This window comes from Sarcophilus harrisii, chromosome 4 (assembly GCF_902635505.1).
Source record: "Sarcophilus harrisii chromosome 4, mSarHar1.11, whole genome shotgun sequence".
Lineage (NCBI taxonomy): Eukaryota > Metazoa > Chordata > Mammalia > Dasyuromorphia > Dasyuridae > Sarcophilus > Sarcophilus harrisii.
In genome coordinates, this window is record NC_045429.1 from 28720154 (window position 1) to 28786722 (window position 66569).

Sequence of the window (66569 nt, forward strand, 5' to 3'; positions counted from 1 at the left end):
ATTAATGTAAATAAAGTCATACAGTTACAATGCACTGGATTCAGAGTTTGTGTTCCCATTCAGTGGAGATCCCCTTGTCTCCCCATCTTCAACTGTCCACTCGGATAAAGGTGATGCCACAGGTCCTTTTGTTCTGGTGTGGTGTGTCCAGCCTCGTTCCTGGGTGCGAACTGCAGTGTCCGAGGTCAGTATCACCTGGTAGGGTCCGTCCCAGCACAGAGTCAGCTTCTCAGTCCTAGCAATGACTTAACATATCTCTTAAGAGATAAATCCTTTGTCTCTAAGATAGGGTCCCAGTTTCCCATAGGACAAGCTTGGAGAGGATGACCATACAATAATTCATAAGGTGAAAGCCCTCCATCTCCATGTGGCTTGGTTCTGATTCTGACCACAGCAAGAGGAAGACATTTAGTCCAAGGTAGTGGGATCTCTAAAGATAATTTAGTCAGTTGCTGTTTTATTTCTTGATTCATCCTTTCTACTTTTCCAGAAGAGGGAGGATGCCAAGGGGTGTGGAGATCCCAAGTGATTTCTAAGGCCCCGATCAGATTCTGCAATACTTGGGCAGAAAAATGTGTTCCCTAATCTGAGTCTATCCTCTCCACTATTCCATATCTAGGAATAATTTGTTCTAATAAGACCTTACTGTCGAGGCAGTTGCTCGGGCTGAGAGGAATGCCTCCACCCATGATGGCAGATGGTCCACTATGGCCAGCAAGTATTTGAGGCGACCCACTGGTGGTAGCTCAGTGAAGGCCACCTGGATGCTTTAGAATGGTCCGATTCTCGGAGCTCGTCCCCCTTTTGGGATCTGGCGTTGAGCAGCCTTGTTAGTCCTTCGACAAACAAGACAGCCGTCCACCAGTTGTCAGGCCATAGTACATAGGCCAGGGGAAACATACCTTGTCAGCACAGCATCACACAGGTTTTGGACATCCCAGTGACTGCCCTGGTGCAGTTGCTGAAGGACCTGCCTCATACTTGCTTTGGTCAGTACCTCTCTGCCATCAGGTAAGAGCCATCATCCTTCCGAGTTCCCAACTGCTCCAAGAGTCGAGGCCTTCTCTTTTTCCTTCTGAGTAAAACTGGGAGAGGGTAGACTAGGGGGAAGTACAGGTATCAAGGCCATTATATGAGAAATCTCCTGGTCCCCAGCTCCCTTGGCCTCCTCATCTGCTAATCTATTTTTCCCTTGCCTCAAGAGAATTTCCCATCTACCACTCTAGAAGATCCAACTATAAACCAATTTATTCATCCAGGCATTGGGGGTTCTTGTGAATCCTTTTCCTTTCATTTGAAAATCAATCAACTCTAAACCACAATATTGTCTGCAAGGATGGTTCTGTTCCAAGGGACAGGAGGCTGGATTAAGATTCAGTAATGCAACATGGGCAGCTGATCCTATAAGCCTCCTTCCCTTCCCCTAGAGTGAATTCCCCTTCATTTCATTTTGTCTGCGTATTTAATGGGGAATTGTTTGGGTGTCAAAAGTTCTCTTTCAATATAACCCTCCCACATCATGATCATGCAAAACATGAAAAACGCCTCTAAAGACAATATAGATCTTTAATAAGTAAGTCAAGGGCCTAGGATTGGGGTTCCAGAGATAGTCCAGCCTTCCATCAACATACAATGTAAAAGGCTCCAGACCTAAACCTTAGCCTAATCAGGGCATGATGAGATTCCCAGTTTTTTCAAAAGGCAAGGTGGGAGTGGCCCCAAGTACTTGGGCGAAGTAAACCTTTAGATAAAGAAACTCTAGCCCCAGGAAGTAAAAAGGTAAAGCAGCAACCAAAGTTTGGCCCCAAATTAAACTATCTATTTAAGGCAGTTTTACTTCAGGTAACTGTCCTTAAGTTTTCTCAATTCCACCTTATAACCTATGCAGTCACACATGAATTCAAAATTCCCAGCAAATATTCCAGTCCCCAAAGATTTCATCTCCTACTGTTGAGGTCTAGACCACGTGTTGAGGTCTACATTTGGGGTACCTAAATGAAATTAGGGTTTAGTTAAGGTCTAGTGGCAGGTTTGGGGTACAGAGAGTTAAACAGAGTTCCCCTGCAACCCCCTTGGATTCAGCACAAGGATACGGCGGTATATGAGGTCTAGTAGCGCGCGGAATTCCCAATAAAAGCATTTATTGGCCCAGAGAGCTAGATTAATAAAAGAGGTTTATTACTGAGTTTAGAAGTAGGAGATAGGTGAAGGTAGAGATAAGGAGGGCACTGGACAGAAGGTCCAGTGGACAGAGGGTCCTCACATGGCTACCATGTTTGGAACCTCTGCAAAGAGGGGTTCCCAGTGTGGCCCTTTTAAGTCAGATACTTAGCTCGAGGGGCTTTGGGGTGTAGCCCCAAAATTGGCTCAGATCTGGGTGGGGCTGGGACAGGTCCGGATCTTCTATGGAAATTCAAAGGGACTAGGATTTGTGAGTCAAAGGGTAATTTACATTAGCTAGGGGGGTTGGGAATCAAAGATTGGAATCTTTCCCCCCTCACTACAGCAATTATCATTAATCAAGGCTTCAAATGAATCTAGTTCTCAGGAACCACAGTAAAGGGTTCATCCTAGAAAGCTCACAGCTTATACAGCTTAGGTAGTTCTAAGTTTAACATTACACAGATCATTTTGCCTTTAAAATACTCAAATACAAAGAAAAAAAAATTCTAAATCGCACGTTGTCCATCCTGTTTCCACAAAAGAAACTTTTACATCTTTCAGATTTAACATTAATACTCTCTTTATTCAATTTTTGGAAATAACACTATCAAATTATCAGATCAAACTAAAATCCTGCTCTAGATTTTTTTATCATCTTCCTTAAACAAGGAGTCGATCATGCACATAAATAAGCATTAAATAATTTGCTTTAGACAGATGGGATCTTAGTAGAAATAAATCACTTTCAGATAACTTACAGTTCCAACACACTTCTTAGAGCAGCTATAGACTTGAAAAATAAAAATAAAACATTCTGTTATTAACACCATATAAATGTAGGATGTTCCTTTAAACAGTAGAAGCAATTGATATCTGAACCAGCAAGGTGTGGCAGCCACCATACTTAAGGGGAAGGGGGATTAGATCACCTGACAAGGTCCCTCTCCACATGGCCACCCTTCCCCCACTCCACCATGCTTCCCGACTTTAATCACAGCTAACTTTTTAGGGTGCCATTTCCCCAGGATCCAATCTGTCAGCTCAAGACAGGCCCCAACCTCATGGGATATATCTCCTTTTCCCATGGCAAACGGCAGATTCACTATGGAATTGTGCCTTTTTCTTTCATTTCTGGAGAGCTATTTTCCTCTTTTTCTCTCACATCATCTCTTCCTGTTCCCCCTCTCTCCTCCCAAAGCTTACTTGCTTAAACCTTCTCCAACATGTTAAACACTCCCAAACCAATGCTAGATACCCCATTTAAACTATTAATTGCTTTTGCAAATCAATCTTTCTTATCCCTCATCTTTAAGTCAAAGAAAAAAAAAAATTTTTTTAAACTTTAAACTTCAAGGTTCTCAAATAACTGAACCAAATGTCATAACTTATACATGCCCAACAGATGATAAATTTTTAAGGCATAACCCAGTTACAAATTACCCAATATCTCTAGAAAACAACACCTCTAAGTAGGGAAGATACAACCTCAACCTCCCCGCCCCCCAAGATAAACTACCAGCATTTTGTTTTAATAACCTATATTTTAACGTAAAATCCCAAACATGGCTTTAAATTCCCAATAATATAAAACCACTTTTGCCATCATATTTAAAATAATGAATTTCACCAAATAACAGTTTCTTTCCCTTGGTCCCACATGGCCCTACTGCAGGTCAGGACATGTGAGAGGGAAAGGAAAGAAGCCACCATCTTCGCTCTCTCGATCCCACATACTTCCCCGATGTATAGGGTAATTGTACTCCCAATTGGGATCTGCTAAAGATATTTCTGGTCATCTGAAACTACTCTTGCAGCTGGAGGGTTTCTCCTGTCCCACTCCTTCATAGCTGCACCTCTAATTAGGCCCCTCTCCTCTTGTGAGAAGAGAGAATTCAAAATAGACATAACTTCTCCTCCTGGCCCCTAGGGCCCTTGGAGGAGCTGATGAGAATTAAATACTTTCCTTCTCTTTCTGGTACAAATTCAGTCTTTGGCACACCCAGTCTGCAATAGTGCCTTTTGTAAATAAATCTTTGTATTTTTGTAATTTTTGTAAATAAAAGGCTTTAATAAAAAGCTTAAAATAAGCAAGCATTTACATTAGGAAAGGGGGAAAAAATAAAAAAGAATTTGGTTGATTGGTGGTGTAGTACTTGAGGTCCTGCCCACTTCCAGTACGGGTTACTGGGCTGCTCCAGACATGAGGCACTCAGTATTTGCTGTATATGGAGTCTCCTCTTTATGGCGTAGGCTCCTTACAAACAAGGACTGCTTCTTCCTTCATATTTGTATGTCCAGGCCGACTCTCCCTTTTTCAATCTTCCTTCTGTCAAGGGCACCATCAGCCTCCCAGGTTCACACCTTTGTCGCTATCCTTGACTGCTCAGCTCAGTTCAAAGTTTATTTCTAATTGCTGGATCCTTTTCTAAGGCAGCTGAATTGCTGCCCGTTTTTTACCCCTCATCCTCCTCGACTATTCTTCACCCTCTAACCCTGTCCATCTCCCACTCAGTCTTGGGGGCTAAAAACGATCTTTGTGTATCACCAATAAAAACTGTCACACTTTTCAGCTCCGATGTCTGTATTTCAAAGATTCTACTCAATCTACATTAAAAATTAAAAAAAAATTTTTTTTTTTTTAAATCTTCCTCAAAGTTCCAGTGCATTTGGAGCTCATTTGTGAAAAATATACCATCCAATTACTTTGTAAGAGCACCTGATGACACCACAGAAATTGGAACTTACTGGCCAATTTTCTTTTCTTTTTTTTTTAAATTATAACTTTTTATTGACAGAGCCCATGCCTGGGTAGTTTTTTTTTTACATTATCCCCTGCACTCACTGCTGTTCCAATATGCCACAGTATATCCTGGGTACAATATATGTGTGCAGAACCAAACAGTTCTCTTGTTGCACAGGAAGAATTGGATTCAGAAGGTAGAAATAACCCGGGAAGAAAAACCAAAATGCAAACAGTTTACATTCATTTCCCAGTGTTCTTTCTTTGGGTGTAGCTGCTTCTGTCGATCCTTGATCAATTGAAACCGAGTTAGATTTTCTCTTTGTAGAAGAAATCCACTTCCATCAGAATACATCTGCATACGGTATCGTTGTTGAAGTATAATGATCTCCTGGTTCTGCTCATTTCACTCAGCATCAGTTCACTTAAGTCTCGCCAAGCCTCTCTGTATTCATCCTGCTGGTCATTTCTTACAGAATAATATTCATATATCACAATTTACCCAACCATTCTCCAATTGATGGGCATCCATTCATTTTCCAGTTTCTAGCCACTACAAACAGGGCTGCCACAAACATTTTGGCACATACAGGTCCCTTTCCCTTCTTCAGTATTTCTTTGGGGTATAAGCCCAGTTACTGGCCAATTTTCAACAAAACCTTTTATGTAATTAGTAGAAAATGAGATTGAAAAGTACGTTTCATGGTTTAGTAAGCACAGTCTTATTTTTTCCATCTGGGGCTGGCAGCCATGAAGAGCAAAGACTGACCTACAGTGAACTTAGAAGCACACCTTTGAATTGCTGCCTCAAAAAGCATCAAATCGAGATTTTAAAAAAACATTGAAGTCTACTCGATGCCATCGTTCTTACTAAAAATGTTGTTGCTAACAGTATTTTGGTGAGAACAAAAAATGTATTTTCTCCCGGGGCCATATGTACAAAATATTTCTCTTATGGGATGTGTAAACAACAAGTCTGGAGACTACTGAGGGGAGAGGGACTGGCTGGACCCCCTCAGTTTGGTCCCAGAGGGCAGAAAGTTCCCCAAAGCTCTGAAATGAAGTTTCCCATTCCCAGAGATGTCCAAGTGCACAGCTACCTGTCTCAGAGGCTGGTGAGAGTCTCAGTTGGGGGAGGGCTGAAATCCTTCGTCCTTACTGGAGGGGCTGCCGAGACAAGGATCCAAGCTAGTCTGGGAGGGAGGGAGAAGCTAGAACTCCAGCACCTACCCAACTACTTCATACCAGGGTTAGACATCCTGGCTGAAGGACGTCTCCCCTCTCCCCAGATTCTCTGTAGACTCCTGTACCCCACATTGTTTGCCCAAGGGTAGATTCTCAATACCCAGAGCCTGAAGTAGATGAAGTAAACATACAACCCAGCCAATCCATATGCTTTTATTAAGTACCTAGTGTATGCCAGACATTGTGATGGACTTTAAGGAAACAAAGGCTGAAACAGCAGCTCTGCCCTGAAATCACCTCCGTCACACTAACACTGTTGTGGGTCTGGAGGAGTAAGGAGCCCTAAGTCTTCAAACTTCAAGGAAGAGAGGAAGCCACAGATACAAGTGATGTGCCCTGGACTGTGCCAGAGCCTCACCCAACTGCTCCTTGTGCCCACTGGAAGACCAGCCCCTCCTCTGCGCTCTCAGAAGGCACCAAAGTAAATCAGGCCCTGAGTCACAAAGGGTGGAATGGAGGGGGTGCCATCCCATTTCCCAGCATCTCCCACCTGCTTGGACAAAGCACACCAGTTCTCCCCGGGTCCTCCTGGGCCTCTGTGCTGAAAATCCACAGGAGTTCGGCAGGGGAAGGGGGCTCAGGCAGCCGAGCTGCTAAGTCAGTCTCCGTAGCCTACAGAAGTACATGGGTCCAAAGTTGGCCCAAAGGACGGGGAGAACCAGCTCTCCCATGCGGCAAGATGGGAAGAAGGAGAAGGTGTCCTGGAAGAGATGCCGGAAGCAGCTCAGGTCTTCCACCTGGACGTGGATCTGGTACTGATTGGCCAGAATCTCAACGGCCCCGCCCACAACATACTCGTTCTGCAGGTGGGAGAGGGTGCAAGTGGAATAGACGGCCGCCCCTCCGGGCCTGGTGGCGAGCAGGCCAGCCCTGAAACCAAAGAGAGGAAGGAAGGAAGGGGGTGAAGGGCCAGATCCGGCAAGAGTACACTAAGCGATCACGTGCTCCTGCTTGTCCTCCCCCAGGAAGTTCGGCTGGATTGATTCTGGGTCAGCAGATAGCTGTCTGAGAGCTGTGGCACCGTGTCTGTCCCAGAGCTGGCGAGTCTGTCCAGCTCATCCTTGAGCTGCTCCTTCCCCTTCGCTCCTCCCCCTGGGTCTCCCACCAACTCCCACATTGCCTCATGGCCCCTCCCCACTTACACCAGGAGCTGCACCTGCAGCATGGGCAGCATCTGGCGCTCGGTCTTCCGCGAGCGCTGGAATATGTTATTGTTCTCCTCCAGCACCGAGTGTCGGTCGGTGGTACAGGGCACGTCCACCAGCACCTGTGCCCGGAGAAGAGGCCTGAGAAAGCAGTGGGACCCCGTGCCAACCCGGCCCAGCCACCACGCCAAGGAGGGCGATACCACAAACAGAGGCGGCTCAGGGAGAGGGACCTGAGCCAGGCCCTCCTCCTCAGGGGCACTCGCAGCATGTGAATGATCACTCACACACACACACACACACACACACTCACACACACATACAATCACAGACACCCAGACACAGTCACACACTCACTCACATGTACACACAGCAGGACACGGGCAGAGGGGAATGCAGCCAGGGTTCTTGGGAGATGGTGGCACGTGCCGCCTCCTTTGGAACATGCAGGGTTGGTTCCTGGTTTAGCTGGTTCCCGAGGTCCCCTTGGGGTTGGGGCAGCAGGGCCATCACTCACCCGGTCATAGGTGTCCCTCTCCAGGTCTCCCCACATCCTTCCATCCTGGGACGTGACTTGCACGTGGTTCACATCCTGGGGTACGTAACTACGGAGAACCTGCCTTAGCCTCCTGGCTCGGGAGCCAGAGATGTCATTGGCTGTCAGGTGACCTGGGGGAAGGAGAGTGGACTGGAGAGCCCGGGGGAAGAGATGTCCAGGCAGGGCCTGACCAAGCGATGGTGGCTGAGCCCAGTCCTCAGAGCTCTGCAGCCACACCAAGGAAGCTCTGCTTCCACCTGCTGACCCAAAGGACACAGACTGGCCCAGGAAGGAGGCCATTCACAGCCTGGCCCGGTCCCTCACAAGCCACATGATGTGGAGCAGTTTTCATCTTATACAGGGTCAGCACAGCCTGGGAAGGGAAGGAGCTCTCTGAGACCAGAGAGTGAACAGCAGAAAGGGGCATCCAACCTGGTCCCAAAGCCACAGACTCCCCAGGGTCTCCAGAGCCTCGGCTAGTGCACCCCCAACTGCCATCTCTACATGCTTTCTAAAGGTGGCTGCTCGGGGTCTGCAGGAAGACCTACCCGAGAGGGCCGCCACCAGCTCCTGAGGAGGCTGTCCACTCTGGGATGGCTCCCCTAGGTAGAGAGAAATGCCTCCTGACAACCAGCCTGCGCAGGTCTCTTTGGCCCTCTCCTGGCCCTGCCCAGTTCTGCCCTCTGCAGCCAAGAACAATGGGCTTGGCCTTCTTTCACATGACCTCAAGATTCCCTCAAGACCCTTTATGGGGCTCGGACTCGGGGCCTTCCCCCCGGCTATCTAGGATTCCCCCACCCCTCATCCCTGGGCCTGGGCTCTCCCAGCGCCCACACACATGATCTCTGTGGCCGTAAGCCTGCCTCAGCCTACGGGAGGAAACGGAGTTCTGTCCCAGCTACAAAAGCAAGGGCAGGATCTGCGCCTTCCCGACTCTCGGCAGGGCTCTCTCTGAAGCCTGAGGCAGCTCTAAGACCTGCAGCCCCATCTCCCCCTGGGTCCTTCTGAGGCTGCTCTCTCCCCCAGGGAAGAACCATTTCCTATGTGGTGCTGAGCTGAAGCCCAGGGATGTTGTCCAGTCCTCCCCACAGGGAGGGGAAATCAGGAGCATCACTTCTGAGGCAAGGAGGGAAGCCACCTGTCCCCCTCTCGCTCCCCCGATGCTCCTGAGGCAGGCGGGCCACAGAGAGCCGGCAGACAGTTTGCACCCTCACTTACGGCAGCAGCCGGTCAGGAGCAGGGCCAGCGTCTTCCCCCCGGGCCCAGCACACAGATCAAGGACGGCATCACCCGGCTGTACGTCTAGAGCCAGCACAGGCAGCAAGGAGGAGGCGTCCAGGAGGTAGTAGTCGAGAAGGCCCAAGCTGCTGGCCCTGGAAAACAGACCGAGGAGCTTCAGGAGCAGAGTGGGAGCCCAAGGAGGCTCCCCACATACGGGCAGTGCTCGGAGACAGGGGGAAGGCAGCAGGCTCCCCCACCCCAGAGGATCCAGAGGCAGAGAGAAAACTTCCTGACCAGCGGGATGGACAATCTGCAAGGGGCAAAAACTCCCTCTCCCTGGGTCATTTGATTCCTGTGGCTGAAGTCCTGTGGGCCAGGGCAGACGGCCACACTTGGCTTCTGGTGCGGGACACTTAAGGACAATGGGACATAGCTACCCTAGAACCCAACCTTCCTGCTTTGGGGAACAGGAAGCCAATGTTCTCTCTCCACAGGGGATTAATAAGAAACATGACTAAGGAGATATCTACATGTCTGCATGCTGCTCTCCGGAGCAGGAACCAGACCTGGGGCCCAAGACACTGCCAAGAAACGCAGGAGATCTGAGGGTGGGCCGCGAATGTCTCAAACTCAAACTACCTTGGACTGACACAGAGATAAGGGCTTGAGTGGGCTCCAATTGGTTTGAAAGGCTACAGAAGTGTGGCCGATCCTTAGCTACAGCTTTCTATAGGAGAATCGAAGGGCACAACTTCCTTTAAATGATAGTCCAACTTCCCTAGCCAGCCCTCCCTCAGGCACCCCCCTCTGCAACCAGGTCTTTATGTCACATGTGATTCTGAGTCTTCAGACACCACAATCGAAAGCTGTGTGTGAGGGTTACCAAGGTGTGGCTTCCCAGGTGGGCCTGACCCAGGATCCCCGGAAACACCAGCAGCCTCCTGTCTGGGGCTCTCTCCTGGCCTCCTGTTCAATTCTGGGCCTGCAGCCTTCAATAGCATCTGCCTGGCTCATGGGGTCACCCCCGTCTGTCCAGACATAAGCAAGGGCCCCCTCCCGAGGCAGCCTGGAGAGAGCTTTAGGCTGGTTTTTTTGCACGGTTTTCACTGAGGAGGCTGACTCTGATGTCTTTCACACCCCCAGAGGTGGAGATCTCGCCTCCATGGGCATTCTGAGCGGGGTCTTTTCCATCCCAGTAGCAAACTACGTTCTCCCTGCTTTGAGCCTGGCGCGATATCAGTGGGAAAGACTGTTTGCTCAAGTGTTAAATGTGGCCAAGGACTCAGGGCGGTGCCGTGTTCCAGGGGCCCAGGGCTTTTCCATCCCCCACAGCCTTCCCAGTGCCCCCCCCCCCCCACTCTGCACTGTGGAAGGAAGGTCCAGTCTGCCGCCGATGACTGAGCAGCGGTTTTTCAGCACCTTGTGGGTGAACAGCACCTGGGCTACATAGACAGAAGCCCTTTCCTGCTTTCCAGAAGCTCGGTCCTATGGGGAGACGCCCCCTGGAGGTTCAGCCACCAAGCAGACGGTCTTCTTTCAGGTCATTCCCACTGCTCTATTTCGGGTCTTCAGTAGTTGTGGCTGCAGTCACTGTAGCCATGGCACCCAGGAAGAGAGCAGATGGTGGAGGCAGCAACCTGACTTGCCAGGCCCCTGCTGCTTCGGCCAGGCTGCCCGGTGGGGGGATGGCTGGCCCCTTCCTCATAGGAGCCGCCTCCCCAGGACTATGGGCTTCTGTTCCCGTCTGATTGCTGGTGGCAGCTGGTCAGTAGTCGTTGATGGTGGGCCCCTTCTGGTGGGCGATTTCCCCCCTCCAGAAGAGCTGGGCTGGAAACAGCTCTGGTAGTCTGGGGGCACTGCGAGGCTCCTGTGTCAGTGTCCTGACTTATTGCCATCAGTCTGAGGGGGAATGGCGGGGCCTTCCCTGCCTGGCTTGTCTCCCATGTCTCCCTCAGGGCCCCTGTGACATCAGTGGCTGATCCCGGGCCTGCTCCATCACACGTGCAGGTCAGGCTTTCAAGGCTGAGAGAATGGTGCCGGGAGGCAGGGAGGCTCAGCCATAAGATGTAGTGTTCTTCTCTAAAAAAATAACGTTCTCTGGGAGCTTCCGGAGGCAGCCTTCGTTTCAGTTCAAAGTAATCACCCCAAATGCAGCCGGGAGTTAAAGTCCAAATCCTTTATTGTCTCCTTCCCGGGGCCCGGGTGGCTTTCTTAGAGGCCTCTCTCTCTCCTTGGTTCCAAGAGCTCTTGCAGCTCGTCCTTCGCCTCCCCAGCTTCGGCTTCCAGCCAGCACATCGGTGGAAGATGGAATGAATCTGCCTCCGCTCCCAAGAGGGGGCTTGTGGGTTAGACTTGTGAATCTCCCGGAGTCCTGGCCAAGGCTCTTAGCTTCCATATGCTCTTTTAAAGGTGCAAATCTTGTAGAACTGTGCTAAGTACCAAGTACATCTAGAGAACTGCTAAACAACCACTGTCTCTCTCAATTCCCCCGCTTGGCACCTTGTAAGCATTCTAACAATAAGGGGCCGCACTTGGAACCCCCCGAGTGTCATCGGGAGTGGAGCCTCCTCTTCGGACGCGGAGCCCCTTGGGGGGTGGAGCTTCAGGCTGGCGACGAGCAGGACCAGTGGTTGGGCTGCAGGAGCCCTGAGCTGAGCATGGGGAGGGGAGAGGTCTGCAGCCGGCCTCCCAAAGCAGCTCAGGCAGGATGAGAACAAGGGTTACTGGGCACCAGAGCCCGAGTCTGGCCGCCAGCTCTGCCGCCCAGTGCCCGCGGGGCCTTAGAAAGGGAGGTGGAGGCCGAGGTCTCCTCCGTCTGGGAGTCCTGGGCCCTCACTCCGTCCTCCCTGCTTTCTGGCAGCAACCCGGGCCACCTCCTTCTTCTCGGCATTTCCCCGTTTCAGAAACCCTGGGAACGCACCTGCCAGCTCCCGGCAGGCCCCCCCTGCGCCCTGGGCTGCTCCCCTAGCCAGCACCTGCCTGGCCCCCTCCCTCCATGACAGCCCAGGCACCCTCCCTCTCCTCGCCTGTTTCTTGAACTGAAAAGAGGAGTCGGGGATGTCCGGCCCCCCTCCCAGGGCTGCCCCTGCCCTAAAGCCCTCCCCTGCCTCCCGGGGCCCACCTGGGTGGACGGAAGCGGCCGATGTCCCCTCTGGCAAACGTGTAGCACCGCAGGTTGGGGCTGCAGGGCCAGCGGGCTGCTGGGGGGCGGGGGGGCGCCCCGGGGCCTTGGGGGAAGGCCTCCTGCTGGCCCCTCCTCCGGGCCTGCGTCACGAACTCTTGGGCCTGGAGCCGCTCTAGCTCGGAGACGGCTTTGTCCCAGGCGGAGAAGTGGTTGACCAGGGCCCCGTACTTGTGCTCCGAGAGGAGGCTGACGCGGACGGAGGGCCACAGCTCTCCAAACTGGACCTTGTAGTTCACATCAAAGTTCTGCAGGGCCAGGCGGGCGGGGGAGAACTTGGGCTCCGTGGAGGCCTGCCAAGGGGAGAGAGGGTGCTCAGGCTCCCCGGCCGGGCTCACGGCGGCTGCAAGAGGCCCGTGCGCCGGCCCCATTAAGCAGACATGGAACACCTGGGAAAGCCCCGCTTTGTGGCCCCCAACAGAAGCTCTCCGTGGTCGGGGAAGCCCCCAGGACGGCGAGGCTCTGCCAAGGGGCTGCCCCGAAGCTCGGGCCCCGGGCGGGGCCCCTCCGCGCCCCCGCTCTGGCAAGCGGGGCGTCCTTCTGTCCCCGGCGCTCAGCAGCCCCTCCCCCTCTCCATCTCATTCTGTGCGGCGCCTGGGCCACGGCCGTGGGTGATGGACTCGGGGAGCACAGCAGAGGCCAGGCTGCGTGGCCCCGGGCAAGTCGCTTCCCAGTCTGTGAAATGGGCTCAGGAGGAGCTGGCGCCCCCCTCCCGTGTCTGTGCCCGGAGAACCCCAGACGGGGTCTCCAAGTCCCAGACAGGACCGAAACTGAAGGGGGATTCCGCCCCCCCCCCCCCCCGACCCGGTAGTGTCTCTGTTCTAACGGGGGGGGGCGCTCCAGGCCTCGGGGCGGGCAGGTCAGCACGTGACCTCGGAGGTCGGCCCGCCCACCGCCCGCCCCTCCCCCCCTCCGGGGTGACCCGACACCGATCAGCGGCCGCCCCCGCCCCCCGGGCAGGGGGCGCTGCCGGGGGCCAGTCCCTCACCCACTTCTTCTTGTGCCGCAGCCTCCGGGGAATCAGCCCGGGCGCGGGCCGGCTCAGCAGGCGGCGCGCCTCGGCCAGAAGGCGCCGGGACGCCTGCATCGTGTCAGCTACGCGTGCGCACGTCGGCGGGCGCCCACTTCCGGCCCAGCGAGCGAGCGAGGACTTTCGCTAAGATGGCGCCCGCCGCGCCGGAAGTCGGCGCTCCTGGGCCGGGACGCGCCCCGTGACGCTTCGCGGCGGGAGGGGCGGACCTCGGGCGATGACGTCAGGAGCGCAGACAAAGGCGCGGCCCGAGGGAGGCTCCTTTGTCCCCCGGTTCCCACCCCATCCTGGGCGTTTCCGCAAACGCAGGCTGCGGGAGGGGCGGCGCCCTTAAATCGCTGGCGAACCATCTAGTCCGGCCTGGCGCAGGGGATCCGCCTTGGGCTGCCTTGCCTCCAGGAGCGCGGCACTTGTTCCCTTCCCCCTCCCCCCGCTCGCGAGGGTTCCCGCCTCCATAGCCCGCACTGGCACAAACGCAGCCCTGGGCTGTGACAACCCTCCCGGGAGGGCGCCGCGGCCCAAGCCTTTCCCGAAGCCCCATTTCACAGACGAACCCCAAGGCAGAGAGCACTAAACACTGGGCCGCACGTGCCCTTGCCCGTGGCCGGCGCAGGAGGGGTCGGGGCGGGAAGGCCCAGAGCAGTCCCAGACCCCTCCCTGGAGCTGGACCCGGGATCCGCCCACAGGCGCCGTGACCTCCCTCAGGGCCCCCAGAAGGGCAGAAACGACAAGAGACCCGTGCACAGGTGACTAGACTTTATTACAGCGGAGCTGCTCCGGCCACCCGGGCTCCAGGCCCAAGCCTGCGGCCACCAGGCCTCATGCGGAGAGCAGGACAGGGGGCACAGGGTTCCAGATCCAGGGCGAGGTGAGCGGCGAAGCCGCGGGGGGCTCCAGGGCCTCGGAGGTCTATTTCACACTTTCAAAGAGCGTGTGAGCCACCTGAAGGAAGGAAAGAGGCAGTGAGCAAAGCTCCCGTGGGGGTCCTTTCCGTGCCGGCACCCTGCACTGGTAGCCCGAGCACTGCCAGGGGCCGGAGCCTGCTGGACACCAGCTGTTCCCCAAGCGCCCCAGCAGGGGTGCCGTGGGTGCTCCCAGAGGCCCCCACTCCAGATGCTCCTGGAAGCCTCAGTCCCACAGTGTGAGTAGGGGAGGCCATGACAGCGCGCCCACCCTGGCACATGCCTGTCTCAGGGCCCAGGCCGAGCCCCCCTCCAGCCCGTGGGAGCGGGGACTCACACAGTGGTCTCGGGCATGCAGGAAGTCAAAGAGCTCCTCGGTGCAGTCCTCCTCAGTGCGGGGGTTTGCAGACACTCGTTCTGCGCAAGTCTCCAGCCGCTCTCGGGCCTTCACACATTTCTCCATCTGCTCACATTGCTCCCTCACAGTGGTCAGGGGGTCCTCAAAAGACACAAGAGCCAAGTCAAGGATCCAGGAGGCCTTTCCTCAGTGCCTGGGCTAAGCCACTGCCTCCACCCGGGGTCTGGATGACCTCACTTGGGGATGACTTGAGTCCTGAGAGAGCAGGTGGGGCTTTTTTGGGGAGGAGGGCCTCCTCCCAAGGCATGTGGTGCAGAGCAGGCTCTCTCAGGAAGGGATGGAGAGTTACTGCTACCTGGGGGGCCATGGGATTCTTGGCTCCCTTTGATCAAGGTAAGCCCAGGAGCCTCAGGCAGCTGCATCAGCATCGGCCGCCCCTTGGCTTGGACTGGTCAAATGTTTTCCAGGTCCCAGTGTTCCCACCCCACCTGTTCTGCTCTATGAGGCCAACAAGGTCTCACCCTTCCTCGTAGTAATCTCCCCTATAGCGCCAAGGACAGAAGGGGTCCCCCCCCCCAAAATACGTTTACAGCAGCTTGAATCTTTAGGTTTTACAGGGATGGTTTCAGTTGTAAAATGGTTCTTACCACCAATTCTGGTTCTTCTTCTTCCTACAAGAGAAAGGAGAGCCATGAGTGGCAGACAGTCCAACAGTGGCCATACTAAGTTAAGGTTCACCATATGCCATGACTGCTTCCGTGTCACTCATTAACACCAGCGTTAGGCAAAACTAAGACCCCGAGGTCAGAAACCCAAGTGTGAAGCTCTGATGAACACACTGTCTCACTGATCTGCAAAAGCCATGAAGTCACCGCCTAACTCAAAAGCAGCTCGTGGCTGCCCGTCACCCAGCTGAACCACCGGCATGTAGAGACCCCCATGTCGTTTCCACAGCACTGCCAGGCACTGTCGGTGCTTTACAAACCAAATCTCGTGTGCTCCCCCCAACAGCCCTGAAGTGCCATATCTATCGTAGAGGGAGGAAGCTGAGGCACAAAGGGGTGAAGTGACTTGCCCAGTCACACAGCTCTTAAATGTCTGTGTTCAGATCTCGCCTCAGATCTTCCTGACTCCAGGCCCAGGAGTCTGCCAGGCAGAGAAACTAGGCAGGCCCATAGGACGCCTAGAATACCGGACAAGCTAACACCGAGTGACAAACCCTAACCCACAAAGCCTAAGATGCTCAAGATGCTGGGGGTACAGACAAGGCCAGGGCATGAAGCACAGGGTGGGCTGAGGCTGCAGAGAACAAAGGACAAGGGGAAATGGAGAAATGTCCTGGAGAGAGGGCCGGCCTGAAGCCAGCAAGACCCATGTTCAAAGCTGGTCACTATGTGACCTGGGCAAGTCACCTCGTTTCCTCATCAGTTTAAAAAAAAAAACAAGGGGCACTCATCTCCCAGCCTCGTGGTGAGGAACAAATGAGTTATCTGCAAACTTCCAGTCACCACATATTAACACAGCTACAGGCAATGGGATGCTAATATACTGTAGGAGATGACTAGGAAAACAGAACAAAAACTAAGGCAGAATGAAGCAATAAACCCTAGTGGTGACAATACAAAAAAAAGGAATTGAGTGCTAGAATTTGGAGATGAAGAGGATGTTTTATCTACATTTCCATAAAATACCTCAGACTCTCCTTTCAGAGTAGATAACGTGCTAATGGTTCAGCGCTCCAGAACCTGTACTAAGCTACAGGTCCACATTTTACTCGGATGGAGGCCTAGATGGCCCCCTCAAACTTGCAGAGGACCAAGTTGGAAGAAAGCTAACCCTGGATAACAAGCCACAGCATTAGCTTAAATCTAATAAGAAAATTCAATAAGGATGAATGTCAAGTCTTGTATCTAGGGGTGAAAATTAATTTCAAATAAGATCTGAACATGACCAGTGCATTTAGATAGCAGTTCTGAAAACAATCTGGGGGCTGAAGGGGACTGCAAGCTCAACGAGTTAATAGTGAGGAGGATCAATCTTGGGCGGCAAGAAGAGGGTTGGAGCCCCCAAGGAGAGGAGCATCAGTAAATCCTCCTGTCCTGCTCAGATCTCATTTGCAGCCCCAGTCCAGTTCTGGGCACCACATACTTGAGGACACCGATAAAGTAGAGAAGACAATTAGGAATGGGTGAGCTCTGGCACACAAGGACAAGTGGAAGGAATGGGACACATTCAACCTGGAGAAACACGATGGCTTCAAGTACTGGATAAACCATGAGATGGAGAAGGATCTTTTACTACAGAGGCGCCATGGAAGGAAGGAGCCTCACTCAGGCCTTGGTGTTCCAGAGAAAACCGGGCTCTCTTTAGAGATCTCTGAGGAAACACTGGGGTCAGGTTTTAGATTTCTATAAAAGGATGACCAGATGACCTCTGTCTTGCTTTCTACTCTCCAATTTGGGAACATGACATTGCTGAGATGTGGGGCAGCTGTGCTGAATTGCTTTTCTGTTTTCCTTTAAATTTTTTGTTAGAAGGGAGGGGAAAGATAGGAAGATGTCAAACTAAAAGATATCAATATAAAAACTGCCAAAACATTAACAAGAGATACACGCTTGTCACATTAATGGCCAAGAATATCCCTGGATAGGGAGGAAAGCAATTCAAGAAAAATGGCAAAAATGTCTTTCGTTGAATTGCCACCCCTTTTTCTAATGGAAAAAAAACTTATGGGAAGGGGAGAGAAACCAATGTGAAGCAGAGCAGAAACAAGACACTACCTTTTAAAAAGCAGTCTTTTTTAGAAGAGCCTGCTAATCTCAGTAATGGTTTGAGCACCTGAGAGGCCTCCAGATGACACCTGCCTCATGAGGGGGAACCCTGGGAGCAGCATTAACACTTTCTGAGAATAACCTTCCAGGTGCAGCTGGCATTCAGATAAAGGGATAACCTTAAAATCTCTAGGCCCCTCTCAGGCCAGTTCCTCAGACTCCCCCCAATCAGCACTCACGTCCAGGTTCCCAGATCTTGGCAGTAACTTATCGGGGGCATAGGCTTAGACGGAGGAAATCCTAAATCACCCAGGGCCGCTCTCCCGTTTTATAAACGAGCCCAGAGAAGGAACCAGCCCCGTCCAAACATCCAAAGCAGAGCTAGCAACTGAGCTACTGTTGCCTCTCATTTCTTTCCCCAGATGGGCTTGTCGCGTTCTCAATGCATGACCTCTTGCTGCCTGCAGCCCTGCCCCCCTCCCTCTTCCTTTAGGGTTCGTTCTGAGCGAAGGGCCCCTTTCCTCTCTGGTTCTTGCCATGATGTCCCTTCAGGTATCTTCCCCGTTGGAGTGCAAGCTCCTTGAGGACAAGGGCTTTCTTTTTCTGTAGCGCTGCCTTCGACGTATGGCACAGTCTCCAGCGCACAGCAGGGACCTGAGTCAATGCTGTGGACTGTCCCTGCTCCTCTCACTGTGTCCCCTTAAGCCCAAGGAGGACTCTTACAGGGGCTGGAACCAGCAAACCCGGCTTTTTCTAGGAAGTGACTGCAATGGGAGGAGACACGCAGGATAACGAGGACTACGACAGTCTGGAAAGGGTTAAGCCCTCGGGAAGCAGCAGAGAGCGAGTTAGCAGAGGAAGGGAAGGGAATGAAGGGGGATGCGGGGGGGAGGGGCTGCAGGGTGCCCGAGGGTCAGCAGAGACAAGACAGCTCCCTCTTCATCAGAAAATGGAGTGAATGGGAGATGACGTCAGGGGATCGTGAAGAAAGGTGGTGAAAAGGGGGCCTCAAGAGCAGCCTCCTATGCGCTTCGATGAGGTCATCTTGATGGAGGGGCTGAGGGGTGGAGTGGCGAGGAGGACAAAGAGGTCGGCGGAGACAATCCAGGCGGGAGCGGCCGTGGCCGCAGGGACCAGGGAGGGGGACGGAGGGAGGAGCCAGGGGAGGACCACCCCGCGTGCAGCCTCGGGGACGCCAAGGGCGAGGGCGTGGCCACAACCCCGACCACCCGGGCCCCCAGGCAAGCAGGGGGCTGCGAGGGGGGGAGGGGAGCAAGGGCAGCAGCAGCAGCAGCAGCGGGCGGGGGGCCCGGAGGGACCCAGGGCCTGCATGAAGATCCTTGGAGAAGGTCACGCGGGGAGCCCCAGAGGAGAGCGGGGTCAGCAGGGTCAAAAGCTGCAGAGGGGGAGGGAAAGGTGATCACTCACACTCCCGCTGCTGAGCTTGCAGTCTGCTAGGACCCCCAAGTCTTCTTCGGACAAACGGCCTCAGATCACGCGTGCCCGTGTGCAGGGCCCTGGGTCCTCGCGCCGCCTCTGCCACCTGCGCCTTCTTTGTGCGGGATGGGCGACGGGAGGCTCCCGGGCCCCGCCCTCCTCGCCCCTTCCCCGCTCCGCGGGCCCGTCAGGGGCCCCACGCCGGGGGGCTCAGAACCTTTGTTCCGCCCCGCGGTGGGCCCCCCATCCAACCCCGCCCCACGCCCGGGGCCGAAGCCCGGAGGCCTTAAAGCAGGCGGCGCGGGGGCGGCCCCAGCTGTTCGGCGCCGGGCCCCCCGGCCCGCCGCGCCCCTCACCTTCTCGGGTTCCTCGCCGTTCTGCGCCTTCTGCTCGTCCTCGAGCCCCATGTCTGCCGTGCGCCTGGGCTTCCGCAGCGCGACTCCTCCCTGCCGGCCGAGAAGGACTCGCCAGGGTCACGGGCCGGAAGCTCCGTCCGCGGCGGAAGTGAAGTGGCCCCTCCCAAGGCGCCGCCCACGGGGGGGGGCGGGCGGAGAAGCGCGCGCTCTCACGCAGAAAGCTGGGCTGCCCAGCGCGGGGCCTTTGCCCCTCCCCCCGGAGTGGCCCGTGGTGCGCCCCGGCCTAACCCAAGATGGCGCTCGCCGTGCCCGCGCGTGCGCAGGCGCGAGCCCCTGCCCAACATGGCCGCGCCCAGCCGCGAGGCGCCCGTGCCCGCCGGCCCCATGGAGGCCGCTGGCGGGGAAAGGGGCTCTGCGGGGGGCCCCGAGCCCAGCGGGCCCCCAGAGCTGTTCGTGTTGTGCGGCTGGGCCGTGAGCGCCCACATGGCCGTCCTGGAGAGTGGGGTGTGGGGTAAGTGGGCGCGCGGGGAGGGGGAGGGTCAGCGGGCCGCCCGTTGCTGTGGAAACTGGATCTTGGAGGGACTGGAAGCAGCGCTGCCATGGAAACAAGAGGCACCCAATCGGAGCCAGAGCCGGGCGTGGGCACCGTTGCCGTGGGGACTGAGGCAGAATCCCGAGCCGGCGGGAAAGGGGCCTCCCGCTGGGGAGGCTCGGGCTCAGCTCAGGCCGCCCCTCCCCCCCCCTCCCCCCCCCGTAATGGAGGACGCTGATGAGCCGGGAACTGAGGGACGACTTCCTGGGGGGAGCCCGGCCTCCCCGCCCCCCGCGGGCCAGCACCTCCCGCCTGGGACTCCTGGGGCTAACTCCTCCCAGGCCCGCGTCCACCCGTGCTTGGCATCCTCCCACCCTTCCCACGGAAGTGATTGTGTTATTGCAGCTCCGTCCGTCTTCTCACCCCGCTCCAGCCAACTCTTCCCGAACTCCCTTCTGCAAATCCACCCCGACTTCCTGCTGTGCGGGGGGCGAAACTCGCCTCTTGAACCTTTCCCGGTTTCTAGCGCGCTCGCGCTGACACAGCTTCCCTGGCCTCTCTTTCCGCCTCCGATTGGGGGGAGACTCTGGATCTCCCCTTTTCATTTCTGATTCTCCTCCTTTGAAATGCATCGTCAACACCCGGCATTTGTCCTCTGCAGACCTCCATTATACCCCATTCTTCCTCACGCTCTCAAAAAGCCTGATCTTACTTTTCCTCAGTTCGCTCCTTCCCCCGCCTCAGGCTACGTCCCCATCCCACCATCCCCGTGAATGTTCCGCTCGTGCTCCTGAACTCAGACATCCTTGTGCTGACCATCCCCCGCGGCGATTTCACCTCTCTGCCTTCTAATGCCAAGCCCTGCTCTTCTGCACCGTCCAGCCCCTTGCACCGGCTGCGCTGCGCTCCCCTGCCAGCCTTCCGTACGACAGCTCACTAGCTTTCTTCTTGCCCTTTAGTTCTTTTGGAGATCCTTCTGAACTCTGACATTAGGGTTTTTCCCATCCGTTCTATTGCTACACACACGTTTGTGGCTGAACCACGAACCCAGAGTTTCTACTACAGGTTTATGTTGGATAACCTCAGCCGAGCTTTCCCTGCTGCTCTGTAATCCTTTTGTTTCCCTAATCACTCCCACTCTCTCCACAAACCTTCTCATTTCCCTTCCAGTCTCCTTTTTGGTTTGTTTTTCATTCTAAATAGTATTTTTCCCCAGAGATTTCAATATTCACCTTTGCAAAACCTTGTGTTCACAATTTTTCTCCTCCCCTTCCTCCCCCCCCCCCCCCCCCATTCCTAGATAACAAACAATTCTATCAGGTTAAACATGTGCAATTCTTCTAAACATACTTCTATATCTGTCATGCTGCTCAAGGAAAATCAGACCAAAAGAGAAAAGGCAAACAACAAAAAGTGCAAGTGATGTGCTTTGATTCACATTCAATCTCCATAGTTCTCTTTCTGGATGGAGATGCGTCTCTCTCTCTTTTTTCTAATGATAGCTTTTTTGCTTGCCATCTAGGGGAGGGGGTGGAGGGTGGGAGGGAAAAATCGGAACAGAAGTGAGTGCAAGGGATAATGTTGTAAAAAAAATTACCCAGGCATGGGTTCTGTCAATAAAAAGTTACTATAATAAAAAATTTGATAGCTTTTTATTTCCAAATTCTATGCAAAGATAGTTTTTAATATTTCCCCCTTGCAAAGTCTTGTGTTTCAATTTTTCTCCCATCCTCCACCTCCTCCACAGACAGCAAGTAATCCAATCTATGTTAAACATGTACAATTCTTCTATACATATTTCCACATTTATCATGCTGCACAAGAAAAATCAGATCCAAAAGGAAAAAATGAGCAAAAAAAAAAAGCAAGTAACGAAAAAGACAATAATACAAAGAGCACGATGGGGATAGAATGTGGATCACACACATTCTATCCCCATCGTGCTCTTTGTACATGCAGATAGCTCTTTCCCTCACAAGTCTATTGGAATTGCTTTGAATCGTGTCATTGTTGAAGAGCCATGTCCATCATCACAGAGCTAATCGTCACTTAATCTTGTTGTTGCTGTGTAGTGTTCTCTTGGTTCTGCTCACTTCACTTAACATTAGTTCATGTAAATCTTTCCTTTCTGAACTCAAACTGCTCATCATTTCTCACCGAACAATAATATTCCATTGCATAGGTTATTCAGCTATGCTACATTTTTGCACATGTGGATTCCTTTCCCTCCTTTAAGATCTCTTTGGGATACAGGCCCAGTAGAAACACTCCTGGATCAAAGGGTATGTATAGTTTGATAGCCCTGTGAACATAGTTCCAAATTGTTCTCCAGAATGGTTGGATCCATTCACAACTCCACCAACAATGCATTAGTTTTCCCACATCCCCTCCAAAATTTGTCATCATTTTCTCAGCCAATATCAGTGTGACACGATACCTCGGTTGTCTTGATTTTAGTAGTGACTTAGAACATTTTCTCGTATGCCTATAGAGAGCTTCATCTGAAAACTGTCAGTTCATATCCTATAACCATTTACCAACTGGGGAATGGCTTGGATTCTTAAAAATCCCTCAAACCTCCTTTCTCCTTCCCTTTATGCACTCCTTGATTTCCCCTCATTGGATGCCTTCCGCCACTGTCTCCTCCTTCACTTGTCTCAGAGAAGAGCCCCTTCTCCTGGCCCACACAAACTCCTCTGGCTGTACAAGGGCCTCCATTCGTCCTGGGTCTTCCTCTGGCTGACCGCCTCTTTGATCCCCACTCCCTCTCTCCCAGAGCCCCTCCCCTGAGTCTCCATCCCCACTCATTCTCTCTCTCCATCCCTTTATAACTAAGCTCCTCCTCAGGTTCCTTTCCCTCTGGCTTCCAGCCTCATCCACCCAGAATGCTCCCCCAAAAGTCACACAACGAAGTCACTCATCACCAGATCCCACGGAGGGCCTCGAAGCCCATCCTTCTTGGCTACCTTCTCCAGCTTTTCGTGACAGTCATGGGGGAGAGGGGGGATGGAAGGGTCAGGAAAGCCTCCTGGAGTGCCAGGAGTTGATGAGCTGGGAACTGAGGGAGTGCCAAAGCTGAGCTTTACTCCTGAGCCTTGGAGGGAAGGGAGGAGGAGACAGGAGGGAGCACAGGACAACTGCTGGCTTCCATTTATAGCTGAGGAGCTTTTTGCTCCTCACCAGAAGAGTCTTAGAAGGCTGGAATAGATGCAGAGGGGGCATCTCCAAGGACCCCTCCTAGGGGTGGGAAACAGATGTGTGGAGAAGGCCCCGCCTACAAGCCCAGCATTCTGTCTTGGTTTTCCCAGGCCTTCCGGCTCCCATACTTCAAGGCATCTTACCACTGCTCAATATATATTACCTGGAGAGGGCTGAGCAAGCAGCCCAGAAGAAAGGTGAGCCAGCATCCTTACCCCAAATGGAGAGGTTGGCTTTGCCCCCTGACCAGTAATGGCCACCTTCACCTGGGTAGGACGTAGGGCTGTGGGAATAGGGGGCATACCTGGGTGTCCCTATATTCATTCTCCAGGAGGAGGGATCCGAGAGACACTAGCAGGGGCGTGGGTGGTAGAGAGTGCCACTGGATGCCAGGGAGAGCTCCTGCGCGGAGTCTGAGGGGCAGCTGGAATGACAGGACGCATGGTCTTTCTGCCCCCCACAGGCCTCTCTACACAGACCATCTGGATTCAGCTCTGGGACGATGTGATGAGGACCAGGCCTCCCCGTTCTGAGGTGAGGGAGGGTCCTCTGCCAGCCCCCCTTGGCACTGAGGTGCTACAGAGCCATACTGACTGGGGCTTGGCTGACGGGGCCCCTCTGCTCATTCAGCGGTTAAGGCTGTCTCCTGACAGCCGAGGTCAGGGCGGGAATGCCTCTGGGGAATACAGACCCCCTTCCGCCACACACTTTTGCTCCAGTCCTGGACCCGGAGGGATCCATCCCCGAGAGAACAGGAGCCATGCCCAAAGATGTGCCAGCAAGGCAGCCCTGCCAGGGTCCCACCCAAAGATGTGCCTGCTGGGAACACGGCAGGGTCAGGGATGACCGGAGGGGCACGGCTCACGGGCTGTCTCTCCTCCCCTTTGGGCCGCAGAGTGTGCCCTGCTGGCGGGCCAAGTTCCTGGAGACCTTCTTCTGCCACGTGCTCCGAGGGACCCTAGACCCGGCGTGCGACTGGCGCCTCCAGGACAGCCGCTTCTCGGCCCTGCAGCACAGCGCGCCCTACGTCTCCCAGCTCACCATCTGCAACGCGCTGCAGGGAGTGGGGGAGCTGGTGGCCGAGGCCCAGCGTGAGGCCCTGGAGATCCTGGCCCGCTCCCTACACACTCTCAAGTTCCGGCATCTGCTCTTCTCAGACGGAGCTGCTCAGCAGGCCCTGAGGAGGCTGCTGCACCGACTCATTCACCACGGGGCCGTCCAGCAGGTGTCCATGTACTCCTGGCCTGTGCCCGAGACCGCCCTCTTCATCCTCATCCTCACCATGAGTGCAGGCCTCTGGCAGCCGGCCCCCTATGACGGGCCTTGCAGCCTGTGTAGGGCGGACTCCCCGGAGCAGGCCCCAGCCCCTGGTGAGTCCGCGTTCTTACTGGCGCCCGGCCGGCCACGCTGGGACACGGCAGAGCGGTCGGCAGCCGCCCTGATGGCCACTCGGTGGGAGACGGAGGCCAGGGAAGCTCAAGAACAGGCCATGCTAGTGCAGGAGAGCCGGACGCTGGGGGAAACGGGCCCCGAGAGTCCTCAGACTCCGGCCAGCTCGCCTCTGCCACCCCAGGCGACTCCCGGGAGGAAAAGTTCCTGCTCCCACCCCTGGCAGGGGTCCAGTACGGAGCCAGATGACCTCTACGACTTTGTCTTCCTCATTGCCAGTGAAAAAGAGGAGCAGGAAGAGCCCTCGGGGGTGTGGGAGCCCGGTGGCAGGGACCTGCCCTCTCTGGACAGCGCCCAGCGCTTCCGCAGCATCTCCTCTCTGGAGCTGTTCACCATCCCGCTGTCCACGGAATCAACGCTCGTCCTGTGCCACCTGCTGCGCTCCTGGGTGTCCCTGGAGAAGCTCACCCTCTCCTATAACGGTAAGGCGTCTCTGCCGGGAAGCCCGAGGGGAGGAGGGTCTGCATGATTGCCCCGCTGATCGCTCTTTGTCCGCATGTCCCACGGCACGGCACCAGCCACGGCAGCTGATTCATGAAAGTTAGAGGTGGCTGAAGCCATCACCCATCTGGCCCCTTTGTGTAAAGGGCTGAAACTCTTCCGAGTTCATGCACTGAGGTCGAACAGCCGAGCACTTAGGGCTAATTACCGATTGGACAACACTCTATGGGCATGTGCTTGGAAAATGGCCCTTCCCACTATCCTGTGCTGGCTCAGTCTTTTGGTGGATACAGAGAATTGTGGGAGGGATTAGGGGGTGGAGTGAGACAAGCCAGAGTCACTTTGGCGGTAGAGGAGGAAAAGGAAGGTTACAGACATCCTTTGTCCGTTCCCTTCACTTCTCCCCCTAAAGACCAAGGACTTTTGCTTATTCTGACTCCGGCTGATTCTAAGGTATCCAGGGAGCTAACGTGGTCTTCACACCTTTGGAATAAGAAGCCGATACAGTTTGTGGGCTTTGTCCCACCGTGAGGTGCAGTCAGACTCTTTATGCTGGACCTCTGGGAGAAATGGCTGTTGTGCTGCGTCTGTCTTAGGATCCGGAGTCTCATGTTACTCCAGGGTCTCGGGGACCTCCCCTCGGGGACCCCCACTCAGACTGGGGGCCACGCTCCTAAAGTGGGGGTCACGTGGGGAGTAAGGTTGAATTACCGCCCCCTGGGCTGGCCTGAGTTGGTTCTGCGGAGTTCTCCTGAGGGCTGGCTCCAGGTAAAGTCCCAGTAGACTTTCAGCTGACTAGAAAACTGCCAGCTCAATGGGACTGACGTGCAGGCTCCTCTCAATGAGGAACCCTTGCCCTTCTGGTTCTGTGCAAGACTGGGACTGAGCTGGAGGCTGGGAGCCCCTCCCTTCCCCCTCCCCCCCCACCCCCCATGCTATTGGTCTCTGAACTTGTTCCTAGCTCAGTTCACAGCCCGGCCCGTGGCCCCTCCTCACCCTGGTGGGCACTCTCCCTCCCCCAGTGCATCAGGGTCTGGATCTGGAACCAAGTAACCATCAGAAGAGCTCCCGGTTGTTCTGTTCCCAAAGCCTACACGAGGTTCCCCTTTTATGGAGGTGGACCCCTGCCTCCAGCATGACCTGAAATTGCCATCCCCACTGGGACAACATAATGGGGCAGTAGGTAGAGCACTGGGCCTGACATGAGGAAGACCCGAGTTCAAATCCAGTCCCAGACAATGAGGAGCTGTGTGACCCTAGGCAATATTTCACTGCCTCAGTCTCCTCATCTGTAAAGTAGCGATAATACAGGGCTTGCCTCTAAGGGTTTCATGAGGATCAAATGAGGTATTTATAAATGGCTTAGCACACTGCTCGGCCTGCACATACTAGGTGCTTAATAAGTGCTTGCTTCCTTCCACCGCAGGGCTAGGCTCCAACATTTTCTACCTGCTGGAGGGTCTGCAGGCCCTCTCAGCCCAGGCCAGCTGCTGCCTCCGCTCCTTCCACTTCACTGATCTCTTCTCCCCGCTGTCTGTGCTGGAGCTGGCCCACACCACCCTCAGAGTCCTGCCCAGGCTGCACACCCTTGCCATCCGGATTGACCACCTGAGCCCAGAGGACAGCCCCAGAGCCCCCGGCAGCTCTAGTACTGAGACCCGGCACGAGGACATACCAGGTGAGGGGGTTGTGGAACGGGGATTTGGGCAGGCCGGGAGCCTCTGATCCCAAGCACGCCGCCCAGGACAAGGAAGGTGAGCCAAAGGTGCCCTCCAGAGTCCCCTTGGAGTGTTAAGTTGTGGCTGTGCAGAGTCCTTTACAAACTCCTGAGATCTTTGTGAGATCCCACAGGTCCCACAGAGCTGCAAGGGATCCTGGAGGCTGTTGGGGGGGACAGATAGGAATGAGGCTCAGAGAGGGGCAGGGGCAGCGGCAGCTTCTGGGGAGCTCTGTGCCCCACTGTGTGCCTCCAAGGCTGGGTGGCCTCCTGGCACCTGGGCCCAACCTCTTGCGTGGAGCTGCCTCGATCATCATTTGTGCCATCAAAGCCTCTCCTCTGTAGGGGCTGAGCTTCAGGACCAGCCGAGGGCCCACCTGGCCAGAGGGGAAGAAAGCCGACTGTCCTGGGGGCCGAGGCTGGGGGCCTGCAACTTTCCACCCTTCCTCTCTTTCTGGCAGAGAACTGCCTGAAGCAGCTGGAGCTGGGCTTTCCCCGCAGGCCGCAGGCCAGCAAGTGCCTGTGCCAGGTCCTGGAGGCATCGCCTGCCTTGCAGCAGCTGGCCCTGGACAGTGCCACCTTCACCTCTCCCCAGGAACTGGGGCTGGTGCTTCAGACACTGCGAGGTATCACCCTGCACGGGGGATGGGACGGACCCAGCGGGGAGGACTCGGGGGCCCCAGTGTGGGCTGCCCCACTCAGCCTCAAAGGCTGTCTGTCCTGTCCCTCCACCCCTCAGAATGCAACCCAGCCCTGCAGAAGCTGAGTTTCCACGACATGAATCTTGCTGACTGCCAGAAGGAGGTGCTCTTGCTGCTCCAGGACCCCAGCCTTCGAGGTGAGCTGAAGAAATGGGAATGGGCCAGGAGGGGCGGAAGCAAGGGACTGAGAATCAGGAGGATCTGGGTCAAAACCCACTAGCATGCTTATTACTAGCGAGTCACCCTCTCTGTACCTCAGTTTCCCCATCAGTAGAATGAGGGGTGGCACTCAGTGGCCTCTATCTCCTCTCTAGCTCTAAATTCTGTAACATGGGACAAGAAACTGTGGCCTGAGAGCAGGTCAGCCCAAGCTCCCCTCTGGTTCTCCCACAGAGCTCACCCTGTCCTTCTGCCGCCTGCTGGAGAAGCGCCGGACCCACTTTCTGCCCAAGTTGGTCACAGCCATGAAAAGCAATTCCACTCTGAAGAGTTTCCGGGTGCCGGGGAACCGCCTTGGTGAGTGTGGGGCTGGCCAGGGCTGATCCAGGAAAGGGCCGGGCAGCTTGGCCTCCTGGGAGACTTAGCCTCTCTCCTTCTCCAGGGAGCTCAGGCCTCGTGGCCCTGGCTGAGATCTTCTCTAGTGACTCCTCCTCCTCTCTCTGCCAGCTGGACATCAGGTATGTGATTGGAGTGGGGGAGCCAGCCCCACCTCCCCTTCTTTCAGGGCCCCTTCCTGACGCCGACCTTCTCTCCTCCATCTCAGCTCCAATTGCATCAAGCCAGACGGGCTCCTTGAATTTGCCAAGCAGCTGGAGCAGAGCCACCCAAACCGTGGGACCTTCGGCCACCTCTGCCTCTTCCAGAACTGGCTGGACCAGGATCCCAGCATGGCCGAGGAGGCCATTGGCCGGCTGCGGGCCACGTTCAGTGTGGTTAGTGACACGTGGGACTCCTCCCAGGCCTTTGCCGACTATGTCGGTATGATGTGACTGGCCTTCTCGAAGTCCCTACCATAGGCCAGGATCCACAGGATTCCAGCCACACTTCCCTCCAACCCTGGCTCCCAGCAGAGCTTGGGGGGTAGAGCATGGCACCAGAGGCCCAAGTTCTGGCCCAGGTCACTGACTTCATCCTCAGCAGGGTAAGAGGAGACAGGCAGAGCCTCTATCTGCTCAAGGATCAAAGGAAACACCCCCAGAGCCACCTCTCTCCCCAGGAATGGCCCACCTGGAGTCCACCCCATGCTCTTGACTCTGCCACCAGAGAGTTTTTAATGCCTTTATTATTTCTGTGCCTTTTTTACATTTCTAAAAATAAAAAAAATCTATTCTGCATACCCCTGCCTCCTGGCCACATGGGTGACTCCTCTCCCAGCTTACGAGCGGCAGGGGCAGGGAGCGGTGCAGCAGGGCAGCCCTAGCTGGGGCAGCAAGCACAGGCTTTCTGCCCAGCCCAGCTACTCAATGGCCTGGCCCAGCCTGGCCCTGGGCTCCCCCCAGTCCAGCCCCAGCCCCCCAAATCCCCAGGCCCATTTCTTGCTCCAACCACACCAGGTCCAGCCCAGTTCCGGCCTCCCCAGGTCCAGTCCAGTCCCAAGGTTCAAAGAAGTCCCCTCTGCTCCTCATGAGAGCGCTGGTGGAAGGCAAAGGTGACAGCAGCATCCCAGGCTGCCAGTAACACCTCATCTGAGAGCCCCCTCTTGTCCGCACTGTGGTGCCACTGGGCCAAGTCAGAGGTGCAGTCTGAACCATCAGGCGGCGGCCGGACCTGGCGCCCGTTCACACAGCGACGACAGCGCAGTCTGTAGAGACATGACGTGATGTAACCAGATGGGCTTTGGCACCCCCAGCCCACAACACCCTGGCCCCGGACCCAGGACCTGTGGCAGGCTACAGAGAGCGCCCAGGAGCACATCCCTGCTTCCGGGACCCCAGCCCCAAGTGGGGTGTGCCCCCTCCATGCCCGGGTTTCACCTCCTGGGATCCAGCGGGCTCTCCCCTTGCCTCCTTACTTGTCATGGGTGTCACTGGGTGTGACCTCATTGAGGGTGAAGAGTTCCCGCAGCTCCCCCAGAGAGAAGTGACGCTCCACGTCCTGCTCTTCATCTACCACACAGCTGCTCAGGGCCTTCTTGTGAGTCTGCCGCTGAAAGATCTTCTCCTCAATTGTCCCAGCCTGGAAGCAGAGGGAGTGGGAGGCTCAGCCCCAGCCTCATCATCCATCTCCCACGTGGGGGGTCTCTGACTGAGACACAGGACAGAGGGAGGCTCGTGTGTGACCTCCACAGGTCACCCTGAGATGGCGGGAGCCCGAAGGTACCTAGGAAGGGGATACCGAGCCCAGGTGCCCCCAAGCCCACCAGGGCCAGCAGGGCTCACCGAGAGTAGGCGGTAGATGTAGCAGGTCTTCTTCTGGCCGTCACGCCACACACGGGCCATGGCCTGCTCATCGTTGGCGGGGTTCCAATCGGGATCAAACATGACGAGCCTGTTGGCCCCAATTAGATTGAGACCGCAGCCACCAGCCTTGCTGCTCAGCATGAAGATGAAGTCTGGGCTCTGGGGAGACAGAGAGGAGAGGAGCCTGTCCCAGCATGCTGGGCTGCAGAGCTCTATGGAGACAGTGTCCTGACAGCCTGCAGGGCCCCCTACAGAGAGACCGTAGAGCAGTGGTTCTCAAACTTTTGTTTTCAGTCTCTTTATCCTATTAAAAATGACTGTGGATCTCGCCAAAGAGTTTTTGTTTATCTGGATTCTATTTATAGACATTTACCATATTGGAAATAAAAACTATTTTTGAATTTGTAGACCCTCTAAAAAGGATCCAGAGATCCCCAGGCTTCTCTAGACCACACTTTGAGAACCACTGCCGTAGAGTCTCATCCCCTTGAGGAGCCTGCCCTCAACTGGAAGTGAGCAGGAAGGGCCGTGCCAAGTCCTGGCCCACTTGTTACGTGAAAGGCACTGAGGCCCTCTGACAGGGAGCTCACTACCTCACAAATCGGCTCTACAACACCTCGATCTGTCCCTTGAGGGCCAGGAAATTGATTTCCCCTGCCCCAGGATATCCTTTTGGTCCCAAAGGGATGGCCCCCTCCTCCCAAGTCTTTTCTTCCAGTCCTTTCCTGATGAGGGGGCCTGGGCTGGAAGACCAAGAAGGACTCGGTGTAGATGATCCAGGGGCAGGGGCCCACTTGCAGCCTTGCTAATTCAGATCCAGGCCTGCCCAGGGTGCCCCAGCCTGGGACTATAGCAAACAAGCCTGACCCTGGCATTGGGGCCTCCCTCCCTCCCGGTCTGTCTCAAGCCCACCTCTGTGTCTGTGGGTCAGGCCCCCAAGCCTCGGGGGACTCCTTTGAGCACACATCAGCAGTGCCGCCCACCCCGCCCCACTCTGGCAAGGGGCCAGCTCTGGGATGGGTCAGCCTGCCCGCTCACCGAAGGGTTGTTGAATCGCTCCACAACCTTGGCTCGTTTCTTGATGGACATGGTGCCGTCCAGCCGCACATAGAGATATCTGGGCCATGGGCAGAGGAAAAGATAAAGGTCAGGGGCCATAATCACAGAAAGGTGACAGGGGGACAGGGATGCGGTGGCTGGGCCTTGCCATGTGCTGAGAAGACAAACGATGTCCCCTCTGCCACGTCACAGCAGATAGATCCTGGGCCCCATTTCTTCACGGGTTGATTGACAGGGCACAAGGGAAGCAGGAATGTTAGGAGGACAGTGACAGAGGGGAGCCCGTCAGACGTCCACCAAGGAAGTTGTTCAGAAGCACGGGAGGCAGTCACAGAATAGTCAGACCGGCTCTGCTTGGCCCCAGGACAAAGGGAGACCCTTTCAGATGCAAGTCTACAGCAGGAGGTGCCTGCTCAGTGGAAGAAGCTCCCCCAGTGCCCGGGAGGCCGAGGTCCCGAGACACCAGTCCTGGCTCCCTGCCAGTCCCAAGACTGACCAGCCCCAGGGAGGCCACTCGACCCAATCCTGGGCCCTGAGACAAACAGTGGACTCTACCAAAAGGGGGGGTCTGAGCCCTAGAGCCACAGGCCCATCCCAAGCTAAGCTGACCAAGGCCAGGCCGGCCCACGGAGGTTCCGGGACGCACCTCCGGAGCCGGCAGAGCTTCTCAAACAGGTCCAGGGTCTGGGTGTAGTTGGACACCAGCACGACCTTATCACTGCTGGTCCTCCGGGTCACGGCCAGGATATAGTCCAAGACCAGCATCTTCCCTGGGGAAAGAGCCAAGCAGGGCGACCTCACCAAGCCGAACATGGCCAAGCCCCCTGGCGGAGGGGCCCAGGCCCAGCGTCCCCCACAAAGTGCATTCAAGAAAGCACAGCTGGAGAGCCGGGACATCCAGACAAGAAGCCAGGGGCAGGCCTGGCAGCAGGGACAGTGCCCGCCCTGGTTCTGCCGTCAGTGCCCGCATCCCCAGGTCCCTGAGCCTCGGGCTGGGGCTGGGTCAGGGAGCATGGAGAGACTGGGGGGAGGGGTGGCTTCCATGAATCTGCATGGGATAGCTTTTTATTTTCACCTCCGTCCAGGCTGAAACCGGACATTTCCTTCAAGTCTTTATGCATTTTCAATTTATGCTGAAAGTCCCTTAGGCTTTCCCAGGCTGCCTTGCTAAAGGGGGCCCAGGCCACAACAAAGGTCAAGAAGTCCTGAACTAGAGGATCTCTCAAGTTCCTTCCAGCTAGGAAATCAACAAACACTTATTAAGCACCTACTGTGTGCCAGCCAGGAGGCGAGTCAGGAACCCCGAGGCTCTGCCCCTAAACAGGGCAGGCCATAGTCAGGTGTCCATGGCCTCAAGCCACCTCCCCCCGATGGCTGCCAGTGTTGCCCATCAAAGGAGCTCCTGCAGGGGCCCCCTCCCCCCTGGAGTGCCCAGACCCACCCCCTATGGCAATGGCCTCTCCCCTCCCCTCCTTTCCCTTCCGCCCTGTGGGGACCGAGGTTCAGGCCACACAAGGACCTGCAATGCCACACAAAGGCAAAGGCCGGGAGGCCGGTGATCGGGGCTAGCCAGGAAGCTGGTCAACCTCCCATTTTATAGAAAAACACCTAAAATTCGGGGGGGAGGGGGGGGAAAGGAGGGAGGCCATACAGGCAAGAGTTGGAACTTGAACCCAGGCCCCAGCATCCCAACCAAGGGCGCTTCTCCTACCCAAGCTTCACATTTCCCAGGCCTCAGCCTGACCGGCTTCCCTGCTCAGCGATGGGGATCGTGTGATCCTGCCTGCCTGCCCACCCTCTCCCGCCCCCACGGGCCCTGTGGGGACCAGGCCACAGACTCAGGTCCAAACTCAGGCTCCCCCAAGATGACCGGACACTAACCCGAGAGCTGCGGCTCCACCGACTTGCAGCTGTAGCCAGGGGGGAACAAATCGAGGGTTCCCGAGAAGCCTTCTTCCTCCTCTACACACTTCTCGTAGATCAGGCCTGGGTCTGAGAGGTCAGGACACTCTTCAGAAGCATCCCCTTGGCAAGCGCCTACAGGCTAGACCCCCGGCTATCATCCCCCAAGTCCTACTCCAGCCTTGTCCCCTTGCAGAGGCCCAACGGGAGGGCTCCATCCCCGTCTGAACGGCCAGAGCACTCAGGCCAGCTCCCGGGCCCCAGCCCTGAGCCCTCCATGGCCAGCACTGCTGGGGGCATCCCAGGGTACCTTGGGCACTGACTGAGTAGGGGGAGGGGTGGGAGGAGGACCATGCTCTGGCAGCGGGTGCGGGATAGACGGAGGGGAGAGGATGGAGGCAGGAGGTCATGGGGGTCTAGGCTGGGATTGAGCTAGGGGGGGAAGAAGAGACCAGAATCTAGAGCCAAGGGCTTGTAAAGCCAGGAGGCTGGCGGGACAAGCTGGGGCCTCTGGGACCTCCGTCTGAGATGCCTACAGGCCAGGGAGGACCCAGGAGCGGACCCAGACTCTGGGGCTAAGTGGGTGACTCCCGAAGCCGCCTCACAGACTGTGGCCGGCCCCCCTGCCCACCCCGCACCAGGCTCTCCGGATGCCCACCCTGGCACCTTCCCAGAAGCCTCCTGCCTGCTTTCTTGGCCCCACACTGGCTCTCTATCGCCGCTGCCTGAGCACAGAGCCTGACGCAGGGCGGGTCCTCCTAAGCTCCTGTGGCCTTGCTTCCACTGCTGCCCCCCTGGCTGTGAGTCACCGGGCCTTCAGGTCCACTTGGGAGTGTCGGGGAGTGGGGGGACATGAGGGGGGGCAGTGCTGAGCAGCGAGAGGATCCCAGGAGAGACCCACGCGGGACAGAGGAGAATGGCCGCAGAGCCCCTGCGGGCCCCCCACTCACGGTTACACAGCTTCTTCAGGGACGTGATGGAAGACAGGGACGACACGGACATCTTGCCCTCTCTCAGCTCCTCCGCTGGCTTGGCTTGTTGGAGGAATCGTCGGTACAGCTCAGCCTGCAGCGGGGTCAGCCTGTGGCCCAGAAGAGCCCAGGTGGAGGAAGGCCCTGAGCGGTGGCTGGGCACAAGGGCCAGCTCGGGGCTCTGGGGGCCTGGTGGCCCAGGCCTGCGCATTGGGGGGAGCAGGGGGGTACGAAGGCAGCAGGGCCCCTCATACCTTTGGGGCTGGAGACACCAAGGCACAGAAACCCAAGGCCACACACAGACTGAAGACGCCCCCCCTCCCATTGTCAGACACCCGTGTCTGTCCTTAGACCTTGAGAGGAACAAGGGGCTTCTCGTGGACCCTTGGGGGGGGGACCCAGGACCAGGGCTGGTCACCAGCCAAATGGCCCCGGCAATCCCAGCCCTCGATGGTCGGGACATGGCCCAGGCTGCAGCTAGTGGCTCCCTTGGCACAAGGGAGCCCCCTGATTTGGGGGCTCCAGGAGAGCAGGCTGAGGTGTGGGGGCTGGCGCACCATGTACCTGCAGCAGACCACCTGCTCAATTTTCACCGGCAGGTACTTGGAGAGGATGTCCGAGGTTCTCCGAATCAGACACCTGCACCAGAGACACCAGGAACGTTGGGAAGTGGCCCACGCCTGGGACGAGCCCCAAGAGGCTGAGCCACCGTGGGAACCGACAGCCTCCCCTCCCTAGCCTCACGAAGCCCCCGTGCAGACGCTGCAGGCTTCACAGAGGAGGAAGCCGAAGCTCAGAGTGAGCACAGCCCGCAATCTCTCCGACGGAGGTCCAGTACGGCCCCCACTCCCCCACACTGCCCCAGCCGACCCCCGGAAAGCCCCATCTGTGGACCGGCAGCTCGAGCTGCCGCTCTGGGTGGGCCCCGACTGCTCGGGCTTCCCCGGTGAGACGGTCACCCGCTATGGGTTGGCCCATAGTTACTCCCATGTGTCTTCCCAGCCAATGGTTTTTGCCTTTCTTGTCCTCCCCTTGTCCAGACGGTTTTAGCAGGATGTGGCTGCTGGACATGTGGCAGCTTCTTGGGGCCACACGGGGGGGGACATGGGCACCAGGTGGGCACCCAAAGTGGCAAGCAGTCCTCACTCCCGAGAGGCTGGGGCCCCCTGAATGCCCCCTCCTCCACTGGGCCAAAGACCCAGAGAAAGGCGTCCCCCAGTCAGGGAGGGAGGGAGCTGTCCCTGTGGGGGACAAGGCTTCAGACAGCCGACCCCTCCCCTCAAGCAGATGAGCAGGCCCAGGAGTGTTACCTGTTCACGATGCCGACGAGCTCCCGCAGGCGCTCCTCGCCCTTCTGCCGGGCTGCCTCACTGGCGTCTGCATCTCGACCCTTTAAAATTGGCAGTTCAAAGTGCCTCTTGAACTCCTGGGCAGTCCCTGGTGCCGCAGGACAGACCCAGTCAGCGGGCGGCCCGGGTGGCTCCCTTTGCAGCCCTCAGACAGACGAGGCTCAGCCCTCCCCCTGTCAGTGCACAGCCCAGAACCACGAGGGCAGCCCTGGCTTCTGCGGAGCCCCCTAAGGACGGCAGCAAGGTGGAGGAAGCCCGCCCTGTGAAACTTCCTTGTCCTTCCTCCCCTTAAGCCCAGAGAACCGGGAGGGACCCAAGAGCCCAGCCCAATGGTCATCCTACAGGCAAGAAGCCAGCCTTGCCCATGGCCACAGCCACTCCTCCAGTGCCCTCTGTCTCTCCTGGGGGCAGCTGGCCCGGGAGGAAGCCCTCCAGGGAGAGGCAGCCAGCTTCCACGGGGACCGGGGTCTTTGGTCCCACAGCCATCGCGGGTGTCCCCCAGAGAGCAGAGGTGCTTCAGGAGGCCCAGCCCTGGGACAAAGGCCAGGGCCTCCACCGGCCGAGTGCAGGGCTCACCCAGGATGCCAGAGTTCACGAAGTGCACCAGGCTGAAGTACTCCAGCAGGTCATTCTGTATCGGGGTCCCCGAGATGAGCACTCGCCGGCTCGTGTTTAAGCTGTTCAGGGCCTGGTACGTCTGGTTCTCCGAGTTCTTGAGTCTGTGGCCCTAAAAAACCAACACGCGGTTCTCAGCCCTGGGCCAAATCAGGGAGAAAACTACGGCAGGGGCAAATGCGCGTCCTATGCTGGGTTTAAAACAAATCGGCTTCATGAGATGGAAAGGTTTCAGGTCAACTGAAAACAGATCTGAAGGCCTTAGAAGACCACAAGCTCGACATGACAAGAGCTGGGAGGGGGCCCTAGAACCAAGAACAGGCTCAGGAGCTGCCGCTAAAAGCCCCCAAGCTTGTCCTGGCTTCTTCCCCACCCCTTGGATCAAGCAGCCAAAGCCTTGGGTCGGAGCAGACTGGAAATCCCAGGCCTGGAAGGGAGAGACTGGACCAGGCCCTCAGTGAAGGGCGATTGCTGAGTAATTCTAGCAGAAATTTACATTCTCTCCTAGCTGGATAACGGTGGGAAATGTCCCATGCCAAGGTCTCCCTTCTCTGCCTTTTTGGTGCACAACATCCTGCCCAGAAGGAACACCGAGATGGACGCCGTTCTTACCCCCAAGAGCTATGTGCCCTAACTGCATGTCCAGCCTCAAACGCCCCCCAGGCTCCGGCCCCTTCCTGCCTGCATGTCACACAGACACCTCAAATTCGTCCCCCGAAACAGAGAGCACCAGCTTCCCTCTAACCCCAGGGTAACCCAGACATCCCTATTTCTGCCCAAGGCCCCTGGCTCCGGCCTAGGAGTGAGCCCAACCAAAAGTCTGCACCTGCCCGCCAAGCCCCCCCCCCCCCCCCCCCCCCCCCCCCCCCCCCCCCACTCTGCTCGCCCATAAACTGAGGCCCCTGGGGCGCAGCCGAGTCTCTCCCCTGCTCAGGAATACACGGTTCCGCTGCATCCTTCACCCTCCCCAGTTCAGCTTACACCCTCCCAGAGGGCGGCCCCGGCCCTGGGCCCTGCGTGGGGGGCTCTCGGAAGGCCCGATGCCAGCCAGAAGGGGGCGTCGCCTACCTCGTCACAGATCACCAGCCCCACGCTCCCTCGCTGCAAGGCTTCAGCGTGCAGGCGGAACGTCTCATAGGAAATGATGAGGATCGGCGAGGGGACCCTGGAGCCCCGCTGGTTCATGAAGCTGCCTGGGAGGTGGGGCGGAGGAGGAGAGAGACAGCGCAGTCAGAGGGAGAGCACGAGGGGACTCCCAGAAGATTAGTGGAGGGTCCCTTGTCCTGGGGCCAAACTGGCCTCACGAGGAAAACTGCTGGGTTAGGGCAGAAATGTCTCCTCCCTCCTAGAGCCTCTTTCTCTTCGCCATCTCCAGCCCTGCCGCCCCCTCCCCCCCAAACAAAAGGGACAGGAACCTAGCCAAAGGGGTCTGTGCATGACCGTCGGTCAGTACCCAATTTCTGGTCGATCTCCTCTTTAGAGCCCCCATCGATGGCGAGGGGTTGGATCCGGCCCCCCAGCCACTTGTGCACTTCGTTAGACCAGTTCCTGACCAGGCTGGAGGGGGAGACCACCACAGCTTTGTCGATTTCCGGCTTGCTCTCAGGACTCTGGCGCAAGAGCGTCCACATCAGCGTGATGCACTGCAGGGTCTTGCCCAGGCCCATCTCGTCCGCCATGATGCAGCCATGGCTGCCGGGGATGCGCCGACCGGTCACACACTCCCAGAGAAACTTGACACCCTGAGGAGGACAGGTGCCCTGTCACAGGCCACTCAGAACCAGAGGCAGGCCCAGAAGCCAAGCGCTGCACCCCCAAGCATCCCAGCGGGACTCTGGGCCCAGCTCCCGGGCCCAGGGCCGCCTCCCTTCACTTACCTCCCTCTGGTGGGGCCGTAAGATCTTGCTGAGAATGGGATCGACCACCACGTGGACAGGGAGTTTCTCCCTAAGAAAACAGGTCAAAGAAAATAGACTGTGGATGGGGGCGGGTCCACCTTTTCCCTGCCTTTTTCTCACACTTCCCCAAGAGCTAAAGGCTTCTCCACAGCCTCTGCCTGAGCAGCCTTCATCATCACTGGGCCTTCCCACCACTGGCACCTCATCCTCCTCATGCACAGGCTGGATCTCACCACTCCCTGCCTGGATACCAGGGAGCCCTCAGCTCCTGCCTACAAGGTCAGAGGGCACGACCTGATGATCACAGCCTCCCTGGGGGCCCATCTGCCACTCTGTGCTCCAGCCCTCGCTGGGGCCCTGCCCATGTGTCCCCTAAAACACACTCATTATATGAATCTGGTGCAGCCTTGGGGCAACTCACAGCGACTCCCTGGGCCGCTCACCTGCCCGGAACTGTGCCTGGGGTGGGAAAGTAAGACTACGGATCTAAAAAAAGAAAATCACCAGGTAGGAAGATCCTTTTCTTTTAAATTTAAATTCTTTTAAAAATGGCCAGTTGTCAATAAACATTTATTAAGCACCTACTGGGTGCCAGACCCTGAACTAATCACTAGGAAATGAGAAGATGCCAAGTTGCCTTTGCCGGGTCTCCCATTCTCTCCCATCCCTAGCCACTCCCAGACCCCGTATTGCTGCTGCCACCACTGCCCAGTGCACCCACTTCCTTGTGAGTGCCCCCAGAGGCTCACATTGCCCTTCCCAGAACCCCCATTCTGCTTCCTGTAACTCTGGGGTCACCCAGGGCTCCGTCCCGGGCCCTCTGCTTTCTACCTACATTTCACTTGGGGATCGTCTCAATGCAGTGATCCCAAGATCTACTTATCAGGCCCTAATCTCCCCTGACCTCAGTTTCCCACTGCCTACTAGACGTCTGCAACTGGAAGACCTGAACTCGACAGATCCCAAACTGAGCCTGTTGCCCTCCCTCCTAACTTCCCTATGACTGGCAAGGGCACTACCACCCCCCAGCCCCCAGCCCCCAGGAGAGCTGGCGCCTCCCACTCCTTACTCTCTCTGCCTTCCTTCAAAGCCCCAGTTTCTACTTTTATAAAACTCCCTCCCCTGATGCGGGCCCAACCCTAATGCAGGCCCCCGTCACCTCAAGCCTGGGATACAGCCATGAGCCTCCCTGCCTCCAGACCACCAAGGGCCCTCCTCCTCCATCCTCTACTCATCCACCAAAGTGACTGCCCCTAAAGTTCAGGTCTGACCTCCCACCACCTCCCGCCTCCCTCCTATCAATTAATTCCAGTGACTGCCGAGCACCCCCAGAAGCAGAGAAAATTCTCTGCTTGGCTCCCAAAGCCTTTTATCAGCTGGTCCCTTCCACCTTTCTTCTTCCAGCTCCCCTGCCCCCACTCCCCTCCCCCCCACCCAGTGCCAATGAGCTCCAGGCTGTCCCCCCCACCAGACTCCATCTCTAGGCTCTGGGCACTTTCCCTGGGTCCCCCCGTCTGGGAATGCCCTCCCTCCTCATCTCTACCTCTCGACTGAAATCCCGTCTTCTCCAGGAAGCCTTTCCCAATCCCCCCTAATTCTGGGCCTTCTGGCTGGTACCTCCAGGCCAGCCACTGTATACCTGGTTTGTCCCTGGCTCTTTGTTATGGCCGCCTCCCCCTTAGACCCGGAACCCACAATTCGCCCCCCTTCCCTCAGAGTCACCCGTCTCAGCCCCCAGGGGCTCTCCTGAGGGCAGTATCCGGCCTGCTGACAGGGACCCGAGCAGCCCCTTCCCCCAAAATCCGCCTCCTAGGGGAGGGTCCTTCCTGACTCCAGCCTCCCTGCTCCTAGTCCCTCCTCCACGGGCCAGCCCGAAGAAATGGTCAGTCTCCCCAAAGTCTCCTTGGTCTCCCCGGTCTCCTCGTCTCCAACCTTTCTACCCCCACTTCTCTCACTGAGGCTCGCTCCGCCCCCCCGCTCTGGCCCCTCCCACTCACCATTGGAACTCCCACAAAGCACCCAGAACCAGACATAAAACTCCATCGGGGCCTCTGGAGGGGCAGAGGGGGTCTGGCCACCCCGCTCCTGGGCCCTGCCCGGGTCCTTTAGCCCTGACTCTCTCTGTGCCTATCAGGCCCAGAGCAGCCGGCTGAGGGCTGGGGGGGACCTGGGAGGACCAAGTCATGGCCCAGCCCCCTGGAGCTCCCAGCCCAGCAGGGAGTTTCTGCAGAGACTCTACACTCCAGCAAGCGTCAAACCGAGGGATGGAAGACCCCCAGGAGGGTCAAAGAAAAGAGCCTTTCGGAGCCAGCTCGGGAGCCAGTGGCCCGGAGCACACAGAGTGGGGGCCCCGGAGCCACCCAAGGGCCCCGCCTGATGCCAGAGGCTGGGCCGGCCCTCCCACACGGCGCCCTGCCCTGCCCCACCTGTCACTCACCTGTCGAGCTTCAGCTGGTCATGGGCGCTCAGCGGCGGCGGCTCGTACAGAACCAGCGCGCCTTCCTCGAAGGGGTCGTGGAGGGCATGGCGGAGCCCCGCCCGCTTGATGCCCAAGGCCCGGAGGCCCAGAGGTCCTGCGAGCAATCACAGGCAAGGTCACCGGTGGCAGGGCGGCTTTTTGGGGAGGGGGCCAGCAGCTCCTCCCCCGCACTGGCACTTCTCTCGTTTCCCCAGGTTTGCACACACCCCTCCCCCCATCACAGCAAAGAAAGACAGTCCCTCAAACAGACCAAGCCAGGGCTCGAAGCCTGTGCAGCCCCAGCCCCACTTCTGGACAGAGGGGGAGCAGGGGAGCCTGGGGCTCTCTCCTCTGCAGGACCCACTTCCCCAGGCCGTCACCCCTTGGCCTCGCTCCCCTGACTGGGCCGCCTGGTTTCCCGTCTCTTGTCCCCACAAAACATGCTGCCCCACGGTGGGGAAGGGTCACGGGAGAAGGGCACTGTGGCCCCCCTGCCAGCAGGGACCCTCAGGTGTGGCCCCCTCTCCCAGGCCAAGGGGGGGCGCCACCTAGCCCGGAGACGGGTCGGGTCTAACTGTCCGGTGGATGCCCCGCCCCACGGGGGAGAAACTGGGCCCAGAAGTGACGTCCAGGAGTGACTGCGGCTCTCAGCCACAGCAGAGGCCTCTGGGAGGGGCTGGTGCTTCCTCCCGCCTAGGCACAGGTGTGACCAACGGGCAGAAGGAACAAGACTTCCACGATGTTCCCTGGTTTGGGAGCACTCTACATGAATGTCTCACTTCACCACCAGCCCTGGGTAGTTGTTATCCCCGTTTCACAAAGGAAGAAACTGAGGCCCAAGGACCGGGATTCGAGGGCCCACTGTGGGACCCTCAGCATGTCTCCCACCCTCTCGAGGCCCCGCTTTTGTCTCCAGGAGGAGAGCGTCTTGGCGCATTGTTCCCTGCCCGTGTCTCGTGGCTAATAAGTATCTGGGGCAGAACTTGGGCCCAGGTCTCCGTAAGCCCCACCCTCCTTTCCTTTCCCAGATTCTTGCTCCCAATGAGGAGGGAATAAACCTCCCGGCGCATCCCGGGGCACACGGAAGCAGGGACGCGCCTGCTACGTAGCCCTCCCACGGCCAATGCGGCGACGGCAGGACAGGCCCCGGCCTCTGCCCCACGGGAGGGAGGTCCTGCCACTTACCTTGGTAATTGGGGATCGGGACTTTGAAGGGCTTCGACAAGATGCTCCGGATAAACGCCTCCTGGAGGGGAGGAGGACACAAGGCAGGTTAGTGGCCGGCCACGGTTACCTCTGAGGGGGGGCCCAGTACATTTGGCCAGAGCAGCGACCTCCCGGAATACCCAAAAAATGCACCGGCGAGCATGAGGTATTTGTTTCCCCCCCACGCAGGTCCCAGGTGGGCGGACAAGTGTGAGGCAGAGCAGGGAAGGTGGCAGCTCAGGCCCTTGTGTGACCTTCCTCTCTGCCTCAGCCCCTTCACCTATAGTGTGGAGATGAGAGCAGCACCCGGCCCCTCCCAGGGCAGCTGCAAGGGCTGGAAGCATTTCCCAAAACCGGAATGTGGCTCATCCGGCCACTCCAACCATCCCTGATCCCTGACCCCTGGAAAATGAGGCCGGCGACCTGCCAAGCCCCCCTCACCCCAATATGATTCATTTGCAGGTCATGGCGTCACTTCCCTGACATCATGGACCCCTTTGAGAACAAAGACCTGGCATTACTAATTTTAATACTCAACAAAGTAACTGGGAATTCTGGTGTGGCTTCCACCGCCTCCCAGCACCATTGTGGTCTCCCTCTCAGCCCGCTCTGCCCAAGGCCCACAGGGGGTGATGGAGCCCAGGCCTCCAGGGGACAGGGGCCCGCCGAGCCCTGGAGGGCACCACTGTGCTCAGCACTGGGACACAGGTGTGTGTGTGTGTGTGGGGTGATGTTGGCTCTCACACCGGCAGAGGGCGCATCAGGCCCCATTCTAGAGGAATCAGTGGTTATCTGTAGAATTCCTGGATTGGTCTTGAATTGAGTTCCAACCCTCTTCTAGAGAAGATGGGCACTGCCCATCAGCAATCCTGGCCTCTTCTGCAGACGGGTACCACTTGTTGGTACCTCCCTCTTGTGAAGGAGATGGGCACCGTCCTCTTCCTCTTCTGCAGGAGATGGGCACCGTCCATGGGCACCCCTGACCTCTTCTGCGGGAGACAGGTATCATCCATCAGCGCCCCAGCTTCTTCTCTGGGAGATGCACATCATTCATTGGGAGTTCTCTCTTCTGAAAGAGATGGGCACCACCCGTCAGCACTGCAACTTTGTCTGTGGGAGCTGGGCATGATCCATTGGCACCTCTAACCCCTCCTGTGGGAGCTGGGCACCGTCCATCAGCACCGCAACCTCTTCTCTGGGAGATGGGCACTCACTGGAACCTCCTTCTTCTGCCGGAGATGGGCACTGCCCCCTGGCACGCCTGAGGCAGAAAGGGTCCAATGAAAGGGGCTGCTGGGACGACTGGGCTCTCTGGTCAGATGGGGCCTTCCAAGGCTGGGCTGCAGCCGTCACTTCCATGGCGCTCCTCGGGCTGGGGGAACGTCCTCAGTTTCACGGCAGGTAGCCTGCCCCCGCCTCCACAATTCCAAGGCTCCTTCCAGACCTGTCCTACCATGCCCTGAAAGCCACAATCTTCCCACGTGCAAAATAGAACAGAATATGGCTCTGACCCCTCACCCGGCTGCATTTTTTTTTGATGGGGGTGACGGGAGTGGGAAAGAGAGCGGGAGTTTGGGGAGAGACACAGACACCTTAAGGCCTCCACCTTGACCCTCCCCCCCAAGTTCTCCGGTCCCAGGCAAGGACCCTCTGAGGGAAGACAAGCTGGGCAGGGGCTGGCCCCTAAACCTCCTTAGTCAGCGGCCTGGCAGCTTTAACCCGGATTCCCCGGCTGGCTCCGTGTCCAGTGGCCTCCGTTCCTGGCACGCTGGGCTCCAGCGCATCAATTACCACCTTTTGCCCCAAGACACAGATTTTTCACTGGGACCAGGTGGAGTCTCTCCAGGAGCGGCAGCTCCAAATGAGGGCTTGGCTGCGCGCCCATCCTGACCCCAGGGGTAATCACAATATTCAATGAAGCGGAGCCCGCGCCAGACGGTAATGGGGACAGTGGGAGCAGAAGCCGGAGAGCGATTTTTAAGGAGAATGAAGGATGGGGCCCGGGAAAGGGCCAACCCCTCTCGGAGAGGGGCTACAAAGGACCCGACCGGGAATTGGCGGCCTCCTCTGGGCAGCGGGCGCCGACTTTCATGAATTTCTAGCAAGCTAATGCATTTTAAACCAGTCGAATATATTTCCAAAGAGATGGGGGGCCAACGGCTCTAAATTAACATGATTGCCGAGATTTGGCCCGGGTTGGGGGGGGGGCGCGGGGTCCCCCAACCGGCCCGGCCCCCGTTCCGGCCAGCCTTTCAGGGGGCTGCAGGCCTGCGGGACGGCACTGACTCCAGGCTCCTCGGTCTGGAACCCCCCCACTGGGTTCTGACCCCCAAATTCACTGCCCTGTGGCCAAGCGGTGCTACAGCCCGTCGGTGTCCTACCGGGGGACGGGGGAACCCGCCGCAGCCAATCAGCAAGCCCGTGGTGCCAGAGGCTCAGGGAGAGAGGGAGGCGGCCCCGCCCTCAGGGGCCTGCACTCTGCCACAAAATGCCACACGGGAGGGGTGGGGGGTGGGGGACAGGGAAGGTGATCTGAGTCTCAAAGGGAGGCAGGTCCCAAGAGGTAAAAATGGGGAGGGAGGGCACTCGGGGGGGGAAAGGCGCGCCAGAACTGCAAGGCCGGTCTGGCTGGAAAGGGGGGGGCGCCTGGACTCTGGGTTGGTCCCAGTTTCATTTCGAACCCGCCTGACCCCTATCTCTTCACCAAAAAAGGGGCCCCAGGGGTCCAGGGTTTGGAGGGCGGACGGCCCGGGCCCACGACAACGGAGGGCAGGGGGAAGAGAGCCCGCAGAGGGGGGCCCGGGCAGGGTCACTGGGGTGCAGGTGGAGAGCAGGGGTTCTGGAGGGTCCAGTGAGCAAGACTCCTCAGGTATGATCCTGGGAGAACAAAAGGAAGAGGTGGGGAAGTAGGAACCCGCGGGGAGACAGGCTGGGGCTGGGGCAGGACCCAGGGCCAGGGGAGGAGAAGGTCGGGGCGGGGGGCAGGGAGGAATAGGGGAACGGGGTGCCCGGGGGCGATGACAGGCCAAGGAGGAAGTGCGAGGGCTCTGGCCAGGGGGCTGGAAACCACCCACTGCTGGCGTGACAGGGAAGAAGGGCGAGGGGTAAGGGCCTGGGGCTCGACGAACGGACCAAGAGTCCAGGGCTGATTAACCTAAGGGTCGATCTGAGGAAGGACAGAGAGAGCTCGGGACCCTGGGCTGGGCTCCCTCTCTCTAAATCACAGGCGAGAAGGCCAAGCGCCCAGGGCCGGGGCTCGGGAGCCCCCAGGGGTCACAGGTCTAAGGAAAATGCCGGCACAATCAGAGTGCTGCCAGCGCCAGCCAGGGGCTCCAGGGCAGGATCTCCAAGGCCCACGAGCAGCCACGCATTCGCCCTGTGCCCAATCAGCCCGGAAACAGCTCCCCTCAGAGCAGGGCCCAGGGGGCTACGTTATGGAAGCCACAGCCCCCTGCCCACATCACAGACCGTGCAACCTGCCCCCTCACCCATATCCCAGGGGCAGGCAACACCCCCCATATACCTATGACTCACTCCTTGCCCCCCTCCCCCCCGCCTGAGTCCCAGTCAGAGCCCCCTCCCCAAATGACTTACATGCTGGCTGCTGTCCAGGCCCGGGGCAAATTATGGTCGGGGCTTCGGAAGGCGACAGGAAACATCGCCCCCCGCTGCCGCCGCCCGATTTCCGCTTCTTGGGAGTCTAGGAGAAGGAATCAAGGCCACAGTCGGCCGCTGCACGGGAAGGGAGCCTCTGAGGGGCACAAATGCTTGGAGCCCCCTGGAGGCGGGGAGAGTCACGGCAGGCCCTGGGCCCCGCCAGCCTGGGCTCTGCCAGGGCCGGGACATTAGAGTTAACAAGGCCTAGACTAGAAAGTCCGAGCAAAGGGCCTCAGTTCTAGGCCTCCCCAATCCTCTGCTCTCCTGAGGAGGCCCAAGGCGGCCCATCCCTCCAGGCCCTGGGGTTATTCTATAAATCCTGTGTTCCCCTGGGGCCCTCCCTCCCCTCCCCCACTTTCTAGAGCCCCCCCATCCTAGGGTCTCCCTCCAGCTCCTGTACTCCCCTCCCCCCCTTTTTGGGCCCGCCTCTCCTGGAGCCCTCCTTCCTCCCCCTCTGCCAGTCGGTTGCCAAGTTTGCCTTTTCCACGGCTACGACATCTCTCAGGGGCGACCCCTTCTCTCTATCCACCAGCCCCGACTTTGGTCAGGCCCAGATCAGCCACCCGAGGGCCTCAAGTCTCTCCACACCGTGTCACCCCCTCCTCCATCAACTTCAAGGTCAAAAGTAAAACTGCGTTTGGCGCTCAAAGCCCTTCCCCACCAAACTCCCCTCTCCGGGTCTCGCTGACTCCCTGAGCCCGCCTTGGACTGGGGGGTTGGGGGCGCAGAGCACCGGCCTCCCGGACAAGACCCTGCACTCCTGGCTCCGGGCACTCCCTCCGGCCCGTCCCTGCCAAGCCTCCGGCTCCCTTCGAGTCTTCATCAAAGTCCACCCCTTCCCAGGAAGCCCTTTTCACTCCTCTTAATTCTAGGGCCTCCCCCCGTTGATTACTTCGAATTTATGCTGTGGTTCCCAGTCCTGTCTGACTCTTCCTGACCCTATTGGGGGTTTCTTGGCAAACTCGGGCTCGGGCTGCTTACAGCAGTTTGGGCACAGACACTCCCGCTCCTTTCCCCCCTCCAGGAGAGCCCCTCGAGGGCGGAGCCTGCCTTCTGCCCCTCTGGGAGAGCCCGGGGCGCAGCGGCACAGTCGGCCGGGACTCTGGGGCCTGGGTCTCACCTCCGGGCTCCAGTCCTCCTCATCAAGGACCCCGCTGCTTCCCTCTTCAAGCTGGCTCGGGCCGGCTCCTCCTCTCAAAAAAGGCAGGCGTCCCCGGGCCCCAGCAGGGGCAAGGCCGGCCTAAGGCGCCAGAGGCCCTCCCCATCCCCGGGGGGACCTTCAGGTCCCCATGGATCCGACAGCCCCCGAGTCTGGCGCGGGGGCGGGCCTCAGAAGGGCGACAGCGGCGGCGGGGCCAGCGCATGGAGGCGCCGGGGAGGCAGGGAAGGGGCCCCGCTCGGGGTTCCCAGCACCCCGACAGCAACAAGGCCAGGCACCCGGGCCCTCGGGAACTGCCCACCCAAACGCTCCATCAGAGGCCCAGCCCCAGGGACTGCCCAAGCTCCCCGACACTGAAGGCCGGACGGAGCGCCAGGGTCCGCTTCTGGGTCCTCAGCCCCCTCCCGCCCTCAGGCTTCGGGACTCTCTCCCTCTCATGCCCAGGCCTGGCCGCCCCTCCAGGACTGGTGTGGGAGCCCTTGGGGGATGGGCACATGGGGGAGGGAGTCCTGCCCCCCTGAACCCCCCCTCCCCCCCGACCCCTGAGTCCCCCCCTCCCCCCCTCTGACCCCTCCTCCTTCAGCCACTAAAGCGATTTTCCTACGCCTGATCCCATCACCTGGGATCATCCCATCCCGGCCCAGAGAAAAGACAAAGGCGCCCTGATTGGCATCCAGAGCCCCTCCTCCCCCGCCGCTGCCCCAAGCTCGGGGACCTTCTCTGGCCGCGGGCCCGGGGCTCCCCCTCCCCCAGCCCCGGTTCTGGGGCTTCACCGTCCCCTCGCACGCACACAGCAGGCGCTTAATCAGTGCTTGCGGGCTGCAGGCCTCCTGGGGGAGGGGTCCTCGGCGCTGACACTCCAGGGGCCGGCGGGCCCCTCCCTCCCCGGGCCTCCGGCTCCCCAGCAGCAAGGGCCGCGTCGCCTCCCCCGCCTCCCCCCGTGGCCTCAGTTTCACTCTCGGGAACAGGCTCCCGCAGCCTGCTTCCGGTCCCGGTCCTGATCCGCTGCCAGGCCCGGATCCGGCCCCGGGGGGTCACCCTCCCCGCACTTCCGGCCCCGAGCTCCCGCACGGCCCGGTTACCGCTTCTCGCAGCCCGCATCTCCCGCGGAGCACGAATTCCCGCCCCCAACGGTCCCGGCCAATCGGGTGGCGGCATACCCAGCGCGGCTACCCATTGGCTGCGTCTCCGGCAGGCGTCATTGGATGGGGGCGGGGCCGAAGGCTCGTTGGGCGCGAGGGAGAGGAGGAGGAGCCAGTGCGCAGGCGCAGGGGGGTTGTGGCTTTCCTTGCAGAAAGCTCCCTCGCCCGCGGGCTCTTGTAGGCCCGGGAGCGCTCGTTGCTGCCAGTTCGCGCCCCGGACGGGACAGAAAACGGAGGACGCCTTCCTTCCCATTCCCTTCTGTCTTGCATCCCCGCAGGCCCTCGTGGGACCCGAGGAACCCCTGGCACAGCGCGGGAGAGAGTGGGTTCTGTCCCTCCTCCGGCGCGCCCCGCCCGTGTGAGCCTCCTGGGAACGCGCGGCCTCCGCAGTTCCTTACGCTTCCAGAGCCACGTTGCGGAGAGAACCGGCGAGATCTCCCGGAAGCGGGACGGCTGCGGGCGGCGGCTCGGCCGGGGAGGGGGAGGGGAGAGGGGAGAGGGAAGGGGGAGGGGAGAGGGAAGGGGGAGGGGAGAGGGAAGGGGGAGGGGAGCGTCTCTGCCCGAGTCTCCGCTTCCCGCCCGTGGTGCGTGTGTCTCTGGCACTGCCCGAGAGAAGGCCGGAGGGCTGGGTGTTCCGGGCCCTGCCCTGCTCATTCTCTTGCACGTCACTGATGTTCAGTCCGAAAACGCCGAGACTGCGGTGGGGAGTCAGAGCGCCTGTTCTTCCACTTGCCACCTTAGGACCCTGAGTACTTCATGTTTCTCTTTGCCTCCGTTTAAGAGTCAGAATTTCCTGCGAAAGGAAGTTGGTCCTGCCGGCTATTCGTCCATTAGTCTTATTTATATGTTGTCATTTTCTGGACCAAGGGATTAAAGACTGGAACAAAATCAAAGATTTCCAGAGATCTTTGATATATGATTTAGAAAAAAAATAGATTTGTTGATAGTTTTGTTGACAGGGAGCTGTATCACTCCCTTCCCCCTCTCAGACACACATCCCTCATAACGTGTTGTTTTTTTTTTAAAAGAAGAAAAATAAATCAAACAGGAGTTTAGGAGACTAGAAAAGTATTCCGTTGAAATGATGACTGTGAATATGAATTAGGCGGGCCTGTCTATAAGACAGAAGAGAACAGCAAAATGGATTTGAAAACATCATCTAACAATGTTTACAAGAAATTCACTTGAAATAAATATTTACACAGAATTGAAATAAGGGACTAAAGCAAATATATCATTGTGCTGCAAAATTCAGAAAAACAGAGGTAGCAAGCAATTTCAAATGAAAAATAGTTTAATTAATTAAAATAATCAGAAACTATATTTTATTGAAAGATGCTACATGACCGAATGAATGACTTCAATGAATTATTCAGTTCAACGAATTGTTTAAATACTTAGCATGTATACAACGAATGAATATCATCTAAAAGGGAAAGGGAAAGCTAAGCAAGTTACAAGAAGAAATAAAGAATGAAACTTCAACACTGGGAGATCACAGTTTACTCCTTTCAGAACTAGACAAAACTAATTATCTGACTGCATATGATGTTCCGTACTCATGGAACCTCTTCAGAGCATTAAGGGGAAGTGTCATCTAATCTCTCTTCTTTAAACTTGTTTTTTGAAATTGCACAACATTCATTCCAATAGTTTTATGGTTGTTCTTAAATTTATAGTTATAGTTATTGCATAAATTGTATTCCTAGCATTGCTTACAGTTATCCATCATCTTTTTTCACACTCCTCTGTTCCTTTCTTTCTTACAGAACAATAACATTCCATTATGTTCATGTGCCAGTTTATTTGCCAATATTTCATTTCCAATCCCCCTTTTTTTTTTTTGCTAACGCAATTGGAATTAAGTGACTTGCCCAGGGTCTCACAGCTAGGAAGTATTAAGTGTCTGAGACCAGATTTGAACTCAAGTACTCCTGACTTCAAGGCTGGGGCTCTAGCCACTGCACCATCCAGCTGCCCTCCAATTCTACAGAAGTATTACTATATTTTGGTGAACATGGAACTTTTCTTTTTTGTCAGTTACTTCTCTGATCCATATGCCTAGCAGAGGAATCTCTAGTCAGTGCCTGGATATTTTAGTTACTTTCTTTGAATAATTTCAATTTGCTTTGCAGAACAGTTGTACCAAATATGGCTCCTCCAGCAGACCATCAGTGTGCTAGTCTTCACAATTTCTCCAAAATCACTATCTTTGGTCATCTTTCCACAATTTTCTGAATGTGAAGGGTTATTTTGATTTTCATTGCTCTGGTTATTAGTGATCTGAACAGTCTTTCCGTGGTTGTTGATAGTTTGCAATTTTGTCTTTTGAGAACTATTCTCATATCTTTGCTGGGGATCAATAATACTTTAAATATTAAACCTCAGTCTCCAGCCTTTCCTCTCTGCTGTATGTGGCAGTCTTATCCAGAGTGCTCTCTCCTAAGTTTTCATGGCATTATTCTCTTTTGGTCCTCTTCCTGCTCCATCCAGCTCTCTGTTCATCACACACCTAACTACCTGTCTACAGGTCATCTTATTTAGGTCTTCTGGGAATCCTGTGAAGTAGATACTATCGCTATTCTCTTTTTAGAAATGAGAAAACTGAGTAAGACAGAAGTGAATGACTTGCCCAAAGTTACACAGCTGGCAAGTGTCTGAGGCAAGATAAGAATTCATTTCTTTCTGATTCTAAGTCTAGCCCTAAACACACCTCATTTCAGTCTCTCCCTTGAGCTCCAGGCCTATTATCACCAATTCCCTACTGAACATTTCATACTGAACAGCCCAGAGCGATCTCAAAATCAACATACCATATTCAAAACAGAATTCACTACCTCTTACCACTCCCTGAAACTCATCCCATGGGAGCAGCCAGACGGTGCAGTGTGGAGTCAGGAGGACCCAAGTTCAAATTTGACCCCAAACACTTAATACTTTCTAGTTGTGTGATCCTAAACAAGTCACTTAACCCCATTGACTGCAAAAATAAGAAATGGGAATAGAAACTCAACCTTCTACTAAACATCCACGGCACCACCATCCCCCAGGTTCAGACCCTCAGCATTATTGCCTTACTCCCCCATCCAATCAGTTACTAAATCTATTCCTTATCCCTTCACATATTGCATGTTCTATGGATGTCTAGAAATATAGTGAACAGTCAATAACTAATAAGCACCTACTATGTGCCAGACATAATGGAAAGAAAGTCCACGTCCTCAGGGATCTTACAGTCTAATGGGGAAGACAACACATAAACAAAAAGCAGAAAAGGTGGGGGAGATGCCAAGGAGTTTCTCACTTACTGCATTTAAAAAATATTTTGAGGATATACTAGGACATATTCAACATATATAGGACTGCTTGCCATCTAGGGGAGGGGGTGGAGGGTGGGAGGGAAAAATCAGAACAGAAGTGAGTGCAAGGGATAATGTAAAAAAAATTACCCTGGCATGGATTCTGTCAATAAAACGTTACTATAATTAAAAAATATATATATATTTTGAGTCAAGAGGCTTCACCAGGGGACTTCGCCAGGGGAAAGTAGGTTTGACATGGACAAAGTGAAAAGCCTCTGCCTTAAAGAAAAGCCTGTTGGTGGGGGAGGGGAGGCAATAAGTTAAGTGACTTGCTCAGGGTCACCCAGCTAATAAATGTCTGAGGCAAGATTTGAACTCAGGTCCTGGAAACTGCCTTTTGAGGAAGCCCATTCCACTCCACAGATGGCCAGAATTGGTAAATTTTTCCTTAGTTGTGCTTCTCTATAATTTCTCCACCTGGATCTGGGGCCAAATAGAACAAGGCCAATGCTTCAGATATTTGAAGGCAGTAAGGCAGTCACTCCACCTGCTCCCACCCCGTTCCTCTCTCCTCTAGGAGGGTTGAATGTCCTCAGTACTTCTTACATATGGCCTGGTCTCCAGTTCCTCACCTTCCTGACTTCATGCCTCTCTTGAGGCTGGACTCAACTGGGGAACAGTTTAAGGAGGGGGAAAAGTAAACTGAATGATGGAGAGGTGGGAGATGGCCGAGTCAGGAGTTGGTGGGGAGGAATGTGACAAACTTGTCTTCCAGCATCTGACTCCACCTGATGCTCAGAAAAGATAGCAAAGAATGTCTGCCCCAGCGGCCCGCCTGGGCCACAGAGGGAGCAGCAGTGACCTCTTCTTCCCCCCCCCCCCCCCGCCCCCGCCTCCTGCCAGCAGCCTGGCTGGGCCACAGTGGGAACAGCAGTCACCGCCCCGGCGGCCTGGCTGGGCCACAGAGGGAGCAACAGTGGAGGTCAGAACCCGGGAAAGAAATCCCCCTGCCAGTCATAACAGGGTAGGAAAGTGAGGGGAAAGGGAAAGCTCTCGTGCAAGTGCTTGCCATAGTTAATATCTCATTTGATCCTCACAACAGCCCTGGGTGGTAGGTGCAATGATTATATTTTACAGGGAAGGAAACTGAGGCAGGAATGAAAAGACTTGCCCAGGCTCACAAAGCTAATCAGTATCTGAGGCTGAATTTGTGCTCTATCCACTGGCCCATCAGCTGCGTCTGATGACTGGATGTCAGGACGTCTCCTGTGTGCTGAGGCTCTGGAGTCTGTCAAGCTTTATGGGAGCCGAGTTTATGGCAGGGCAGTCTCCTTTATTCTCTCCTCCATCTATCATGAAGACAAGTTGATTTGTCTGGGCCACTTCCCCCTTCCACAGTGGCAGCTCCACTCAGAATTAGCCTCATTTGCTATCAAAGCAAAGGGAGAGGAGATCTAGGCTGAATCCTGGCTTCCCATCCTCCCTTGGGCACCGTGGCTTCGGCTTCTCCCCCTGCCTTAGTTTACCTTTTGCCAAGCCACTACGGGAAATTTATGGACAGAGGTTCTTTCTCCAATCTGTAGTGCCCTCCCCGACATCCCACCATTCTGAGGGGGGCCTAGAGTTCTTCAACCATTAGACAGAGACAAATGGACACACAAATCAGAGACAAAGACACACACAAACCAGAGAATAAAAAACAAGAGACATGTGTTAAATGGACCAGAATCACAGAGATAAAGACACCCCATGAGCCTCAGCTTTGAGAAAGTAGACAAAGAACCTTCAACTTGGCAGCCGAGACAAAGGGAGACAGAGTTGGAGGCGCACAGAAGACAGACAGGGCAGTGGGCAGCTGGTGCCATGTGGGCAGAACAGGCTCAGGCAACAATGGACTTTATTGAAACTGAGTATTGTGGGCCTTCTTCCCTCCCCCTCTCCTCAAATAACCTTACCCTCCCTCCCCCCAACTCTGAGGCTCAAGCACTGAGACTGGACTGAGATCAAGGGTCATGAATTGGCAACAATCGGGGTACGGGGTGGCGGGAGAAGAGGAAGCTCAGGTACATCCCAGGCTGAACCACTGGGGCAGAATTCTGTACCTCCGCCCTGCCCATCAGCAGAGAGCGAGGGGAATACTAGCACAAGGTTCTTCCCCAACAGTGATGAGGTGGAGACCAAGAGGAAAGGACACTGATAGGAAATCTCCAGAGAGCTCATGGAAAGGAAGGGTCTGTCACTCCCAGGAAAGGCCAAGGAAAAGCCTGACCACTAGGAGGTGATGCTGACCCAGTCTGGTCTCCTGATCCTAAGTCAATGGGAAGAAGTAGCTCTCAGGTGGTGGGTGTGGGGCCTCCTACCTTCTCCACAGAGTGTGATGCTATCCCTGATGCAGGGAAGAGGGGAGTTGTCACTCAAAAATCTAGATGACTTTGTAGGGAAAGGGGAGGCACTTCCACCCCGACTCCTCCCACCACCATCTAATGGCTTGGAAGGGCGAGCAATGTTACTCCTTCTCTGATGGCCATCCCACCAGCCTCTCCTAAGTCGGGCAGGGCCTTCACCAGGCCAAGGTTGCCATCTGGCTGTCTTCCCGAAGGAGGGAGACATAGGAGACAGCCTCTTACTGGGGAAGAGTTGGGGAGAGGGAGGCTGGCCTGAGGAACATCTTGGGGTCTAGTTTTCTTTCCCTAAGTCTTCAGATTTTCAATTGAAATTTAAAGCCAAAAGGAATCTCTGAACCCAAGCTATCTCCCCAGTTGGAGAATAAGAAAAAGGGGACAGACTCGGGAGAGAGCAGAGGCCTGTGGGGCTGCTACAAGAATGTCACGTCGTCCTGGCACTGTCCCCAGTACCAGTGGGCCCCATAACCGAGGCCAGTCCTGGCAGCCTCAGGGACCTCATCTCCAGGAGGCTTCCGCCCCAACCTGGCCCCCGACACCGAGTCGGCCTCTGTCCAGGGCCTCTCCTCTGAGGGAGACGCCTTTGCCCAGGCCACGCTAGGGGGAGTATGCCGGGGGCCGGCCTCCAGGAGCCCCTCATCGTCGGGCTCAGCCCCTGAGGCCAGCGTGTCCAGGTAGCTGCCGATGGAGACGCTGTCCAGCCGGTCTACGGCTGTGGTGCTGGTGGGGGTAGGGTCAGGCAGGCTCTCCCAGCTGCCTCGGTGGGAGCAGGCCCCCGGACTGCCCCCCGTCAGGCTGTATTGGCTGCTGGTGAGGCTGCTGCAGCGGCTAGCCAGGGCACCCCGCTCCTCCAGCAGCCAGCGCACCGCCTCGATGCCCTCGTTCACCATGACCAGCTGCTGCAAGATCTTCACGTCGGTGGCTCGAAGGTAAGCCTGGAGAGAAAGGAGAGGAGGAGGGCTGCAGGCCCAGTCCCAGAAAGTGGGACCTTAATAGTAAAGGCTGCCCAGTGGGGCAGGTCAGGAAACAGCCCCAATTCTGGAGCCCGGAGTTATAAGTGAGCCACTTCACACACTCACACACACACTCACATACACTCACACTGATTCAGTTTTCTTATCTGAAAAATGATGGTTCTCGGGCTTAGGAAGTTCTTCCTGCCGAGCAGCCTCTGTTGGCCTTTTGGGACTTCTCCCCCCCGTACCTGGAGCCCAGCAAGGTCAGGCTGATCTGTTTCACAGGACAGCCCTTCAAATATCTGAAGACAGTTCTCTTGACAACATCACACAAACAGCTGATGGCTGGTTCTAGAGGAGGATGACGAACTATCCTCTATCCCTGCTCAGAGGCCCACTTTCACACCCGCTGCTGGGTCAGATTACCATGCAATTCATGGGTCCGGGAAGTCTAGGGAAACTTTATTGTGTGTCTGTTGGGTTAAGGTTGGATTTGGGGGCAGGGCACCAGGAGTCACAATTGACATCTCTAGGAGGATCGGGATGTGTAAGGGGCAAAGGTAACAGCGAGGCTCTCCATGTCTGGCCTTGGGAGATCCCTGGTGACTGGGCAAGGGCTGAGTGGGCTGATGGGGGGCAGGAGGAGGCAGCCGAAGGGTTCCCCAGCTTGGATATGATCCTGTGGAATATAATAGGGATGGGGCAGAGAGAATGACTCACCAACCGTCAAGTTGTCAAGTCAGTGGCAAGTCAGTTACCTTTGTGGTGTCCCAAGACCCCTGGATGTGACTCTAGGGCTCGTTGTAGGGGCTAAATGAGAGGCCTCCAGTCTCAGGAGGTGGCCAAGCCTGGAGTAGGAGGACAGTCCCAAGAGCCAAATTTCTGGTGGCCAGAAGGAACATCACGACCCCAAAAAGGAATGGGCTGCCTAGGAAGGTGCTGAGCTCCCAAATATCCACAGGGCCAAGAGAGAAAGGATTCTGGTGCAGGGCCAAACTAGACTATAAACTTTGGGAAGAGGGCATGGGATAGGGGGCTCTGAGTCCCCCTCCAGGGAACTCTACAACAAGCATGATGTTTCTTGAATCCTGGGCCGGGCTGCTGCCCAGGTTCTGCCCCAAATAGGGAGCCATACAGATAGGCCAGGTAGGGTCAGGGTGACAGAGAACACTTTGTTGTTAATCAGTTGTGTGGGACGCATTTGGTGTTTTCTTGATAAACATTAGAGTGCTTTGCCTGATTTGCCATTTCTTTCTCCAGCTCATTTTGCAGACGAGGAAACTGAGGCCGCCTGCATTATTTTAATGACTTGCCCAGGGTCACCAGCTAGGAAGTGTCTAAGGACAGATTTGAACTCACAAAGGTGAGATTTCCTGACTTCACTGCACCACCTAGCGGCCAGAGAGAGAGAACATAGCCTCTACAGAGTTCTAAAAACAGGCCCCTCAGCCCCACCTGAGCCAGAGTCTGTATGAATATGGATGGCTGCAGGGGATGGAAGGTGGAGAGTGACATCACTGTCTCGGTCCCCAGGGGAAAAGCAGGGGTTCTGCTTCCCGCTCCCAACCCCCTCAACTCCCACTAGGGGGCATCTGGGGATTCTCAGAGAATGTGGAAACAGAACATCCCAGCCCAAAGAAAGCTGGGAATTCACCGAATTAGATCCCCGTTCTACAGGGCAGGATGTTCAAGGTCACTCACCTAGGAAGGGTCCCAGCTAGGTCACACCCCCCTCCCCTCCTCTCCGCTCCGTCTGCCTCCCCCCCCCCCCCCCAGCCAGGGCTGGAATATTCTCTGGTTGGGGCAGGAGTGGGCGGACTCCTGGGGGGGAGGGATAGGAATGCCCCATCCCCTCCCACCCCTCCCTGGCCCACCAAGAGGTCACTTCTGCAGCAGCATCCGGACTCTTGGTCAGGAAGGGAGGAAAAGGAGGGTCCTGTGCCAGCCTATCTTGGGGGGGACAGCTGGGTCGGCAGATGGAGGTACTGAAGGGCAGAGCCATCCTCCCTTCCCACACACAGGTTTTGGGGGAGGTAACAGGGAGCCTTAAAGGGCCAGTGCTCCAAAGTCACAGTCTCCAAACTGGAAGGGACCTGACAATGGCAGGTAATCAGGGCTCCTTAGACCTGGAGTGAAGGAAACTACCCCAACTCACCAATAAGGGGCAGAGGGGAATATGGGTCCTGTACCATCCTCCACAGTCACAGATTAGTGGACATTGGTAGGGCTTGACTATTCTCCCACGCAAGGGGCTAGGAGACGATGAGATATAGAATGTCTGAGTCTCAACCAGCTGGGTCCCTGGGAAGCCAGATTGGGGGTTTGGGGAGAAACTAGAGGAACAAAGCTTCCCATTGCACTCCCCACAAGCAGGCATCCTCATGGGGACCAAAATTCAAAGACTGAAAATCTCCCTTCCCCTGACTCTATCTTGTCTGAACCCTCCTGATACAGGGAGAAGTTAGAAAGTTAACACTGAAGGGGAAACAGCCTGGGACGAACATTTCTATGTTCTATGTAACCTCAGACAAGTTTCTTTAGGGCTCAGTTTCCCCATCTGTGAAGTGGGCTAACAAGTGACTCTCAGGGGGTCGGGAGCGGAGAAGTGCCTTGTAAACTTTTCTACAGAAATGGGGGCTACCACTGTTCCTAACTCCCCGAAGTCATCCTGGACCGGAGCCCAGCGAGTTCCCTCCAGGCAGCGCCCTGAGTTTCAGCTTCCCACCTCTCTGGTGGAAAGTCCCGTGATGCCAGAAGAGGCCAGTCTTCCGCGCATCTGGCTTTGGACGGCAGACTAGAGATTAACGGGGCTCTCTAAAGGCACGAGAGGCTCTGGGCCGGCCGGAGAGCTCTCCCTTCTCCCCCTAGGCCAGGCCGGCTCAGCCCGGATCCTTCAGAAGAGACTCCGGGGTCCCCCGAAGGCCACCAGGAGGCAGTATAAGCAACCACCAACCTAAGGTTTTCACGGGCCTCCCCACTATTCTCTCCGCCTTCCCTCTAAGTTACTGAGGAAAACGGAGATTCTTGAGAGTTGCAGGGATCCGTCCAAGGTCAGGCAGCGGGCGAGTGGCCTCCCCGGGCCTCCCATTCCCGGCCTCGCCGCCATGCTCCGCCGGCCTGTTTCTCGCTCGGAGAGCCTGGGATGGGGAGGCGGCTCTCCAGCTCCTTCGGGGAGCCCCGGCTTTTAGCGGAGGCCCGGGTGGGGACGTGGGAGTCTGGGGCACCTCCTGCCCCACCCGCGGGGGAGGCCGGGGTCGGCTGGTGGCTGCCCTTGCCGCCCCTCCTCACCTAACGCAGGGGTCCCACGAACAGGCGGCCGCCAGGGCCTGGGAAGCGGGCGCCTGCCGAGACAGGAGGTGGGCCATCCCAGCGGCCCAAGAGGCTTCCCGGGAGCCCTGTGTTAGGTGCGAGCCCCCCCTTTTTCAATCCTTTGCACAGAAGAGCCCGGCTCCCGCCGAGGGGTCTCGTCCAGGGCCCTACAACCTGCTGCCGGCCGGCATTTCCATCCGGGCCAAGGGCAGCGGGGGTGTGGGCCCCAGAGCGGGATCCGGGCGGGTGTCTGGGGCGTGAGACAGATCCCAACACCCGCCTCGGAAAGGGAAAGCCTGATCTTTTATCCTGGAATCAGACGAGGGAAAAAACGGGCGACGGAAAAAGCTCCGGCCCGTCTTTTCCTCGGCCCCGGGGGCGGAGGCCGGCCCGGACTCGCATTTACAAGCCCCCAAAGCCCCTTCCTCAGGTTCGGCGCACACCTGGCCGGGCTCTGAGTCCGTGCACGGCGGGGTGGGGGCGGGGGATCCGGCAGGAGCATTACCCACCGTTGGGTGCGCAGAAACGGCGGGGTGGGGGCGGGGAGCGAAGACCGGCTCAAGTCCGCGCGTGGGGACGGGGCAGCAGCAGAGACGCACTCACCAGCTCCAGCCTGAGCGCCGTGACCTTGTCGCCCAGACCGAGGCCGGGGCCGGGGCCATGGCCGGCTTCGGCTCCTCGGGGAGGCGGTAGCAGCGCCGAGACCGGCTCTCCCTCGCCCCGCAAGCTGCGGAGCAGCCCCTCGGGCGTCTTCCGTCCCACCTTGCCTTCCACGTCCCGCAGATCGGGCGCCGAGCCCTCCGGGGTCCCCTCCATGCGGGGGCAGGAGGGGCCCAAGATGCTTCGCTTCCCCCGCCCCCCCTGCCCCTGCGGGGCGGGGCCACCGGACGCCTCGTTCCCACCCGCCTCCTGGCTCTGCCCCTGCCGCAGAGAGGAGCTTCAGATCCCGGAGCCCGGGGGAGGTCTGCAACTGAGGGGCGGGGCCTGAGGAGCGGCCGGGGAGCGCTCCACATAGACGCCGAACCTGGCTTGGCCCTGCGAGCCCGGGCCAGGTGCGGGGGCGGCCCCGCCAGAGCCCGGCTCGGCCCCTGCGCAGTTATTTTAGACTTTCCCGGGCCACGGCGACTGTAGACCGGGGCCCTGGGCTCTATCCACTTGCTGGAGCCCTGGGTGCAAATTCTGCCTCGGACAGGAGGCAGCAGGATCCTCGGCAAATCCCTTCCATTGGATCCTCGAGACAACCCAAGCGATGTTAGTATCCCCATTTTACAGCTGGGAAAACTGACGCAAACAGCAGTCAAGTGACTTGTCCAGGGTCACACAGCTAAGGACAAATTTGAACTCAGGGTTTCCAGATTCAAACTACTAACAACTAGGACCACCTAGCTTACCTCAGTGAAGTTAATAATTACTGGGGTGCCCTCAACTCACTGTTCTAAAGGCACCGTTCTGAGAAGATTGGAGGGACGGGTAGAAAAAGAAAGGTATATTATCTACATCTGTCCAAATGTCTCCTACTGGTAACAGGCAGGGCACGCGCTAGAGAAACTCCAAAGTTTATTCCAGCTCTGACTTTCTCTGTTCTGAGGCCCCTCCCAGCCCTATCAAGCAGTGGTCAGAGTTGAACAAAGCAGGATAGATAAAGGGGAGTCAGGACACAAAACAAAAGTTTAATTTCAAACTGAGGAAAAGGGTTTGCAAGCAAGGACACATGGGCCAGAGTCCCTCTCCTGGCTGGGAGACCCCCATACCTTGTGGGGAGCTTTCAAAATACCTATGGATCCACAGTAACCTGTGACCCCGACAGTGAGGGGTAACAGTGACCATAAACTAAGTTGATTGATAGCAGGTCTCAATGACTAGAACACAGGTATTACAGGTGCCCAAGCTCAGAGACCACCTGATGTTGCTGGGATTTTGGGATTTCACTGTGGCCGAGTTTTTTTAGAGGGTGAGCACAAATGATTGTTATATCAAGCTCAGAGAACAGCTTGCTTGCTGAACCTTTGCCTTGGAAAATAGGGTGTGTCCTAATAGCCAATTTCCCCTTTTGACCAAAGAGAGTTATCTGAAAGAACCCCCACTGTTATGGTCAAAAAGGAGGTGCAGAAATTAGCCAAGACGCCATGAAATATTGCCTGGTTTCTTGAGGGGACCCATTGGGTGAGTGTGTCCCCGGGTATCATTGCTAGCCATTATTTGCATACAAGCAGCAAAGTAAGGGGAGGGTGGAGAATATAGAGGGAGAAAAATATGCTTGAATCAGGACCTTGGTGGTTAGACACGTAACAAAAAGAAAGAGAGGGGAAAAAAACTAGGACAATGTATTCAGCTCTTGTTTCTCATTTTGGGGCAATTGTCTCATCTCGATGTCAGCTGCTTCTGTGTCCATACTACATGAATCTTGAGGTCCCTGGAGGGTTTTGTCATCATCCACTCAGGAGCAGGGGCTTTTTAAAGATGATGCAGGAGTCTCTACCCACAAGTTTGGCAGCTGTGGGAGTGATGAAAATGACCAGGTAGGGGTCCTTAGGGAAAACTCCTTGCATCATTCTTTGAATCTCCATTTCTGGGTAGCGTAACATAGGCCCTTAGTTAAAAGCCTGTAAACAATATATAAAGATGATCCTGTTTCCCAGTTGCACGGGGCTAGTTTCAAGCAATGCAATAACGTTTTTCCCACAGTTCCCACAATTGCATAATTGTGTTAAGTCAAGTATAGATCAAACCACTTAGAGGTCTCACGATGGACTAGTTCTGAGAAGGGAAATTTACATGTCACCAAGGTAATCAAGAAAACTTCAACTTCTTGAAACAAAAAACCAAAGCAATATACAATGGTTATCACCAATATTAACATCGTCTCTTCCTGTCCTAATATCCTATTCTTAATATCCACTTAATCAGCACATTTGGAGTCCCAGATGTCACATATCTGGTCCCTAGATACCTTGGACAATAGGCTATATTCAGTACAGCTCTAAAGGGGGCTCTGCTTCTTTGGTTCCTGAACCTCAAGGTTTCTAGATAATTATTACTTAAAATATTTTAATAGAACCATTTAAATTTGGTTCTCCATTGTGAACTGATACAACCATTTTGGAGAGCAATCTGGAACTATGCCCAAAGGGCTTTCAAACTGTGCATCCCCTTTGATCCAACAGTGCTTCTACTGGGCCTGTATCCCAAAGGATCTTAAAGAAGGGAAAGGGATAGACATATACAAAAATATTTGTAGCAGCCCTTTTTGTAGTGGCAAAGAAACTGGAAACTGAGTGGTTGTCCATCAGCTGGAGAATGGATGAATAAGTTATGGCATATGAATAATCTGGAATATTACTGTTCTATAAGAAATGATCAGTAGAATGATTTCAGAGGGATCTGGAGAGACTGATATAAACTGATACTCAATGAGCAGAACCAGGAGAGCATATACATGGCAACAGCAAGATTATATGATGATCAGTTCTGATGTGGCTCTCTTCAACAGTGAGATGATTCAGGCCAGTTCCAATGGTTTTATGATGGAGAGAGCCAGAGAGGATTGTGGGAACTGAATATGGATCACGACATATTATTTTCATTCTTTTTGTTTGCTTGCATTTTGTTTTTTTTCTAATTGTTTTTCCTTTTTGATGCGATATTTCTTGTGCAACATGATCTTTGCAGAAATATGTATAAAGAATTGCATGTTTAATATATATCGGATTACTTGCCCTCTAGAGGAGAGGGGAGGAGGAGGGAGGGAAAAAATTTGGAATACAAGGTTTTGCAAGGGTGAATGTTGAAACTTATCCATGCATACGTTTTGAAAATAAAAAGCTTTAAAAAATAAATAATAAATTTGGTTCTCTAATTTTGAAAATTCAGGAAACTTCTGTTTATATCATTTGCTGTTTCTATCTTTACCTAAAACCTGTACCTGATATAAATTTTTTTTTAAATCATTATAAGCTATTTCTTAGTCAACACCAGATACTTTTGATAATTACTGTCTTGTAATATGATTTAAGATGTAATACTGCTAAATCTTCTTCCTTTACATTTTTATTCATTTCTTTGCCATTCTTTTTGGTCTTTATATTATATTGGCCCTGTCTGCCCATAAATAATTTATATTTCTCTTATTATTTAAATCTGATAAGAATTACTGGGTTGGTTTTGGCAAATGTACTTTCAGGTATTTTACACTGTCTAGAGTTGTTTAAAATGAGGCATCTCTTACTATCTCTTCTTGGAGTGTTTTATGATATTCAGGAATACTGCTGACAATGTGCATCCTTGTTTCACACTTGACCTTACTAGGAAGATTATCCCCATTACAAGTGCAAGATAATTGTACAAATATGTATGCATATATGGGATTTAACAAACAACAACAAGAAGTGAAAACACTATGTTGTGATCTACATTCAGTCCCCATAGTGCTTTCTCTGGTTGCAGATGGCTCTCTCTTCATTGCAAAGCCAATGGAACTAGCTGAATCATCCCAGTGTTGAAAAGAGCCAAGTTCATAACAATTGATCATCACATAATTTTATTGTTGCTATGTACAATGTCCTCTTGGTTCTGCTAATTTCACTTAACACAGTTCACGTAAGTCTCTCCAGGCCTCTCTGAAATCATCCTGCTGATTGTTATGGAACAATAATATTCCATTACATTCATATACCATAACTTATTTAGCCATTCCCCAATTGATGGGCATCCACTCAGTTTCCAGTCTCTTGCCACTAGGGCTGCTACAAACATTTTTGTACATGTGGGTCCCTTTTTTATGATCTCTTTGGGAAACACACCCAGTAGACACACTGCTGGATCAAAGGGTACATACAATTTGATAGCTCTTTGGGCAGAGTTCCAAAATGCTTTCCAGAATGGTTAGATCACCAACTGTGCATTAGCGTCCCACTTTTTTCACTTCCCCTCCAACATTTATCATTATCTCAAATTAAAATTATCAGACAACTACTTTAAAAATGGGGAAATTATTTCACTTTATTATCAATACAATTTATGTGCAACTTCCTTAATCCTTAATCAAGAAATCCTAACTCCAATTGTGAGAGCTTATTATTAAAACACACTCAAAGCCTGAATTTCCACAATAGATAAATTTTGAAAGTCAGTCATATGTATCTGTACATGGTTCTTAAAGAAAACAGTTCAATCCTGTTACTTTTCTAAAAAATTTACTATTCCATCTAATTTAAAAACTTTCACATTATATCTTTGTCTTATTACTTTTTCTAATCATTTCCCTTGAAGAGAAAATCATCTCTACATTATGATTTAACCACAGATATAGGTGAAATTGTAAGATGTTCTGCATCTGAAAACAGGATCATGGGAACTGAATGTGGATCACCACATAGTATTTTCACCTTTTTGTTATCTGCTTGCTTTTTTGGTTTTCTTTCTCACTTTTTCGCTTTTTGATCCAATTTTTCTTGTGTAGTATGATAAATGTGGAAATATGTATAGAAAAATTGCACATGCATTGGATTATTTGCTACCTAAGAGAAGGGGTAGGGAGAAGGGAGAAACATTTGGAATACAAGACTTTGCATGAGTGAATGTTGAAAACTATCTTTGCATATATTTTGAAAATACAAAGCTATTATTTAATTTTTTAAATTTGTAAGATGTTAATATTTACATAAGTTGAAAATGTTCCTGTATCAATCTATTATTTAATAGATTTGGTATTATGCTCATAAAACTTACTATAGAAATTTTCTATAAAAGGAAAAGGAAGAACATAGTGATAACAATGTCATATGTCATGAGGAGGAAAAAGTCCCTAAGCTTTGATTTTAAACATACAACAAATTTGACAGTTAATCATGTAGCCATAAAATGTCAAAAGCAAGGATCAGTATTAAGTAATTGGGAATTTTCCTTTTCAGAAAGGAAATGGCACAATAGGGAAATAAAGTCAGGAAGATCCTACCTAGGTGATGCAAAAGTTGTTCCTAAAACTTTCCCCAGGGACAGATATCCACCTGTAGCAGTTGCCAAACTACAGCACATGCCATTTTCTACTATTGGCTTCATGACAATTCAGACAACTACCCCTGTAATCAAAGTTCAAAACAACAGTAAATTACAGTCTCAGGAATTTTTAACTTAAATAGCAAAATTTCATAACTATAACTTAGGGTTTGAATGTCTTGTTTCCCTAAACATTTCATTAATCCTTTACTTATAAATTAAAATTATCCATATTCAGAGGCTTCAGACATACAATAAATACCTGATAGTTGACTCACTATTAATATGTTGAAGCTATATCTTTAAAACACTTTAGATGCTTTTGATGACAACCAAAAATTTCAAGTGAAACTTGACTATTATACTTGTCAACCAGACTGGAACTGGCCTCTACCTTGTGAGAGGCCAGAGCACAAAACAGGCCAGAAACAGGAGAGTCAGGACACTGACAGGAAGTTTAATTAATTTTGGAGTGAGGAAAATGATATTTGCAAAAAGAAGTGGCCTCCATCCTCACTCCACTCCCATCTTCTAGAAGGAGGGCTTAACATGCTGGACCAAAGGTGGGTCTTATGTCCCGCAAGTGGGCCAGATTGGGACACAATCATTTTTGAGGTCTTGAATTACTGTTCCTGCAGGCCCTGTGGGAGCAGTATTATCTCAAGTCTTAGGGATCATAGTCACCCTGCAGAGCCCAGAACCAGAGTTCTGTAACAGGAACAGGAGCTCAATACCTGTCAGTGACAAGGAACAAGGGTTGTGAACATGTGATGGATGGCTCTGGGAAATAAGGGGAGCTAAATTCCTCAGTGAACACCTGGTTCTGGTCCAAGCAATTCACTTTGCCAGAAGGTAATATCCTGAGTGCAAAGAATTATTGTTATGCCAAGTTCAAGACACAGCCTGCTTGCTTTATCTTAACTCTGAGAAACAGGGGAGCCCCCAAATATTTTGACATAGTAAATATTATCTATTTTATAACTAAATATACCTGATTAAATATTTAACTTTTTTTTTTTTTTTTTTTTTTTGCTGAGGCAATTGGCTCAAGTGATTTGCCTAGGATTAACAATGTTCAATAGTATTTTTTCCTAAACACATATATAGTTCTCAATATTCATTTTTATAAAACTTTGTTTCAAATTTTTCCCTTTCCTTCCCTTGTCTTCCCCCTCCCCAAGACAGCAAACAATCTGATATAGGTTAAATATATACAATTCTAACAATTTCAAGTATTCAATTTTTTATCAATCCTTTTAAAAGCCCAGTTTATAATCTAACAGCATCCAGATTAAAAGCAAAGTTTTGTTTAACAGTTTTTCCAGTTTACAATGGTCTCTCAAACTTCACAATATAAGAGAATTTAGAAATAAAATAATAATACAAGCAATATTTGTTTGTAATTTGACATCATCTGAAGTCTTGTTTCATTTTAATACATGATATTTTATTAAAAATGAAAAAGACTTCAGTTGACGTCAATAGCATTTCCAAATGATGGCATTTAAAGATCATTAATTTTATTATCTTTGAATCTCAAAAACACTTTAGAGTTATCAAGAATGGAACAATTACATTCAATTAAAGAAATAATAACAGTGCTCAGCATATGTACGTCACTATGTTAGGCACTTAACAATCACTATATTATTTTGATTTCACAACCACCTTGGGAAGTGGGTATCATCATTATTTTTCTCTTTGCGGATCAGAAAAATGGGCTATACAGAGATAACTTGTGTAAGATTACACAGCTAATAAGTTTCTGCAACCAGAGCAGAGTGGGCTCACCAAGGGCAGAGACTGGCTGACTCCCCCTACCTCATACTGTCAGGCACTGCTAAGGGCACTCAGACCCTCCCAGGCAGCATCTGGGCAAGATCTACTGATGGCTGGGCCTTCCCTGGGGTACGTGGCAGAGAGTGCTAACTATAATCTAGAAGCTGGTGCCTGGATCTTCCCATTGGTTAAAGTTCCTGGTGGCAGGACAAATGGATGCCAACTATGGAATCTTATCCTATCCCTCTCCTAACAGCTGCAGCTTTGGGGCCAGATAGTGCCACAGAAGGGATGTGGGGCACCTGGGTGATACTCACAGGCTTGCCTAGGGGGACAGGAAGTTGCAGGATACCTAAAGGCACAGGGAAGTTGGGTTCACTGCCAAGAGGTCCAGCCCCACAGCCTACCCCTTGCTGGGGCTGCTGACCTGTCTCCACCAAGTGGGCTGGCAGAGAACTGCACAATTGGAAGAGCAGTCCATAATTCAAGTTGCCCTATATTTTCCCAGCATTTTTCAATACTTTTATTTAGAAATTTGATTTGGGATAAGAGAGTTTAGAGAGAAAGAAAGAGGGTCTCTGACCTGGGGGAGTTATCAGGGATGTCTGGTCTCAACCATTGGTCAAGATTTACAAGAAGTTGCCATAAGGTGCAAATCATTTACCGATTTTTTTTCTTCACTCTATGATTACTTCCAAAATACCTGGTTTTCTTCATCACCCTGGAATAATGAAGCTATTCATTTTAATCTCCAGGGGGGAAATTATCTAAATGCCATTTTACTTTTTAAAAACTTTATAAAATTTAATCTTTAATTTTCCTTAAAACTCTAAAGAATAGAACCCCAAAATTTACTAAGATATTTCAGAAGGGAGTTGAGTTTCCTAGATAATCCCAGAGTCTTAGAAGTTCTCTTCTGTAATCTTGAAATGATTAATTTCCAAACCCCTTGCTTTATCAAGATCTTTTTTTGGCAATTTCTCAATTTTATCTGACTATTGCTATAATTCCAACTTGGTCAGTATTGAAATCATAGGAGAAATGTATTACAGGTTTGCTTTTTCTTTCTCTTTTCTTATAATCTAATCTCCCTCAGAAAATTTAAATTTTGGTAAAATCCTGGTAAAAATCTTGCTTACTGGGACTTTTACTTCAAGTATGAAAGTCTGGTTACAGCATTAAAAGTTTTTCTGATTGGCTGCATTTTATATCTTTCAGGATAACATAACACAAACATGAGAAAGACATTTGCCATTTTACAAAGGCACGTTACACAGACATAATGACAAAACAGATTAAACACAACTGATTGGGCAGCGAGACACAAGTTACTAAATCTGTAGTTAGGCACGAGGTTGCAATTTTAGAGGCATGCAGAGAGGGAACTGGGTTGGATGGGATCATAGGAGGGGCCTTAAGAGTTTTCCGCACAAAGAATATTGGGTTCCACCAAACCTGGAGCACAGAAAATTGGAGCAGGAACAAGGGGAAAAGACTCAGTAGTTGGAGGTGTGAGGGTGTTGGTCAGACTCCAGAGAGAGAAATGTTCAGTGGCACCTAGTCTGTTCCCACTGGTACTGGAGAATTCAATGGCCTGGTTCAGTGTCCATTCCCACTTCTGATACCAATTAATGTCAAGCAGAGCAGAAACAGCCTCTAACCTGTGGGTGGTCAGAGCCAAGCAAAGCAGTCCAGATACAGGAGAGTCAGGGCACATGTGCCGAAGCGAGGCTGTAGGGAGATCTCGATACTTATTATATACCTATGGCTACATAGTGACCTTTGGCTCAGACAGTGAGGAGCAACAGTAACAATGAGACAAGTTTGATGGATACTAGAGATGTTTGTGAAACAGTTGGGGATTTTGCGTGGCTGAGATCATACAGA

The 66569-nt window shown here is 54.5% G+C and overlaps 5 protein-coding genes and 1 long non-coding RNA gene across 8 annotated transcripts; 1 reads left to right on the top strand and 5 right to left on the bottom strand.

Annotated features, from left to right (window-relative positions):
- Positions 1–6285: 6285 nt before the first annotated feature.
- On the bottom strand, positions 6286–13400 carry NSUN4 (NOP2/Sun RNA methyltransferase 4). 2 transcript variants are annotated; one of them, XM_031969192.1, is made up of 7 exons: positions 13222–13400; positions 12174–12526; positions 9050–9204; positions 8380–8433; positions 7811–7962; positions 7291–7415; positions 6286–7018 (listed from the first exon to the last, which is right to left on the bottom strand). In XM_031969192.1, exons 1-7 carry the CDS (start codon positions 13318–13320, stop codon positions 6742–6744), a joined length of 1215 nt encoding a protein of 404 aa, XP_031825052.1. In that variant the 5' UTR covers positions 13321–13400; the 3' UTR covers positions 6286–6741. The 2 variants fall into 2 exon arrangements, with proteins under 2 accessions (XP_031825052.1, XP_031825053.1); XM_031969193.1 differs by lacking the exon at positions 8380–8433 and having other exon boundaries at positions 13222–13397.
- A 604-nt stretch (positions 13401–14004) lies between these two features.
- LOC100933846 (cytochrome b-c1 complex subunit 6, mitochondrial) lies at positions 14005–19266 on the bottom strand. The gene is made up of 4 exons (XM_031969194.1): positions 19088–19266; positions 15171–15194; positions 14503–14664; positions 14005–14205 (listed from the first exon to the last, which is right to left on the bottom strand). The coding sequence occupies exons 1-4, from the start codon at positions 19136–19138 to the stop codon at positions 14173–14175; spliced, it is 270 nt and encodes an 89-aa protein (XP_031825054.1). The 5' UTR covers positions 19139–19266; the 3' UTR covers positions 14005–14172.
- On the bottom strand, positions 16142–18934 carry LOC116423768. The gene is made up of 2 exons (XR_004234292.1): positions 18723–18934; positions 16142–18058 (listed from the first exon to the last, which is right to left on the bottom strand). It is a non-coding gene; the product is annotated as an uncharacterized LOC116423768 (long non-coding RNA).
- Positions 19267–19321: 55 nt separating the features above from the next.
- LRRC41 (leucine rich repeat containing 41) lies at positions 19322–28461 on the top strand. The gene is made up of 10 exons (XM_031969189.1): positions 19322–19598; positions 22928–23014; positions 23281–23351; positions 23713–24688; positions 26134–26385; positions 26886–27050; positions 27164–27262; positions 27519–27641; positions 27727–27802; positions 27889–28461. The coding sequence occupies exons 1-10, from the start codon at positions 19430–19432 to the stop codon at positions 28112–28114; spliced, it is 2244 nt and encodes a 747-aa protein (XP_031825049.1). The 5' UTR covers positions 19322–19429; the 3' UTR covers positions 28115–28461.
- RAD54L (RAD54 like) lies at positions 28394–44591 on the bottom strand. Of its 2 annotated transcripts, XM_031969191.1 has the most exons (16): positions 44577–44591; positions 40962–41022; positions 39756–39891; positions 37298–37367; positions 36874–37162; positions 36489–36613; positions 35382–35532; positions 34767–34893; positions 34021–34095; positions 33436–33566; positions 32465–32575; positions 31230–31353; positions 30563–30641; positions 29504–29683; positions 29137–29300; positions 28394–28926 (listed from the first exon to the last, which is right to left on the bottom strand). In XM_031969191.1, exons 5-16 carry the CDS (start codon positions 37097–37099, stop codon positions 28725–28727), a joined length of 1695 nt encoding a protein of 564 aa, XP_031825051.1. In that variant the 5' UTR covers positions 37100–37162; positions 37298–37367; positions 39756–39891; positions 40962–41022; positions 44577–44591; the 3' UTR covers positions 28394–28724. The 2 variants fall into 2 exon arrangements, with proteins under 2 accessions (XP_031825051.1, XP_031825050.1); XM_031969190.1 differs by lacking the exons at positions 37298–37367; positions 39756–39891; positions 40962–41022; positions 44577–44591 and having other exon boundaries at positions 36489–36609; positions 36874–36964.
- A 6521-nt stretch (positions 44592–51112) lies between these two features.
- LURAP1 (leucine rich adaptor protein 1) lies at positions 51113–57843 on the bottom strand. The gene is made up of 2 exons (XM_031969196.1): positions 57513–57843; positions 51113–53579 (listed from the first exon to the last, which is right to left on the bottom strand). Exons 1-2 carry the CDS (start codon positions 57723–57725, stop codon positions 53058–53060), a joined length of 735 nt encoding a protein of 244 aa, XP_031825056.1. The 5' UTR covers positions 57726–57843; the 3' UTR covers positions 51113–53057.
- Positions 57844–66569: the final 8726 nt, after the last annotated feature.

Excerpts from the sequence above, each read along its gene's own strand:
- LURAP1 (XM_031969196.1), bottom strand. The coding sequence starts at position 57,725 with ATGGAGGGGACCCCGGAGGGCTCGGCGCCCGATCTGCGGGACGTGGAA. Across the intron at positions 53,580-57,512 it reads CGGCGCTCAGGCTGGAGCTG|GCTTACCTTCGAGCCACCGA; the intron begins GTGAGTGCGTCT and ends CTTTCTCTCCAG.
- NSUN4 (XM_031969192.1), bottom strand. The coding sequence starts at position 13,320 with ATGCAGGCGTCCCGGCGCCTTCTGGCCGAGGCGCGCCGCCTGCTGAGC. Across the intron at positions 7,963-8,379 it reads GCTGGTGGCGGCCCTCTCGG|GTCACCTGACAGCCAATGAC; the intron begins GTAGGTCTTCCT and ends TCCTTCCCCCAG. Across the intron at positions 7,416-7,810 it reads AGAGGGACACCTATGACCGG|GTGCTGGTGGACGTGCCCTG; the intron begins GTGAGTGATGGC and ends CTCCGGGCACAG.
- LRRC41 (XM_031969189.1), top strand. The coding sequence starts at position 19,430 with ATGGCCGCGCCCAGCCGCGAGGCGCCCGTGCCCGCCGGCCCCATGGAG. Across the intron at positions 27,642-27,726 it reads GGTGCCGGGGAACCGCCTTG|GGAGCTCAGGCCTCGTGGCC; the intron begins GTGAGTGTGGGG and ends CTCCTTCTCCAG. Across the intron at positions 27,803-27,888 it reads CTCTGCCAGCTGGACATCAG|CTCCAATTGCATCAAGCCAG; the intron begins GTATGTGATTGG and ends CCTCCATCTCAG.
- RAD54L (XM_031969191.1), bottom strand. The coding sequence starts at position 37,099 with ATGGCGGACGAGATGGGCCTGGGCAAGACCCTGCAGTGCATCACGCTG. Across the intron at positions 35,533-36,488 it reads GGCTGGTGATCTGTGACGAG|GGCCACAGACTCAAGAACTC; the intron begins GTAGGCGACGCC and ends TTGGTTTTTTAG. Across the intron at positions 33,567-34,020 it reads GAGCAGGTGGTCTGCTGCAG|GCTGACCCCGCTGCAGGCTG; the intron begins GTACATGGTGCG and ends TCTGGGCCACAG.
- LOC100933846 (XM_031969194.1), bottom strand. The coding sequence starts at position 19,138 with ATGGGGCTCGAGGACGAGCAGAAGGCGCAGAACGGCGAGGAACCCGAG. Across the intron at positions 15,195-19,087 it reads ACGGCGAGGAACCCGAGAAG|GAAGAAGAAGAACCAGAATT; the intron begins GTGAGGGGCGCG and ends TTTCTCTTGTAG. Across the intron at positions 14,206-14,502 it reads TGCATGCCCGAGACCACTGT|GTGGCTCACACGCTCTTTGA; the intron begins GTGAGTCCCCGC and ends TCCTTCCTTCAG.